This window comes from Cebidichthys violaceus, unplaced genomic scaffold (assembly GCF_023349555.1).
Source record: "Cebidichthys violaceus isolate CVI_PGR_0920_01 unplaced genomic scaffold, fCebVio1.0.p SCAF_8, whole genome shotgun sequence".
Taxonomy (NCBI): domain Eukaryota; kingdom Metazoa; phylum Chordata; class Actinopteri; order Perciformes; family Stichaeidae; genus Cebidichthys; species Cebidichthys violaceus.
Genome location: NW_027176964.1, coordinates 4,987,013 through 5,058,358, shown reverse-complemented (window position 1 = coordinate 5,058,358; position 71,346 = coordinate 4,987,013). Strand labels below are relative to the sequence as shown.

At 40.8% G+C, this 71,346-nt stretch overlaps 6 protein-coding genes across 6 annotated transcripts; 4 read left to right on the top strand and 2 right to left on the bottom strand.

Moving 5' to 3' along the window:
- Window positions 1-2,000: 2,000 nt before the first annotated feature.
- tmem53 (transmembrane protein 53) lies at window positions 2,001-4,208 on the bottom strand. Its single transcript, XM_068701955.1, has 3 exons — window positions 3,993-4,208; window positions 3,689-3,792; window positions 2,001-3,547 (listed from the first exon to the last, which is right to left on the bottom strand). Exons 1-3 carry the CDS (start codon window positions 4,045-4,047, stop codon window positions 2,846-2,848), a joined length of 861 nt encoding a protein of 286 aa, XP_068558056.1. The 5' UTR covers window positions 4,048-4,208; the 3' UTR covers window positions 2,001-2,845.
- A 15,534-nt stretch (window positions 4,209-19,742) lies between these two features.
- Window positions 19,743-25,406, bottom strand: toe1 (target of EGR1, exonuclease). The gene is made up of 8 exons (XM_068738141.1): window positions 24,737-25,406; window positions 24,472-24,512; window positions 24,188-24,284; window positions 23,856-24,014; window positions 23,101-23,214; window positions 22,771-22,919; window positions 21,930-22,092; window positions 19,743-21,745 (listed from the first exon to the last, which is right to left on the bottom strand). Exons 1-8 carry the CDS (start codon window positions 24,848-24,850, stop codon window positions 20,957-20,959), a joined length of 1,626 nt encoding a protein of 541 aa, XP_068594242.1. The 5' UTR covers window positions 24,851-25,406; the 3' UTR covers window positions 19,743-20,956.
- Window positions 25,407-25,411: 5 nt separating this feature from the next.
- On the top strand, window positions 25,412-28,046 carry si:ch73-382f3.1 (uncharacterized protein LOC100151273 homolog). Its single transcript, XM_068738142.1, has 4 exons — window positions 25,412-25,806; window positions 26,142-26,301; window positions 26,441-26,616; window positions 26,704-28,046. The coding sequence occupies exons 1-4, from the start codon at window positions 25,657-25,659 to the stop codon at window positions 27,085-27,087; spliced, it is 870 nt and encodes a 289-aa protein (XP_068594243.1). The 5' UTR covers window positions 25,412-25,656; the 3' UTR covers window positions 27,088-28,046.
- A 2,135-nt stretch (window positions 28,047-30,181) lies between these two features.
- Window positions 30,182-34,893, top strand: selenop2 (selenoprotein P2). Its single transcript, XM_068701716.1, has 5 exons — window positions 30,182-30,244; window positions 31,070-31,326; window positions 32,104-32,316; window positions 33,183-33,291; window positions 33,749-34,893. The coding sequence occupies exons 2-5, from the start codon at window positions 31,100-31,102 to the stop codon at window positions 34,127-34,129; spliced, it is 930 nt and encodes a 309-aa protein (XP_068557817.1). The 5' UTR covers window positions 30,182-30,244; window positions 31,070-31,099; the 3' UTR covers window positions 34,130-34,893.
- Window positions 34,894-35,772: 879 nt separating this feature from the next.
- elovl8a (ELOVL fatty acid elongase 8a) lies at window positions 35,773-43,889 on the top strand. The gene is made up of 8 exons (XM_068737982.1): window positions 35,773-35,848; window positions 38,226-38,292; window positions 38,404-38,591; window positions 39,882-39,962; window positions 40,092-40,148; window positions 40,353-40,467; window positions 40,614-40,741; window positions 43,719-43,889. Exons 1-8 carry the CDS (start codon window positions 35,843-35,845, stop codon window positions 43,887-43,889), a joined length of 813 nt encoding a protein of 270 aa, XP_068594083.1. The 5' UTR covers window positions 35,773-35,842.
- Window positions 43,890-58,937: 15,048 nt separating this feature from the next.
- Window positions 58,938-60,285, top strand: LOC137892862 (gastrotropin-like). The gene is made up of 4 exons (XM_068738264.1): window positions 58,938-59,145; window positions 59,267-59,442; window positions 59,548-59,637; window positions 60,146-60,285. Exons 1-4 carry the CDS (start codon window positions 58,953-58,955, stop codon window positions 60,194-60,196), a joined length of 510 nt encoding a protein of 169 aa, XP_068594365.1. The 5' UTR covers window positions 58,938-58,952; the 3' UTR covers window positions 60,197-60,285.
- The last annotated feature ends 11,061 nt before the right edge of the window (window positions 60,286-71,346 follow it).

Sequence of the window (71,346 nt, the reverse complement as noted above, 5' to 3'; positions counted from 1 at the left end):
TTATTTGTTGGTGCTCAAATGAAGACCCATAACTTTTTTATATTTCTTTAACTAATTCACAGCAATGCACAACCTGCAGAGAAGAAGCTTCATGGAGGTAACGTTTCCACAGCTTTGCAACCCTCAGGAGCCCAGAATAAAACATCCTGGTCGCCTAGATGCTCAGTTGAGACCTGGGTGCAGAAGTTGCATGATGGGAACTGTGAGTCAATGCTACCCTCTTCAGGAATATCAGTGTCACTGCGTGGATGACATGTTCAGATATTTGTATTGGCCTCAGAGAGTGTCTTGCATCAGTGGGACAGCAATCTACCAAACTATGTGTTTGTTGAGTCGATTAAATCTGTGTCCACGTGGTGAGATAGTTAGTATGATACGGTGGTACTTTGCTGAGTTGGATCAGTGTTTTATTGTAAATTATACCTTCTCCTGTCACGTCATTCATAACCCCTTACAGAGGTGCAGGAAGTACTCAGATCTTTTACTTTAGAAAAAGTAGCACAGTGTAGCAATACAATGTTACAAGTAAAAGCCTAGTCAGGATCCTAAATTTTACTTTTTAAAGTACGAGCATCAAAAAACACTGGAAAAAAACACGATTGTGTTTATCACTTGAATGTTACAGCTTGTGTGTCCCCCCCCCCCCCCAAGGCTCTTAAAGTATTATCTCAGCAATAATACATCAGAGTGCATTTGTTTATTATATTTTGCATTATTAATCACAATCTGCAAAGTGGATTCAGTGTTCAACATTCAGGACGTTTGAGACCAGCAGCCGGATCAGAGCAACCCGCTTCACGCGCACTCCAGTGAGCGATGTTCATCCGTCTGCGCCGATACGTAGACCTTCCTCTGTCTCCCTTTCCTCCGAGCAGCTCCGCATGACACACGGAGTGCCGGGGCCAGGGCCGGGGCCCCGGCGCACAGACAAAATGCCAACCGCTCGCTCTTCCAAATGTCAAATGTGACATGTCGTCGACATTCGATATAAGCGTCCCTGCCGGACCGAGTCAGAGCCACGCTCTTCAAACAGTCCCTAATGTATCGTGATGAGAGGTGGAGAGGGGGGGGGGGCTGGGTTTGATCTGCCTCTGGGTGCGGGGGGGGGGCGCAGGTCGCACAGACTGCCCCCGCAGGGACGAGTACACCAAACAAGTCCTTCTGATCACCAGTAAAGGAACAGAGGGGTCGACTGAAGTTCAAATAAAGCAACCCTCATAAACAACACAATAAATGCAATATTAGAAATGCTTTCGGCCTTAGCTTTTACTCCAGCCTGCCCACCATGTAAATGAACAATAAAAGCAGGACTCACTAACTTTCTCTTAAACTAAAATATCAGCTAATATTACTTGTTATATCGCTGCATTTGTGTGCAGAAAAGCATGGAAATAACACAGGTCCACAGTACATGTGTACTCATCCATTTTATCTCAACACAGCAAATTGTAAGAACGGGACAATGAAGGCGAAATAAGATATTTTGAAGTTGCAAAATGGCTTTAAAAATGGATGTGACTGTGATTGAAACAGACCAGTATCAGCATATTAACTGCATCATTTTGCTTTGTTTGGAAGCCATCTTTCATCCATGGATTTCAGAGATTCCCGATCACTCACCTGACTCACTGAGCCGACGTTTAGAGGCCGAGATGCTTTTCAAAATTAATTTCCATCCCATTTTGGGAAACAACTTCTGCCACTTAGCTTCCATGACCCGATTGAAAAGGTACCAAAAACCCTGCACTAAGGCTCACTTAGTTGTCAATTATTTTATAACACTGCGATGTTAGTTCAGTGGTTTACAGTACACCAGGAATAATGATTGACAGTGATCCTGACCTTTATCCCCAACATTATACAGTTTATGAAAGCAGTCTTTTTATTTATTTATATATATATATATATATATATTACACCTAGGGCAGTTTTCAAGACTGCATCTGGAGTCTCAAACTTCTTGATTTTCCAGAAAATTCAATAAAACTGACAGACAAACCTGTTGGAAATAATTTATGAGGAGAAATCCAAATCATTTGGGATCATCGATGATAAGTAAGCCGCCAAAAGTTTTCTACGAGCATTCTAATTTATTAAAGGCACATCAGTTAGAAAGAACACAATAGTTGTGCTGGACACATACATTCATTGTCAATTACCTTTTACTTCAACTAAATCAAGTATATCACATATTAGGACTGGGTATTCTACAGTTCCTGGACCAAAAGAAAAATTCATTTTATTATGATTTGTTTTTAAAGTATGACTTTTTGACAGTTGCCTTCATGTAAGCGCCATTATGATTTAATTTGAATGTCAAATTGCGAGGTTTAAAATCATAAATACATTATAAATTGTATAAATAGAAGATAGAAATTATTATCAAATACCCAGCCTCAGCTTTAGAATCACTACCACTAATGTACAATGCATCACATTTCACAGCAATATTAAATACCATTTAAATTATCCTAGAGGATTTCATCTTTCCAGTGTAATAGCAATTGTTTGTATTGTTATTTTTTACATATGGTGTACGACGCAAACACATCGGAGCAGGCAGGGTTGGGCCTTTGTGCCACACACACACACACATGTAGTGGGTTTTCCAGACATGGAATAGGCGCAGTACACCTAGACCACATCTGTGGAACCTTCACATGATGCGCACTGGGACGGGAATAAGTCGCCAAGATCTTGTAGCAGTTCAGCTCTAACTCTAGCCGTCCCGCTAAAATGTTTGGCTGTTGTTTTCCCCCAGACAACTGAGAAATGGTCCAATTTTCTTAACAAGACTGATTAACAAGCGGTCAGTAAAAGTCTAGTGAGCTTCTCTCTCAGGTTTTCACTGACTCTGGATCCTCTGTCTCTTCTTCGTCTCGCTCCCTTCCAAGTCCTTCATGCAGGCAACCAGGAAATCGCGGCACTTGAGGGCATACTGCTCAGGAAAATCCCGGAAGTGGCCGACGTGGGGACTGGAGACGAAATCGAAGCTCTCCGTCGGGGCGCCCTTCTGCTTCACGGCCTCCACGAAGAGCTCGATGTCCCTGTGCCTGATCACCTGGTCGGCTCTGGAGTACAGGTAGAAGTGAGGCCAGGCAGGCGGCCTCTCCCGCACCGCGTCATAGTGATTCTTGTGGATGTACTTGGTCAGAGGGTACAGCAAGATTCGCAACAGGAAGACAGTCACCGCGAAAAGGGCCAAGAGGACGTACCGCAAAACGGGGGTTATTTTGGGGCCCAGGGTGGCCGTCAGTGCACGCAGGGCCCCACGAACATTCCCGCTACCCGGGGCACTGTCCACCAAGGCCCCGATCACACACAAGGAACTGAACTGTTTGTCGCTGTGCAGACACTCTATAATGTAACGGTACAGCATGAAGCCGCCGTTGCTGAATATGTGAAAGAAAACAGGACTGTTCTCCACCTCGTAGTCATACAGGATCTCCAGCAGCTTCAGGGCCGTACTGCTCAGCTCCTTGTAGCCAAAGGACTCGGAGATGAAGACCGTCTTCAGGGGGGCCGTGTAGCGGATGGTGACACATCCCTGAAAGTGAGGAAAACAAAGAATTAAAGAACTCATAGGAGTCGCTGACATGTTTGCACAGCTTCTGTAGTGCTGTTAAACGGACAAAGCAACAGGCAGAATGTCTTGGGGTATTATCTATTTTTTTAAATGAGTTTTCACCTGTTCATTGTAGATGGAGCTGTATTTGGAGAGGTGTTTGTCTCTGCAGCCAGCCCAGCCCAACAGAATCACAACTGGCTCCTTTGTCCCCTGCCAGTGCCTCTCTGAAAACAAGACACACGGTGAAACTGCGTGCCACCCAAAGCCGCCACAAGCTAAACTGAGTTGAGCTAAACGCAGCTAGCGAGCTAAGCTAACGGTGGGCAGGATTACATTATTTGCACTGGCTCCCTTAGCGTTAGCGTTAGCATGTACGCTACGCTAACGGAGGCGTGAGCGTACAGCACAATGAAATGATGCTCACCCGATGTGCCCGCATCTGGAAACACGATGTTGTAGTCTATTTCATCGTCTGCCATTGCTGCACGCGAGAGTATCAACTGTGTCTGTCTAACGTTGACGTTGGGTTCATTTGGTTGTTGTAAAAGAGGATGATAGGAGAGCTACAGAGCGCTTAAATTAGCAATGCCAGCTAGTGACATGTAACACACTGCAGACAGGTCGGCGGACTGTCACTACACAAGTCCTGGTTTCTTCTTCTTTGTGTTGTTGAACAGCAGTTAGCATCCAGCTAATGTCGCAACACTGCCCCCTTCTGCACCGACATAATACTGTTGTATTACTGGTCAAATGTATTACTGGTCAAATTGTGCATCATATTGCCCAAAACTAGTCTTGTTGAGCGGCAACGTTTGGAAAAAATATGACAATGTACGCTGAGTCTTGTCTTTAATTTGAATTAAAACTGTAATAAGAATTATAAATGGATTATGTTTAACCATATTTATGTTCCATAAAACTCTATATGATATAAAATAATTATTGTATTGATAAGTGTGTTGTTTACCTGCAGTGGAAATGCTGACTTAAAATTCTACTAAGAACAGGTTGTGTTAGTAAATTGTATCTTTATATAAATGAACATGTAAATCCCATAGTCTCATGTTTAGTGAATATTAATAATTAAAATGTAGACTAAAAGTGTCCTCCAGTTCAAGTGAAAGTTAAAGACAACACTTAACAAAGTGAAGAACTTTGAGTATGATAACGTGTCTGTAAACTTTGATGCTGAGTGTGCTTATTTACTTTGTTTTCTTTCTATTGAGTCCAGTCTGCACGAAGCTGCTAATATTTAGTGTAATGAGTTACTTCAGTCAGAATTATTCAAGTCAGTATTTCACTTTTTGTCTAACAAAGACCATGTAGATCAAAACATTGCCTCAATAGAAAAAGCATGGTGTGAAGAGTAATCCTTATTAAAACATGACACTCATCCTGTCAGATGTTCAATGTAACAGCAGGAGAACTGCACAATATTTGACTTTTAAATGTGGGAGTAGCACATTTTTCTACAAGGTTTTTTCAGGGTTTTGAATCACGGCATTGAGCGCCTCCATCATCCACTCCCCCTTGATGACCAGGAGGAGGAGTTAGATGTGGTTGGTGTGGACGACGAGTCCAGTTCTGGCCTCTACGGGAGTGGTAGGTCTCTGGAGGAAGCCCCCCGTGTCTCCCTCGATTTCCAGCTCCACCAGGAGAAGAAGGGACGAGAGCAACGAGGAGGAGGCTGTGGCTAAGAGGCCAAGGTGGTCGGATGAGCGCAACTCAGACTAACTCCACAGTGAGTTTCCTGGCTGACAATCCTCCTTGAATCATCATAGTCACCAGTGCAGTATGTTCACATGTACCCTTCCTCACTACCATACAGGTATCACACAATCTGAAAAGAGTCACATCTGGCAGCATGGTTGCAGTGACTCTTTTTTTTATTTCTGGTGACTGGCTTCTATCACAGCACTAGTGACTGCCTCTGAGTGATCTGGGGTTCTGCACAGTCAAGGGTGGAACTGGGGACGGTTGGCTCAAAGCTCCCAGTGAAGCTGGCTTGTGGCTGTCTGCAGTCCTCCCCCAGGTCAACAGGGACTGGACTTCACTACACTGGGAGAGCGAGAGGAAAATTGGGGGGAAAAGTTGCAAAAACAAGTAGAAAACAAACGTCCTCCTTCAGAGGTTTACATAAGTTAGTTCCACGATAGTGGTTAGTGGCCTTAAGTGGATGTAAACTATACCGTTCACTTCACATTGACGAAGAAGGTAAGTATCTCATACTTACCTTCTTTGTCATGTAAAAAAAGTGACCTAGAATAGGCTCCAATACAAACCATATGTTATTGTATAAATGGGAAATGGACTGTACTTTTCTAGTCTTTCCGACCACTCAAAGCACTTTCACACTACTTGTCATCATTAGCTTGAGCTAATTACTGATGTTTATAAACACAGACTCCCCAACCGCTGCGTCGTCACCATGGCAACCAGTGACACACGCACGCTCTGTCTATCTGTCTGTCTGTCTGTCTGTCTGTCTCTACACACTCAGTCCATCTAACTGTCTGCCTGTCTGTCTCTCTCTCTCAATCACTCAGTCCATCTAACTGTCTGTCTGCCTGTCTGTCTGTCTCCCTTTCTGTGAATGAATCCTGTCTTTTAATAACCTCTGTTTGTGTGTATCATGCATTCTGAAGCCCCTTGGATTAATTGTTAACTGTATTTAAACATTAAGCTCAAAATTAAGCTTTTTTCTTGAAATAATTAATGCTCTTACTAATACTGCGACAACTACTACTACTGCTGCTAATATTTCTAGTATTACTACTACTACTACTGCTATTACTGCTACCATCAATATTATTACTACCACTTCTACTATTACTTATACTACAACTGCTACTACTACTACTGCTATTCATGCTACAAAAAGTACTACTACTACAGCTATTAGTACGACTGCTACTAGTACTACTACTACTGCTATTACTGCTACTTCAAAAACTGCCATTACTATTACTACTACGACTACTTCTTCTTCTACTACTCCTACTGTTATATTAAATACTACGACCACTCCTACAGCTAATACTACGACAACTGATGCTACTACTTCTTCTTCTAATTACTAATACTTCTACTACTAATAATACTTCTACTACAACTACAACTTCTACTACTACTACTACTACAAATATCACTAATGCTGACATTTTTTAAGCCACAGAAACCGTTCGAATATCAAAATGTTCAGCTCTTTCAGGAGAGGGGTGATATGACGTTTCATATTTGTAATCTTTAAACTTTTGAATTATTAAGCTTTTTGCCTTATGCAGCCACGCTCAATACTTCAGCTCTGCCAGACCCCGAGGATTTCCAGACCTCTGCTGATCATCATAGCCGTTGGTGGCACAAGTCAACCAGAAGTCACCACAGTCACCGCATCCCTAAGATTCCCCCAGGGTGTCACGCCACCATTTCCTCTACACATCATCACACCAACACCTCTACAATTCTCTACAGCCACACCCGTGCCGATCGCAATGGGACCCGTCCTGACCGTTGTCCCTGTTTGTTTCACCTTCCAGTTCACGACTCCTGAGCCGGATCCACCGAGAGGAGACAGCATGTGATCCAGCCAGAAAGTTTTAGTTACTCCGTGTTATTGTTGTACATATACATGGGTAGTACTTGGCTTTTACTTTCATTTAACATGTCCTCATAAGGGTGGGAGAGTGTGTGAGAGAGAGAGAGAGAGAGAGAGAGAGAGAGAGAGAGGTGTGGAGATGAAAATGATTCAGGGATAAAAGATTCAATTCAATTATATTTATTTTGTATAGCACAAAATCACAAATCAGCCATACAGGGCTTCACAATCTGTACACATGCGACATCCTCTGTCCTGGACCCTCACATCGGAACAGGAAAAACTCCCCCACAAACCCCTTTAACGGGGAGAACAGAGGGAGAAACCTGTGGGAGAGCAACAGAGGAGCGATCCCTCTCCCAGGATGGACAGAATTGCAATAGATGTCACGTGTACAGACCAAACAATAAAACAGTTACAACACATTCAATGTATATGACAGGACCACGGCAGGAGGTCGGTCCACAGTCCAGGTGTAACCAGGATCCACGGAAACCTGTGAGGCGAGAAAGCACAAACACTCTGGTGAAGAAGCAAAGTCAGTACTGTGCGGTAATAATCGGTTATAGAAATAGTAATGCGAGTAATAATAAAAATTAAAGCTGCAAGCAGCATTGATCGGGCCCTCGCAACGTCACACACGTCGAGGGTACTGGCAGGACTCTGGTTGATGCGGCAATGCATTTCTGTGACCATCATACACTGCATGCACAAGTTAGATGATATTTCCTGCGTCGACCAGCAGCATAGCAAGACCATGTTGCCAGGTCTTAAGCCTCAAATGTTTTGAGTGTACCTCCGATACAATCATAAATGTAAGCCTGTTAAGATCATTAAGAAAATGAACGTGTGAATGTGCTTCAGTATTTGTAACATAACAGACTGTCAGGTTACTGGGATGGAGTTCAACTCCCTGCAGTGTCCTACTGATTGTATTTGGACTTACATGAAAGTTAACAGAACAGCAGTGTCATTTGTTTTTACTTGAACACTTTAATTTGACACTGTTTTCATTTTAAGCTCTTCTGTAACTTTAGATTGTAGTGTGAAGCATTCATTGTAACATTTAACCTGATTCTCATGTAGAAGCTCTAGACAGATCATTTATACTAATGCCCACTGACATGGTTTGAAAAACACTGTTGATTAACTTTTGTTCTCCAAGCATCTTAGTTTGCACATATTTAGATCAGAGAAGTCTTTTTCTCATGGTGTGCCCACAAACCCTGTTTGGGCCGCTGTTATTATAGAATTCTGTTTACGTCCATGGTTGCCAGTAGGTGGCGCTATGACTATGAGTTAATATTGGCATGCAGAAGTCCTAAAATCACAACAGCAATCAAGCATGTCAAGTTTGGGGCAGTTTTGACAAAGTAAGGTTGAGTTACAAAAGCTTGACGGATGATGGCGAATCATGTAAAATTGCCACGACACCAAGTCCATGTTATCCGATGAAACATCAAGCTTTTAGTAACTTTTAATCGTTAAGGTCTTTAGGTTGTTCTGACCAAATTCTAAGCTGATCGGATTATTTCCCTAAGAGGAGTTTGTAGTGCAGCACCTGGAAAAGGAAATAAAACCACAAGAAATTTATACAAAATTCAAATTGGCTGACTTCCGGTTGGGTTTAGAGCATGGACCCCTAAGACTTTTTTTTAAGTCTCCATGTGATACACCTGCTTACTTAATTTTATACATCTAGGTGAAACGTACTGTGAGGGCTGCATCGTCGAAATATTGTAGGGGGCGCTATCGAGCCGAGTTGCCACTCTGAAGCATTAAAATCACATCAGATAACTACATTCAGGATTTTAAATGTGTGTGACAAGTTTGATTTTGTTTTGAGTATTTTTAGCCCCTCAAAAACACCTTTGTTTTTCATGGCGAGGAATGCATCGCCACGGCAACGGCATTTCACGAAACAACAAGCTTTGAGTAACTTTTAATCACAAAGGTCTTTAGATTGTTCTGACCAAATTCTAAGTGGATCTGATTAGTTCCCTAGGAGGAGTTCGTTAAAGTAGAGCCCCTGGAAATGTCTAAAACGACACTAGAAATTCATACAAATTTCAAAATGGCTGACTTCCGGTTGGGTTTAGGGCATGGCCCCAAGAGACTTTTATTTAAGTCCACATGTGATACATGTGCCTACCAAATTTTGTTAATCTATGTGAAACGTACTGCGAGGGCTGCTTCGTCGAAATTTTGTAGGGGGCACTATTGAGCCGATTTAACACTCTGATTGAATAAAATCATATTATAGAACTACATTTTGGCCTTCTGATCTGTGTGTCAAGTTTGGTTGTGTTTCGAGCTTTTTTAACCTCTCCAAATGACCATCGTTTTTCACGGCAAAGACTGCGTTACCACGGCAACGGCGTTCGACGAAACATCAAAAGCTTAGAGAACTGGCATTATGAACTTCTTACATTTGTGTGGAACAAATTTGATGTTGATCTGATTTTCCAACTAAGAGAAACAAGCCAAAGTATAAAGACTTTAACTTACTGTTGCCAGTAGGTGGCGCTATGACTATGATTCAAAATTGGCTTGCAGATGTCTTCAGGCCTGGAGTTTAATCAAACATGTGAAATCTGGTAAAGATCTGATGATGCGGAGTCGAGTTACATCAGTTTATTCGTTCATGGCGAAGGATCGAAATTCGCAGAGCTGCCACGTCGCCACGCTTCGACAACTTCCTACAATTTTCACATTGAAGCATTATCAATGTCTTAAGGCTTTTGTGACAAAATTTGAGAGGGATCCGATTAATCTGTGAGCAGTAGGGTGTCAAAGTACACAACCTATGACTTCCTGTTGCCACTAGGTGGCGCTATTACTATGATTCAAAATTGTCATATACATGTGTTCAGGGTCAGGATGTTATGACATATGAGAAATTTGGAGCAGATTAGGCAATGTACAGCCGAGTTACAACAACTTCCTGTTTCACGGCGAATGGTGTTTTTTTGCCGCCACGCCACGGACACATAGTTCGATAACTTTTTGATCTTTGAGTATCGTTTCACTGCCAAGGTCTCAAGAGCATACTGACCAAATTTGAAGGCAATCGGGTTTAATCTCTAGGAGGAGTTCGTTAAAGTACGGCGCCTTGAAACGGTCCAAAAACGTCATAAAATTCAAAATGGCCAACTTCCTGTTTGGTTTAGGATATACCTCCTTTTGACTTTTTTGTACGTCCCATCACGTTCCACATACCTACCAAATTTCATACAGCTAGGTGAAACCCAAAGTTGGGGCTACTCTGTAGGGGGCGCTATCGAGCCAAAATGTCATGCAAATATTGGACACCCCAATAATACTGGAATTTTCACCACGATTGAATTTTGTGCCAAATTTCAAAAGATTCGCAGTATCCCAAGCACCTCCTTTTTGCGATGAAACTGGTACGATAATAATAATAATAATAATAATAATAATAATAAAAAACATTAGAATAACAATAGGTCCTCCGCTCCGACTACGTCGGTGCTCGGGCCCTAATAATAATAATAATAATATTAAAGCTGCAAGCAGCATTGATCGGGCCCTCGCAACGTCACACACGTCGAGGGTACTGGCAGGACTCTGGTTGATGCGGCAGTGCATTTCTGTGACCATCATACACTGCATGCACAAGTTAGATGATATTTCCTGCGTCGACCAGCAGCATAGCAAGACCATGTTGCCAGGTCTTAAGCCTCAAATGTTTTGAGTGTACCTCCGATACAGTCATAAATGTAAGCCTGTTAAGATCATTAAGAAAATGAACGTGTGAATGTGCTTCAGTATTTGTAACATAACAGACTGTCAGGTTACTGGGATGGAGTTCAACTCCCTGCAGTGTCCTACTGATTGTATTTGGACTTACATGAAAGTTAACAGAACAGCAGTGTCATTTGTTTTTACTTGAACACTTTAATTTGACACTGTTTTCATTTTAAGCTCTTCTGTAACTTTAGATTGTAGTGTGAAGCATTCATTGTAACATTTAACCTGATTCTCATGTAGAAGCTCTAGACAGATCATTTATACTAATGCCCACTGACATGGTTTGAAAAACACTGTTGATTAACTTTTGTTCTCCAAGCATCTTAGTTTGCACATATTTAGATCAGAGAAGTCTTTTTCTCATGGTGTGCCCACAAACCCTGTTTGGGCCGCTGTTATTATAGAATTCTGTTTACGTCCGTGGTTGCCAGTAGGTGGCGCTATGACTATGAGTTAATATTGGCATGCAGAAGTCCTAAAATCACAACAGCAATCAAGCATGTCAAGTTTGGGGCAGTTTTGACAAAGTAAGGTTGAGTTACAAAAGCTTGATGGATGATGGCGAATCATGTAAAATTGCCGCGACACCAAGTCCATGTTATCCGATGAAACATCAAGCTTTTAGTAACTTTTAATCGTTAAGGTCTTTAGGTTGTTCTGACCAAATTCTAAGCTGATCGGATTATTTCCCTAGGAGGAGTTCGTAGTGCAGCACCTGGAAAATGAAATAAAACCACAAGAAATTCATACAAAATTGAAATTGGCTGACTTCCGGTTGGGTTTAGAGCATGGACCCCTAAGACACTTTTTTTTAAGTCTCCATGTGATACACCTGCTTACTTAATTTCATACATCTAGGTGAAACGTACTGCGAGGGCTGCATCGTCGAAATATTGTAGGGGGCGCTATCGAGCCGAGTTGCCACTCTGAAGCATTAAAATCACATCAGATAACTACATTCAGGATTTTAAATGTGTGTGACAAGTTTGATTTTGTTTTGAGTATTTTTAGCCTCTCAAAAACACCTTTGTTTTTTATGGCGCAACGGCATTTCACGAAACAACAAGCTTTGAGTAACTTTTAATCACAAAGGTCTTTAGATTGTTCTGACCAAATTCTAAGTTGATCTGATTAGTTCCCTGGGAGGAGTTCGTTAAAGTAGAGCGCCTGGAAACTGAAAAAACAACACTAGAAATTCAGACTAAATTCAAAATGGCTGACTTCCGGTTGGGTTTAGGGCATGGCCCCAAGAGACTTTTATTTAAGTCCACATGTGATACATGTGCCTACCAAATTTTATAAATCTATGTGAAACGTACTGCGAGGGCTGCTTCGTCGAAATTTTGTAGGGGGCGCTATTGAGCCGATTTAACACTCTGATTGAATAAAATCATATTATATAACTACATTTTGGCCTTGTGATCTGTGTGTCAAGTTTGCTTGTGTTTCGAGCTTTTTTAACCTCTCCAAATGACCATCGTTTTTCACGGCGAAGACTGCGTTACCACGGCAACGGCGTTCAACGAAACATCAAAAGCTTGGAGAACTGGCATTATGAACTTCTTACATTTGTGTGGAACAAATTTGATGTTGATCTGATTTTCCAACTAAGAGAAACAAGCCAAAGTATAAAGACTTTAACTTACTGTTGCCAGTAGGTGGCGCTATGACTATGATTCAAAATTGGCTTGCAGATGTCTTCAGGCCTGGAGTTTAATCAAACATGTGAAATCTGGTAAAGATCTGATGATGCGGAGTCGAGTTACATCAGTTTATTCGTTCATGGCGAAGGATCGAAGTTCGCCGAGCCGCCACGTCGCCGCCCTTCGACAACTTCTTACAATCTTCACAATAAAGCATTATCAACATCTTAAGGCTTTTCTGACATAACTTTAGAGGGATCCGATTAATCTGTGAGCAGTAGGGTGTCAAAGTACACAACCTATGACTTCCTGTTGCCACTAGGTGGCGCTATTACTATGATTCTAAATTGTCATATACATGTGTTCAGGGTCAAGATGTTATGACATATGAGAAATTTGGAGCAGATTAGGTAATGTACAGCCGAGTTACAACAACTTCCTGTTTCATGGCGAATGGTGTTTTTTTGCCGCCACGCCACGGACACATAGTTCGATAACTTTTTGATCTTTGAGTATCGTTTCACTGCCAAGGTCTCAAGAGCATACTGACCAAGTCTGAAGGCAATCGGGTTTAATCTCTAGGAGGAGTTCGTTAAAGTACGGCGCCTTGAAACGTTCCAAAAACGTCATAAAATTAAAAATGGCCGACTTCCTATTTGATTTAGGATATACCTCCTTTTGACTTTTTTGTACGTCCCATCACGTTCCACATACCTACCAAATTTCATACAGCTAGGTGAAACCCAAAGTTGGGGCTACTCTGTAGGGGGCGCTATCGAGCCAAAATGTCATGCCGCAGCTGGACACCCCAATAATACTGGAATTTTCACCACGATTGAATTTTGTGCCAAATTTCAAAAGATTCCCAGTATCCAAAGCACCTCCTTTTTGCGATGAAACTGGTACGATAATAATAATAATAATAATAATAATAATAATAATAATAATAAAAAACATTAGAATAACAATAGGTCCTCCGCTCCGACTACGTCGGTGCTCGGGCCCTAATTATATTACCAGTGGGTGTCAGTAGGGACATGGAGGAGGAAGGACCAGGGTCCAGATTTAACCAGGATCCATAGAAACCTGTGAGGAGAGAAAGCACAAAGACTCCGGGGAAGAAGCAAAGTTAGAAATGTGAATGGGACAAGAATTCATGGGATAAAAGTAATAATTATGAGATAGAAAGTCAAAATTCTGACATAAAAAGTCATAATTATGAGATAAAAAGCCATCATTTTGACATAAAAAGTAATAATTATGAGACAGAAAGTCTTAATGGGATAAAAGTAATAATTATGAGATAGAAAGTCATAATTCTGACATAAAGTCAGAATTATGAGATAAAAAGACATAATTTTGACATAAAAAGTAATAATTATGAGACAGAAAGTCGTAATTATGAGATAAAAAGTCATAATTTTGACATAAAAAGTCATAATTATGAGATACAAAGTCATAATGGAATAAAAGTCATAAATATGAGATAGAAAGTCATAATTTTGACATAAAAAGTCATGATTATGTGATAAAATGTCAATTATGAGATAAAAAGTCTAAATTATTAGATAAAAAGTCATAATTTTTACATAAAAAGTCATAATTATGAGACAGAAAGTCTTAATGGGATAAAAGTAATAATTATCAGATAGAAAGTCATAATTATGACATAAAAAGTCATAATTTTTACATAAAAAGTCATAAATATAAGATAAAATGTCAATCATGAGATAAAAAGTCAAAATTATTAGATAAAAAGTCATAATTTTTTACATAAAAAGTCATAATTATGAGATACAAAGTCATAATGGAATAAAAGTCATAAATATGAGATAAAAAGTCATAATTTTGACATAAAAAGTCATAATTATGAGATACAAAGTCATAATGGGATAAAAGTCATAATTGTGAGATAAAAAGCCATATTTTGACATTAAAAGTCATAATTATGAGACAGAAAGTTTTAATGGGATAAAAGTAATAATTATGAGATAGAAAGTCATAGTTCTGACATAAAAAGTCATAATTATGAGATAAAAAGTCATAATGGGATAAAATGTCAATCATGAGATAAAAAGTCAAAATTATGAGATAAAAAGTCATAATTTTTACATAAAAAGTCATAATTATGAGATACAAAGTCATAATGGGATAGAAGTAATAATTATGAGATAAAAAGCCATCATTTTGACATAAAAAGTCATAATTATGATACAGAAAGTCTTAAAGGGATAAAAGTAATAATTATGAGAAAGAAAGTCATAATTCTGACATAAAAAGTAATAATTATGAGATAAAAAGTCAAAATCATTAGATACAAAGTCATAATTTTGACATAAAAAGTATTAACTATGAGACAGAAAGTCCCTCTCCCAGGATGGACAGAAGTGCAATAGATGTCACGTGTACAGACCAAACAATAAAACAGTTACAACACATTCAATGTATATGACAGGACCACGGCAGGAGGTCGGTCCACAGTCCAGGTGTAACCAGGATCCACGGAAACCTGTGAGGCGAGAAAGCACAAACACTCTGGTGAAGAAGCAAAGTCAGTACTGTGCGGTAATAATCGGTTATAGAAATAGTAATGCGAGTAATAATAAAAATGATATTACCAGTGAGTGTCAGTAGGGACATGGAGGAGGAAGGACCAGGGTCCAGATTTAACCAGGATCCATAGAAACCTGTGAGGAGAGAAAGCACAAAGACTCCGGGGAAGAAGCAAAGTTAGAAATGTGAATGGGACAAGAATTCATGGGATAAAAGTAATAATTATGAGATAGAAAGTCATAATTCTGACATAAAAAGTCATAATTTTGACATAAAAAGTCAATAGTTATGAGATAAAATGTCTTAATTATGTGTGTGTGTGTGTGTGTGTGTGTGTGTGTAGGAGGAAGGTGAAGTTAAAGAGGAGGGAGGTAACAAAAAATCTTATCTCATGCTTCCTGTTGTAGCCAATGGAGCGGTTGCTTTGTCCTCCTTCCCCTCACTGTCTTCTGTCTGAGGCTCCAGGATCTCCTCTTCTGCTCTGTCAGGTGTCGGACCTCCTAAACTCTATGAGCTGCAACTCTTCCCACCCTAAGAGTGGAGACACAGGAGAATCAAGGAGATGACAATCAAAAATAACCATTACTTGTATTTAAAGGTCCTGTATGAATTTAAAATATGATTTACCAGCAGGCAGAATCTTGTAGAGTGTGAACATCCAGATGGCAGCAGTCTGTTGGTTGCGAACTTCCATTGAGGTGTTTCTCCGTCCAGGCTCTGTGTCAAAGTGACTGATCAAAGTCACTGATCTGTGAAGCTGAGTCCTATACTGGTGAGGGTTCCAAAATGGATGATGTCACTATTCTGGAACACTCCTCATGATATCATTGATGACTAGCTGTCACATTGCAGAACCCCCCCCCCCCCCCCCCCCCCACACACACACACACCTTTTTTCAAGTGACTGTTTAGCTACTAAGCTAGCTAGCTATTACGCTAGGCTAGCTACTAAGTAGCTAGCTCTGAGAGCTTTCTCAGACACATTTTGTGGTTTTTCGCATTAAAAGTTATCTGTTTCTCAGATTGTGTACGCAGGCGAACAAAATAGTTCTTGTCTTTTAATGGGCCTATGGTACTGTTTCATAGCTTTCCCCCCACACACCAAGCATAACAGAGTCAACATGACTCCAAGCAAAAGATAACTTTCGCTGTATTGCCTCGAGGGTTAGAAGGTTTAAAAGTCTGCATTTTTCTTTTTGTTTTTTATTAGGTCAGTGTTTTTCAACCTTTCCTGAGCACATGTTTTACAATATCAGTGATTTGTTTTAATAATAGTGCTAGTGTACCTGACTGCTACACAAGCACAATTGAAACTGAATTCATATGAGCAGCTGGAAATTAAAATGTGATTAAATGTTCTTATCTGTAATTCAATGACGGGTTCAGAACACAACACAATAATGAATAGTAGCTTAGTAAAATCATGTTGTTTATTGACTTTGTATTACTGTCATTGTAAAATGTAACCAAGCAATAACAAAAACACAAAAAGCAATCAAAGGCCTTAAGTCACAGCAGCCATACTAGAAATTACAGTACTGTATGTAATGTATGTATTGCCTGGTCGCCTAAAAAACATTCATTTGCATAGTTGAAATATTTTAGCCTGTTTTGAATGTCAACTTGTTTGAAAAATGTAAAAATCTGTATCATGAAACGGAGAACGAAACAGGTTTCGATGATGGAATTCTGAAAGTTGATTTTAGGAAATACTTTAAAATACATAAAAATGTGTTGAAATATTCTTCCCACACTGGCAGATTTAGTTTTCACCTTTTTATAGTAAAATACAATCTTGAACTCAATTCCAGACTCAAGACGTAGATTTCTCTGAGCAATGCATCATGTTTTATGTTTAGTATAAAGAATAATCTGCAGAATAACGAGTGTCTGTAGTCGTCAGGTAAATGTAGTGGAGCACAATATTCCTCTCTGAAATGCAGCAGATGTACAATTCCACCGATTTAAAAAGCTTATGGCTTATTTGTTTCAGCAAATACAGGAAAGAGAGCAATGGCATTTGTGAGGACTACACTCTGCGCTGCCTTCATGGTGACTGTGGTGATGTCTAAACCGGTGAGTAGCTCTCATATTGTGCTACAACCACGGTCAAGCAATCTTAGAGAACTTGTGACGAATGTAAAGAATGTTTATTGTTGAAATGCTGATTCAGCATGACTGTCTGTCTGCCTGTCTCTCTCTCCCAATCACTCAGTCCATCTGTCTGTCTGCCTGTCTGTCTCTCTCTCCCACACACTCTGTCCATCTGACTGTCTGTCTGCCTCTCTCTCCCACACACTCAGTGCTCTTCTCACTCAATCCAGATGACTGTCTGTCTGCCTGTCTCACTCACTCACTCACTCACTCAGTACATATAACTGTCTGTCTGCCTCACTCACTCACTCAGTTCATATAACTGTCTGTCTGCCTGTCTCACTCACTCCATCTAACTGTCTGTCTGTCTCTCTCACTCATCACTCAGTCCATTTAACTGTCTGTCTGTCTGTCTCTCTCACTCACTCACTCAGTCCATCTGTCTGTCTGTCTCTCTCACTCACTCACTCAGTCCATCTAACTGTCTGTCTCTCACTCACTCAGTCCATCTGTCTGTCTGCCTGTCTCTCTCACTCACTCAGTCCATCTAACTGTCTGTCTCTCTCACTCACTCAGTCCATCTAACCGTCTGTCTGCCTTTCTCACTCTCTCACACTCAGTCTCTCTGTCTTCCTGTCATTCTGTTTCTCTCTCTTTCTCTATCTTTGTCTTCCTGTCTATCTGTGTCTCTCTCTCTGTCTTTCTTTCTGTCTCTCCCTCTCTCCCTCTGGCTACTACTATTACTACTGCTATTCATGCTACTACCAGTACTAATACAGCTATTAGTACGATTGCTACTAGTACTACTACTACTGCTATTACTTCCAATACTGCCATTACTATTACTACTACTACTACTACTACTACTTCTTATTCTACTACTACTGTTATATTAAATATTACCACTACTACTACAGCTATTACTACGACCACTGATACTACTACTTATACTACTTCATCTAATTACTAACTTCTAATTACTAACTAATAATACTTCTACTACAACTTCTACTACTACTACTACAACAAATATCACTACTGCTACTACTAGTACTTATTCTAATGCTACTAATACTTCTACTACTAAAAATACTTCTACTACAAATACAACTTCTACTACTACTACTACTACAAATATCACTACTGCTGACATTTTTTAAGCCACAGAAACCATTCGAACATCAAAATGTTCAGCTCTTTCAGGAGAGGGTGATATGACTTTTCATATTTGTAATCTTTAAACTTTTGAATTATTATGCTGTTTGCAATTTTTTCTCTCAAAGCCTTCTTCTTTCTCATACTTTCAGCTACTGACACCATAGTTAGACATTTCAACTAGAAGGGTTTTCAGCAGTGCAGTTTAAATGCTTTCGGGCTTCAACATTTTTCAGACAGGTAGTCTCTCATTTCTGTATTTTCAGCAATGTTTTTGCAATTCATTTCAGCTTTCAGCATTCCAACGCATTTTCAGCAGGAAATGCATTTTCTAGTTAATCATTACTTTTCATTTTCTACTACCTCTACCACCTGAGCTGCCTCCTTTCGCTGGACGAAAAAGACGAGTATGAGCTTTTTAATATAAACTGGTGAAAACAATATATTATACAATACATTATCGTCTAAACTAATCTGAAATGATTAATCTTACTGTTACTGGTGCTCATCATGGACAAAAATGTGAGTGTGTGTCTGACGTGAAGAAAGTGACCAAATATAAACTACTTTATCATGTAAAGAGAAAGTAATGTTTGCTATTGTGTGAATGAGCGACATTCAGTATTCTACACCTGTTTAAACATATGAAATCACTAATTTATTAATTCTGAGATTGTTTGTCTTCCTAACTTTATTTTAATAATTACTTATTTACTCTTCACAGAGACTCAAAGTGCCTGCGTACATCCAGAGCTTCCTTTGGGGCAAAGAAGACAGAAATGGATGCCTGTGTTTTGAGTAAGTAAGCTGCACATTAAAGGAATAGTTTTTCATTTTGAGAAGTACGCTTATTCACTTTCTGGCTGACGGTTAGATGAGAAGATTGATACCACTCCGTCTGTCAATATGTAGCTGGTGTCAACAGTTGGTTAGCTTAGCTTAGCATGAAGATCGGAGACAGGAAAAGGTCCTGAGGGTTAGGGTCCAGAGGAAAGGCGGAGTCGTTATTAAGATGAAATGGTTCATCTGTATGGAGAATGAAATGACCCCAACTACCACTACTCTGGAGTTCAGGAATTATGGTGGTCAAATTATAGCTGGTATCAGTATCCATTATCACAAAATAGAAAGAATATGACACCAAAACAAACCTTGAAGAGAGGACCAGACAATAATCAGAGAGGCAATGAAGAGTCCAGAGATCGTTAAAGAGCCAGAGACCTCCACAGAGATCTGTCCATAAGACCACTATGAGCCGGACACTCCACGGAGCTGAACTTTATGAAGATTCGACAGAAGAAAGCCAATGCTTCAAGAAGAAAAAGTTAAAAATAAGAACACGCCTGGAGTCTCTCACATGCCTTTTGGCAAAATCCAAACATGTTTTTATTTTTCCTTGAAACAATGCTATATTCTTTAATTTTTTAAAGGAATTACTGGTGCTCCGTTACATCATGTGACACAGATTCGACACAGGTGGACTTTATTTTACTCATTATGTGACTTCTGAAGGTAAGGTAGCACCAGTTCTAACTTATATTACCTATTTTGTGCAGGCCCATTACATAAAATCCAACTAAAAATCTATTTTAATTCCATTAAATAGGAAAAACACAGAGGGGGGCTGAATGCTTCTACAAGGCACTGTATACAGCACCACTGTTACTGGTATTCAATCTGTGACTGTAGTACTGTTGGTGCGCTACTTCAGATTTATTAACTAGAATTAACAGAAACAGCGAATCCACAGCAATATCTGCTGTCAGTATCGTACGTCGTGGCGTCCATTTGCTCTTACTGTACTGTGTTACTGGTTTATCGTACTGGTTATATAACGTGAATCTAGGTGTGGACATTTTGTTCTGATCATCCCTCCAGATAAACCCAGAAGATGAAATAAAGACAAAAGAATCATTGTTAAAGAGCATTAGTGTATTGTACAAAATCTGAAATATGGGATCACTCATCATCTCACTTTGGCTGAGTTGTCTTAGAAATTCTTGCTGAGAAAATAAAAAAAATTATGCCTCTGCATTGCGAGTATGTGAAGTATAAGTAGTAGATAAAAAAAATCTACAGAAGACTGCTAAAGAAATACTAACAATTAGGCAGCACAAAAAAGGGATAAAAAAAAATAAAATAAAAAAAAGTAATTTCATCTCCCTGGATTGTGTACATTGTCATAGCAAAAGTTATCACCATTAACATAAACTGACTATTGCCCTGATTTTTACCCTATTCTTAAAAAGTCAACAGAAATCCTAAAAAGCCATGCTGGTGGCTCTTTAAGCATGTAATGCACACATTGACCTGATGATGAGATGGGTTTCTAATCTATCCAATAATTGTCAATTTATTTAGCTAAAAAACAAAGAACGTCAACCTCATGGTGATAGAGGAAAATAGTCAATATGATTCATCCTCTGGGGATCATGAATGTAGAAAATTTCACAGCAATCCATTCAATAGTTGGGATATTTCCATCTAAACCAAAGTGATGGACAGACATTGCTATCCATTGAGCCATAGAAATTGCTGCACATGTGTACACTATAATGCTGTGTGCAAGTGTGCACACTACACTACCTCCCATACCGTCTTCATCTTCTGCATGTGGGCCTTGGACGACCTGGCGAAGGTGCTTTTAACCACGTTGAGAGGCGCTTCCTTGCCGCTGAGGTAGACCTTATTGAGACACGAAGGAAGCCAGGACTGCTCCTCCTTCTTCTTCTCCTTATTCTCCTCCTCCATCTTCTCCTCCTCCTCCTGCTGCTGCTCCTTCTCTACAGCTCCCACTCCTTCCTTCTTGATCCGGGTGCATGAGTGGGCAAAAATGTATCCCGTCATGAAGGCATCGAAACCGGCTCGGTGAGTCCCCGGGTCGGCCTTAGTCTTCGGAGCGTCTGTCTGAGATGGGTGGTCGCTCAGCATTTCTGTCCCTCTGTCTTCCTCTCTGCTCTCGTTTGTGCTGCTTTTTGTGTTTGAGTCGTGATCAGTCGCGGCCTTTGCTGCAGGGTTTCTGCAGTCGGGGTTGTCTTCGGACACTCCGTTCCCCTCGCCGTCCGTTTTCATGACCACTCCTTCATTCTGCAGGTTGTTTCCGTCACCGCCTGCTAGAGGCTCCGTTTCTGGGCACGGCTCAGCTGGCGTTTCTCCGGGGTCCAACTCCATGTGGGGCATTTTGTTCTCAGGGGCACCGTCAAAGATGGAGGGGCCGTCCTCTGCCTCGCCTCTACCTCTCTTCTTGTCTCTAAGTCTCTTTCTCCTCTTCCTCCTGTCCCCCGTGCCTTTCTCGTCCTGTAGGATAATCAGGTCAGTGTCATGGGACGACGGACACTGGGCGCCCTTTGGACACCAGCCAAATGCCTGTCAGACAAACAGGGTATTTAATAAAAAAACATCTACACACAAAGACAGATCGTCTATTTGGCCTTGTCTCTTCTAATTGACACAGGCAAAGACCCAGGAAGCCACTGTACTGTACTGTTTGATTTCACTTCGCCTTTAGAATGCCAGTAAAACTAAAGTAAAGCAAAAGGTTGGAACTCACTGAGAAGCGCTGGCAGATGTCAGTCTGTCCCTCAGCAGAGGCCACAGCTGGACACACTCTGTAGTCCACGTAGCTGGACATGTGACCGGCATACTGACAGAACTCTACTTGGACGTGAGGCTTGGTCCCTCCGGAGGTCACAATGCGACTGTTGTCCAGCTTACTGGAAGGAAGAGGAGACAATATGAGGGAGAGAGAAGGACACACACCTTTTTACAGTCACAATATTGACACAATGAGTTGTCCTGATGTAGAAAATAAGAAAGCCATTCTGATCTGCTCTTCCCTTCAGCCGCATCCTTCATTTTCTTACATTGTGACGTCTTTTGCATTGTGGTTGACGTAGACACAGCTCAATGTAATTCAATTCAAAACACTTCATTTGTCAGTCCAGGGATGTTCTGATGCAAATACATGATACTGAATTTGGGGTTTTCATTAGCTGCAAGTTATAATCATCAAAATTAAAAGAAATAAAGGCTTGAAATATATCACCCTGTGTGTAATGAATCTATATAATAAATGAGTTTCACTTTTTGAATTGAATTACATTTTCTTTTTGATATTCTAATTCATTGAGATGCACCTGTACTGTGTATATATGCACGCACGCACGCGCGCGCGCGCGCACACACACACACACACACACACACACACACACACACACACACACACACACACACACACACACACACACACACACACACACACACACACACACACACACACACACACACACACACACACACACACACACACACACACACACACACACACACACACACACACACACACACACACACACACAGTTCTCAACACTGTACTTCAAACCAGCACTCACCATTTCTTATAGGCATACTCCAGATAGGAGGCAGTGAGCCGGAGCTCGAACTCAGTGACGTATTTGGTGTCGTAGATGCCAGCAGGAAACATCTCAGACAGGTCGGCTGTGAAGATGGCCAAGCGATCGGGCAGAGATAAATAAAAACTCTGGCAGAAAAAGACAAAAAACACACAGCCATTTAATGAGAGCGGCGTGATGTGAAAGAAGTTCAACAGCCAATATAAATCTTGAAGGTGGTTACACTTGACATAAACCATTTCTTTTTATAACGTCATTAGAAGAGAAAAGGAATAAAAGTGAACAGCAAACACAATAACTTGGTGGTACCTGGTAAAGGAAGGCCATGTCGATGAGGCCGTTGTGGAACACCAGGGGCTTCCTGGCACGCAGCAGTTCGGTGAATAAGGCCCGGATGTGGATGCCCCGCTCGTCTGATGCTCCCTGACAAAGAAGATGGAGAGAGAAAAATATCATCGTCTGAGGAAGATCAGTTACCTCCTGCAGTGTCCAGTTCTGTCTACTCGCATCTTCTCCTAAATAGACTCGGCTTGCCTTCATTTGTTTGGTATTGGTGTGTTGCTCAGCGTGGAAAGGAAGATGTTGCTCCACTTTCTCCGGTCCCCGAGTTTCGGTTGCCAATAGCTCTGGAAAGAGGTTTCACACGTGTGGCCACTTACTTACTGGTGTCTATCAGCAGCGTTCCTGCTTGCTTGCATATTCTGGGCGACATTGTGGAACCTTTATGTAGCGCTTCATATTGTTTTAGTGGGTGGAAATGTATTTTCTTCTGGAGATGAGCACTGCTCAATCCACTCCATATAAGTCAACCTTAAATGTTTCCATATTGTAGCGGGTTTAAGCAGCCTACTTTGTTATTTTGCATCTGCAACCTGCTCCGCGATGCATGGTTCTGCCATTTTCTGGCACGTGGCTTCACTACGGCAAGTATAAACTGAGCTTTTGCAGTGGTATGTGGGTATTACATCACGGCTAATGAACCAATCAGGCGGCTTGATTTGAGCTACACGTTTTATACGATGTAACACGCAGGACAACAAAGAACAGCATGTCAGTATCCTCACCTTACTGTTGCCCTTGATGTAAGGGATCCCACTGGCGTACTGCTTGTTAAAGTCAAACCCATGCTGGACCAGGAACTGGACCGACTGGGGCTCGATGACATACTCCTCTGAACACAGCAGGGTGAGGTTATACACCTGGACCAGGTATGTGTCTGCAGCCTGGGGGAAAGGAAGAGGCAGAAGATGAAACTTCACAGATGTGACACAGATGTGTGCAGGGGGCATTTTCTCTGATCTGAAGCTATATGACATGATGACGGATCATAGGTCGCAACAAGCTCATCAGATAAATATATAAATAGTTTTTTAGAGAAGGCTTCATCTTATCGTACCTTGTCGTCCTGTTTCTTGTAACAAGCGATTCCCAGGGAGAGGATGGAGCGAGTGCGAGCTGCAAGGCATATGGCTTTGTATCGGTCCTCTATAGATCTGAAACAGGACAGCGAGGGTCAGGTGCCACCAAACACTATGAAGTCGCTCGAGATGGCACAGCACCGACTCCAAAGCGCATTATTTCCCTTTCCATGGCTGCTTGCGAAACAACCTGCTGATGCTCTTTCAGGTGAGTGTGATGTCAGGAAGAAACGCAGAGAGGTTGACTGATAAGTTTACTCACTCGGCCAGCAAAGACTTCCTATTTCCAAGACCACTCAGCTCCTACATAAGCACACAGGGAACAATTGCTATTTTGATTTTTTTACACTGAAATCACTTGACAACACAAAGAACCACATAAAAAGAAAACAAAACATGCAGACTGTAAGACAATGATGCATATGATGATATGTTACGTGTAAACGTAGTGAAATAAGTGACTTTCCACCAGGCTGACAGTTGTGTTGTTTAATGGCTGTTTAATAGAGACAGACACTTGAACTTACCGTGTCCAGTGCAATGAAGGAAGCCGTTTTAATGGCCAGTACCATAGCAGGCCAAAGCTCTTTGAAGTTATCATTCTGGACATCAATAACGGGAACGACTAGTGAAGACACCATGTTTGTCTCAACTTAGCTTGATGAGTGCAAACGGCGTATTCGCGCCTGAAACGTTTTCTGCAATCAACGTTACCGACGCTTCCTGGAACACTAGCTAGCTTAATTTAAAACCTTGCAAACGTTTCCATTATCGGCTACTCTATACGGCGTCGCTTCTTATTGATTACTTGTTGTGTTATATTAATACATTCAGCAATTACTTTAGCAGTTGTTAATTAATTAACACTTCGGGTCGACAGCTAACGGCGCTCCACCGTAAACATTTCAACGTGCTTCTCGGGGTCCTGTGGAAAAAACCCCATTGTAGTTGGACTTTTGCCTGAGAACAAATAAAACCTATTTGCCGCTAATTGTATGCACACCATTTTTAAAATTAATGAATATATATTTTCCTCGTGACTTGTTTATTTTTCATTCGAATTTTACTCCTCCATTTTACTTTTAGCTTTTCAATAAAAAAATGTCAAGCAGGCGTTGAGGATAGACGCGCATAAACACATACGTCACTATACTTTACTGTCGCGGTGAAGTGCGCCATTTTGGCTCAAACAAAGTCAGAAACATTATATCTTCGATAAAGTATTTTAAATTGTATCCATGAAATACGATGTACAAGTATTCAGGACACCGCTCTGGTTTCCACGAGATAACACTTAATGCTAATGTGACTTTTTTTACACTGCGTAAGTGACGTTGGTTAGCTAAAAGTAACGTTAATGATCACAAACCCCAGCTGAGCTGCATTGTCAGCCAAGCTATCTTGACTTTTGCTAAATTTACCTTTGCGGCTTGTTTTAACCTCCGCGATGGGTGGATGCTCCGCCCCAAACTGCTCCAATTCAACCAGCATAGGGAAACAGCTGTTTAGATTCCCCAAAGACCCTGTCCGTAAGAAGAAATGGGTGGTGAACTGTCGACGTGACTTTGAGCCAACTCCTCACTCCAGACTCTGTCAGGTAGCGTTAGCTAAGTTTACACAGAGATCGACGTGTTTGTGACCTAGTACTACTTCATTAAAGCTCTGTTATGGAGACAATGCACCAGTTCAAACTAAGACCCAAAGTTAAAGTTAAATTGCATATGAATTTATTTCTAACGATGAATTATCTTCTGAGCTCAGTTGATTGCTTTCCTTCTGCTGCATCTGAACTTTGCGCTCACTGTATGCATGATCGATTGTCTTGTTTTGTGTGTGTGTGTGTGTGTGTGTGTGTGTGTGTGTGTGTGTGTGTGTGTGTGTGTGTGTGTATCATTGGTTGGATGAAATGTATTCCTGTCTTGTTCCCTCAAGGACCACTTTGAGCAGAGCCAGTTTGAGGAGATTGCGAGGTCTCCAGCTGGGGGAAAGAAGCTAAAGCCCAATGCCATTCCCACTCTGTTCACTATTGGAGACCCTCCTTACCCAGCAGTCACTATTCCATACATCCTGCTGCCCATGAAACCAGAACCAGGTAAATGTCCAATGAAAAGGGATGGCAATGTTAAAACAACTAGTAGGCAGTCAATAAATCACTTACCGGGATGGCATATTTGTGCTAAATGCAGTAACAGGAAATGCAACACTAGTCGGACGTTGCTTTGTGTTTATAGTGGAGAAGGACCTGAACTTCGGGGACCACGGCTATGCCAGACGCACTCCTCTGCCCGGCCTGGAGGAGGAGGATGCAGACAGGACTGCAGAGGACCAGCAGCCCTGCACACAGTGTCACCTCCTCAAGAAACAGCTGGAGCAGGAGATGCAGCACACTGCAAGGTTACAGAAGGAGGTAGGATGGCTGCTGGTCTCTCTTTCAACATGTTAATGTCTTGTATTTTTTGAAAGATCCGTAGTAAACACTTTTCTTCTCTGTCAGGCAGAGGAGATGAAGAAGCGCCTGTACCGGCTCGACCGGATCGAGAAGGGTCTCCAGAACTTTCTGTTCGAGGACCAGATTCGCGCCCTATCCCTCACCAAGCGCTCCCGGCGCGCCGTCTGGTCTCCGGAGACCATCCTGAAGGCCCGAAAGATCCGCTGCGCAGTTGGCACAAAAGGCTATGAGTACCTGAGGGAGCTGGGGTACCCGTTGCCCTCCTATAGGACTCTATGTAACCGCCTGGAGACTAAGATCATGGTGACGACTGACATGAGCTGTGAAGAGCTGGCTGAGCTGAGCCTGGGCCTCATGGCCACCTGCAACAGTCCCACCGACGTGGTTGGGGACAACGATGAGGAGGAACTCATAGGTGTGTTGTCCTGATCGGGGCAGTTTGCACGACTTGCTGACTCTAACCAAGAGGAGAATGAGCAGAATTTGGGCGCATTATGCTTCTAATCTCACAATGTGCACCACTAAGACATGGCTTTGCTCGACTCATGCAAGATGCCGGGGCGCGCGGTCAGCCGAGCGTCGTGATTGTGGTGTTTGTTGCCATGATAAAGATGCTGAGCTACAGTGTGTGTGAGGAGACGTAGTCTGTGACTAAGAAGGCTACCATGGAGTGTGTGGAACGACATATTTCGCACAAAGCTCGTTGACTTTGTTGCATGTGTTTATAGCTCATTTAACGTGTTTAAACTGAATGTGTTTACATGCTCAATAAAACCCTGGTAGTATTCAGGATACTCCAGTGTACTGAGAGCAAATACACTCATGTCTTGGGTTAGATAGCTCGAGTATTCCCATATTATGAGGACTATGGCATGTACAAACTGTTTCCTGTACATTATGCAAGCTTTATTTTATTTTTTTTGTTCAAGTTTTCCCAAAGTATTTATCTTTTAATGGTGTGTGTAAAGCAGTATCACACAACCGGGTTAGTGTCGAGAAAGATGTTTGCATTTAAACTGCGTTGTTTTATTAAACCTCTTCTACAAATCATTCAAATGCTGTCAGGAAAATTAGAGTTGACATCCTAAATTCATGTATCCTATTTTAATCACATTTGCAAAATTGAAACCGTACCTGTTTTTGGGTAAGGAATCAAATAATTTATTGTGGAGCACACACACTTAGAGGTGAGGAAATAAAAGTAAACCCTCCATTGGTAAATAACTACTGCTAGTGTGACTCTACACTAGATAGGTTGTAACTCTCTGGCTTGCAGTGCATTTGTAGTGACCAAAAAGGGTGTCAGAAAGAGCTCGGGCTGGTCACATGACATTCAATATCCAAAACAACCCTGGCACTGTGAGAAAAAATAAAGTGATTGTAAAGAACGACCTGTGTTTTTCATTGCGTGTGAGTGTGAGAGAGATGTACTAAATAGTGCATGTAGGTCTGCACTGTATATCAGGTAGCTCACAGTAACAAATAAACAGCATGGTTGCTCTCACTACGCTGGTTACATCACAACTGTCATGAGCTCTACTAGTGGAAAAAACAGCCCTAACCACAAGTCTCCTTAAATTCCACTGAAGTAACTAAATACTACCCACACTGGCCTATCAGAGGAGCACCTTCTGTCCGAGTTATCTTTACCTTGCATAAAACCGAATGAGAAGAGTAACATTTACTTTAGTCCAGGTCGGACTTTGAGCAAACCACTGGCATTAGAGATTAGATATTGGCTTGGCGGTTTTGCTTATTACCTGAGCTGAACTAGGTAGAAAATCAATATGACAAGTTTCAAAAGATTATTTCGGACGGGTTTGTGAGGACCGACCCGTGCAGCTTTACGGTTAACAAATACGGTGCAGTTTTCTTTGGCTGACACTACAACTCTTTAGCAATGAGTCTCTCACTGTGACTTTGTCGATCTGATTGTTATTGATTTTGGTCTCCTGCCTGTTCCAAAAGTGCAACCAAGGTTTCTGTTTGTCACATGGTGGCATTCACCTCTCCACAGTCGAACGCCTGAGTCATGCATAGTAAAGTAAATATACTCAAGTAACTGGATCAATATGACAGTTCTATGGATTGTAAACAAGACTTAAGGGTCTACAGTCACACAAGGGGCTCTGTAGGGGCGGCGGTGCTTTGAGCGAAACGCTAACGTCAGAGTGATATGCTAATGAAAACTATAACATGCTGATGTTTAGTAGTTATGTTTACAATGTTCACAACCATCTTAGTTTAGTGTGTTAGCACATGCTAACATGCTAATACTAAGCACAGTAAGTCCAGCTGAGGGATGGCATTAGTTTTAAGGATATTTTCCATGAACCAATACAAAATTGGACCTAATGTCAGCGCTAGAGGAAAAGTTAAGCGATCACAAAGTCATTAAGGATAATTTTCTGTGTCTGCCAATCCATCAATGAGATGTTAAGATGTTTCCCAGGAGAAGTGATAACTTTGACCTGCTGGCGGCACAATAAAAAGTCAGGGGATCACCAAAGTCATAAGGCTTCATCCTCTGGGCACCATGAACAATCTGTACATCATTTCATGGCAATCAATCCAATCGCTAGCTGTGATATTGTCAGTCTGGACCAACTGACTGACGGATCGACTGACCAATCGTTGAGCTAGCTGTTAGCATGGCTTGAAATAGAAAAACCGTATATAGCGGAAAGCCCAAATGGATAATTGCAGTACATGTACACCATGGAGGAAACAGTGCTTCTCTACAAAAAAGTGATTCATCAGACTGAAAGTTACACCAATTCCAATATAAATGTCTGTATGTCGTTAACTGTAAATGGTTGCTTCGACAGCAACCAGCCAGCTGCATACAGACCGACATCTGGCTTTGCTGCGGCCTTCGACCTGAAGTCGGAGCTCCGGGCGGGAGGTGGAGCGCTCCGCCCGGCAGCAGAGGCTCCTCCTTCAGCTAGGAGGATAGCTTTGCCTCGCTGCTCCGCCAGTCCCCGCTGGGAGCCGACGCCACTCTACTCGAGGTCGGGCGGTATTGCTTGACTGCACTTTTGCCAATGTTTGCACTTTCCGCGCTGTTGGCACTGTTAGCTGCGAGCCCCCGGCTCAGCCATCTCCATGTTGAGAGCCGTTCAGAGGCAATCGAAATGCTCCCAATCTCGTACGTAGCACCTGTACTATTATTTGTGTCACCTGTGCTTTTCCTGCTTGTATGAAAAGAAGGGGGAAAAAAGGCCTATCCATATTGAACATAGTATGACTCACCTTTGTAGCTCAATTTGCACTGGTGATTTAGACACTTTCAAAACAATGTGCTGTCACACCAAGGGTTTTTACCATATTTTGTCTGCAACTACATGTGTTTGATTTGATGTGTTTCAGATTACACACAAAGGATGTGATAGAGTACAGATACTGGGTCTCTCTCTCCCTCTCCCTCTCCCTCTCTCTCTCTCTCTCTCTCTCTCTCTCTCTCTCTCTCTCTCTCTCCCCGTCTATTTGATTTGGGGGAAGTGCTTAGTCAACCCCACCAGCTTTATAAACAACAGGGCTTTACCGTCTGTGTTTATGTGGGTCACAGGACAGAGAGTGGACAGAGGTAAGTTGTGACAGCATTTCTCTTTGGGGCTCAAATGAGTTAATAACTGTCAGTCTTTTATTTCAAGAGGTATATTGTGAAATATGCCAACCAATCGTATTTGATTTGAAGTTTCTGCATTTGAGAGGTAATTTGTTCTTTTCTAAAACGACTCAAAATAGATCATTCATTACAGGGTTTGTTGATGCACTGTTCGCCCCTAAAAATAATCTCAATTAAGCGGCAAACACTGCTTACGGGGACACAGAAGGACCGTTCATTCATGTTGGTAAAACTGGAGCTGTTATGTTGTTTTCCAGACACAGAACTGCTGATTGAGATCAAACTTGCAATTTTATAACTTCACTTAAATGTGATTTTGAATCAACAACTAAAAGGGCACATTTATTGACAGTTTGGATGTCACTGTGGCTGTAGATATCTCTGTCCCATCCTCTCTTTGTCTTTTCTGTCTGGCCCATTTGCCCCCGGCATTCTTCTGTCCGTTCTGGCTGTTTACCCCATAATAAACTCTTTTTGACGATTATCTCCACATGCGATGAGAGAGACAATGAGGGTTTACTCATGTGAATTATTTTTGGATCAGACTGCCTGGACGTTTGGCTCAGGGCAAAGGGGAAAGCTGCCAGAGATTGAGTCCGCTTTTTTCCCAGACTGTTAACTTGCTGCCCTGCACTGTAGTCCACTGACTGCTTTCGTGATTTTATTTAGATTATAGTTTAATTGGCGTTTAAAGGGCTACACGTCTCGCCTGTGTGACACTATACAAAGTGTCTGTTGGTCAAAGTAACGTGGGATATTGCACGTCTCTCACTCGTCTGGTAGATTCGGTCCAGCCAGCCAGGGTGAGGGACAATGAGCCGTCTCTCGTTGCTGTGGCTGTACGCGGCCCTGCCGGGTCTGCTGTGGGCCTCGCATGTCAGCTTGATAGTGGAGGGGGATAATGACGCCTCCATGATCTGCAAGCCCGCCCCCCACTGGACGATAAAGGGACGCGCACCCATGCAAGACCTGCTTGGAAATGTGGTCGTGGTGGCGCTGCTGAAGGCCAGCTGACAGTTTTGTCTCACTCAGGCCTCCAAGTAAGAAAACAGACTCACAGACAACGTCAACAAAAAATATTAAAATTGTCATTTTAAATGAGTAAGATCATTATTTCAAAAATGTTAAAGTATTACAAGGATTTGGCCTGTAGTCCTTTTTCCCAGAAGACATTTTGACTTCTCACAATAGGAAAAGCACAGGTGAAAAAATTAACTAGAAGGCTAATCCGCTCCAAAATTCAATGTGTTCTTCCTCAGCCCATACTACACCCTTCCACCAAGTTTACAAATTCACTGATAAAAGCACTATTTGCCTAGGTATTATACAAAGAAAGCCAATTCGTCTTTAGATGCTTCAGAAACAGGAGGTCCTAAATTAATACTTAATAATACTTCATTTGAATAAATATTTTGCAGCCAAATCAAATAGTTTATAGGATATTCAACCTTTGTTTCTTCATAATGCATTTAATACTTGACTTGTTTCTCTACAGGGCTTGTGCGAAGGCAATAAAGTAGGCCATGAATATGATATATGAATTTACAGATCATTACAATCCCTCCTTGGCATTGTGGAGGTTAGTTTATTAAACAAAGTTAACAAGTCATAAGTTAAAGGCACCTTTTTGCTGCTTTTCCAGAAGCATTATCGAGTGAGTCTGCTGCAATATGATGAGTAAACAGTCAGTTCACTTCATCAGCCTTTTTTCTTGCTTTAACACTTTCACTTTCTCTCTCTCTCTCTCTCTCTCTCTCTCTCTCTCTCTCTCTCTCTCTCTCTCTCTCTCTCTCTCCTCTCCTTCTGCCCCTCTGTAGAATTGGAGGCCTGCGTGACAAGCTGAACCGCAGCAACCTGACAGATGTGTCTTTCATGATAGTGAACGAGCTAGAGGCCCACTCCAGAGCCATGTACTGGGAGCTGAAGAGGAGAGCGCCCCCTGGTGTCCCTGTCTACCAGCAGGCCCCCCTTCAGAATGACGTGTGGGAGGCCCTGGATGGTGACAAAGACGACTTCCTGGTCTATGATAGGTGAGGCCTCTTCAAGACATTGAGAAAAAATGTTTTAATATTGTGTGCTCGCTTTATGTTTTATGTCCCAACCCCAGTAGTTTTTAAGCTCTCTGATGAGATAAAATATACTATATAAATTACAAACTGTATATAAGAAGGGGATGTAATCACCGTGACGGCACCCGTTGGTTTGTGGACTGCACTTTTGAAGCTTCGAGTGCAGCAGTTTTTGGCCATCTTGTTTTTTTAAGTAGAATTTTAGGCGACCAAAATGTTACAATTAACTTTCATGAAGTAAAAACAAACTGTGAAGACAAAAACACAGTCAACTCCCAGACCGGACAGCGCTGTGGTAGCCACCTGTCAATCACAAGGTAGCCACGCCCTAAAGCATACCCTGTTTTATGGTCTATTTGACTCTAAATGGACCATAATTTACTAAATGAACATCATGCTGTATTGAAGAAGACTTGAAACTAGAGATTGAGACCATAAACTCATGTTTATGTTTACTGAGGTAATAAATCAAGTGAGAAGTAGAATCATTTTTCTCATGGCTATTAGAAAGAATACAGGTTTGAGGCACTGGCTTTGTTTTTTTGTGACTGGCAGGGTTGCCGCTGAGCTCTGCCCTACCGTGCTTTAATAATACATATTTCCAATCACTTCTTTCAAGATTATAGTGCAGAGTTTACTCTTGTTTTTAAAATATACATATATAGTATAAAAGTGTGTATTCAAATGTGCTTTGAACATTCCTGTCTTGGTATTTAAAATTAATTTCACTCAAATTTGTTTATGCATCACATTGTGAAAATAAGGACGCAACCAATTAAATTGCAGTGATTCCCATCAACGTTTGGATTCTCTCTCTTTTTGTCCAGGTGTGGTCTGCTCACCTTCCACATCGTGCTGCCTTACAGTTTCCTGCATAACGTCTACGTAGAGGCCGCAATCAGAGCCACTTATCTTAAAAACATCTGCAATTGCACTGTGAGTAACCACAGCACACACACACACACACACACACACACACACACACACACACACACACACACACACATGCAAATGCTTCCATACACACAAAAGGCTGTAAATAGTAACTCATTCACTCACAAGTGATTTTCAGTGTTTAGAACTTGCTCATATCCCATTTTAGTGAAAGCTGCACATATATATACATATTTTTGTATTCATGATGGAAGAAATTACTATGTGTAGTGTGAAAGAGTCAGAAGCATAACTCCAAATTAAGGATAACGTTGCATCATGTCTGCTGGATGTAAATAGGTAATTGTAATAGCAACTCGACGGCACAATAAAATAGTTTAAGCTTGTTCTGCTGGCCCCTAGTGGCCAAACACATGCTTTAAAATACAAAAATATAATCTAATTTATATTATATAAATTAGATTAATTTATATTTAATGATGAGTTTGATCATTCGCAGGCTTCTGCTTTATCAAGTGTCAAGAACAGCTTCATGAGGAACGAGACAATGCACTTTAATGTCAGCCAGACAACTACAACTCAACTGGACACAGACAATCCAGAAGGTGGAGGGACAGCTCCTATAGCGACTCCTCACCACAGCCATCATCATCATCCTCATCATCATTCTCACCACCAACAACAACAACACCACCATCACCAGAATCAGTCCCAACATCAGCATGATGCAAGTCAGAATACAACTCTTCATCCTCTCATTCACGACCACCACCATCCTCAGCATCATCTCCCCCATCAGCATCAGCATCAGCATCATCATCATCAGCAGCAGCAGCCTGGCAACCACAGTCATCCTAGTGGGATGGAAGTGGATAATTAATAAATGCCAGGAGTGTTTTTACTTGCTCTTTCCCTCTTACATAGTGCTTTTGCTTTTAGCAGGATGTTCTTACTTTGACGGCAGAACACACAGGCAAACAGCAGTTCACGGAATCTCTTTGAGCAGTAATCAGATTGGGGGTTTCTTTGCGAGCACCTCCACCCCTCAGTCCTCTGTGTGGATAACATAGCCGGTGCTTCCCGGTCCTCTCCCATTAATGAAGTCTACGGTGTGAAACCTGCCTGCAGGAGGCTGTGGATGGATGTGTGTGTGTGGAGGGATTGGGATGTGCTGATGGTTATTGTCACCCTGACAGAGTCAGAGGATGTTGTACGCTGCTAGCGAGCAAAACCTCAGTCAGATTACTGTCCAAACATTTTTCTTTTCTTGCTTTTGTCATTCCTGTCTCCTGCATTATCTAGAAGTGATATGCTGTGCTACTATATCACTATATACAAATATGTTTTTCGTGCTGTTCCTTTATTCATTTGAACGTGTGCAAGCATTTTGGAAAGTGTCACAATTAGATTAGTATACAATTTAATCATTAGAGGTTATAAATCACACCAGCAAGCAAAGTATTTTTCAGTTGTACTTGTGTTATATGCAGTATTACTGGATTGACATACCGTACGTTACTCCATTAAATCAATTTTGCATATTTGTTGTGGATTTGAAACTTTGCCACTTCTGATTATATACCTGAATGTAGAATTAACCTCTAGATTGTTGTTCTCCATTAAAAGGAAAATACATGAAATGTTTCTAGGTGTCCTTTCTCATTCTGTGAATTGTGCAGTGCCCCTACATTCCATGTAACAGAAGATGTGAGGTTATGTTGTCCTCAAACAGTCATGGAGGCTGTGTGCAGGGTAACAGGGGTAGGGCCAAAACGCAGAACGCAGACAATGCGTGGTTACCCAATATGATGTACTGCAGCAGAGACAGTATATGTAGCAGATCAGATGCAAATACAAATGGCTGGAACTCAAAGGAATGAGACATATGGCAACTTTTGATAAACGAATGTGTGGAAAAGGGCTGATAGGACTAGGCTAGCTGTTTCCCGTGCGTTTCCAGTCTTTATGCTGACCTAAGCTGGCTCCAAGCTTCTTCTTATTCAACTGTTGTTATAAAAGTATATGAGCATATTTTCCAAAATATCAAACTATTCCTTTAACAATTCATAATCTGTGCTCACTTCTACTATTACAAAAAAAAAACACACATGGATCTCACCTGGATGCATTGAAAATTATTAACAAAACAATTACATAATTCGAAACCAAACAAATTATGTACTGAATATACATATATATATATATATATATATATATATATATATATATATATATATATATATATATATATATACTGGAACAGGGTTTTAGCTGTATGGCAGGCACCTGACCTGCTATGCTAGAATAAAGGACCACACTGCCATATGTCATGCTGGACACACACGTACACACACACACACACACACACACACACACACACACACACACGTACACACACACACACACACACACACACGTACACACACACACACACACACACACACACACACACACACACACACACACACACACATACGTACACACACACGCAGAGCAGGTGGATTACCTCAGTGCTGCTTAACACATGGCTGAGATGCAGCATGCTTGACAGAGGAGAGCTGAGGAGAAACATTTGAAAACAGCCACTATCACAATGAAGGTAAGGCCTAATATGTGTCGATTCTTGCAGTTCTTAACAATCTAGTAATACAACTGAACATTCAATTGTTGTTATAAGTCCTTTATTAATATTTGACAGTCTTTTTCATATGTCTTTATGCTTTTTATAAGAGCAACTGTAGCCTACAAATTTCCCCTGGGGATCAATAAAGTATTCTGATACTTTCCTGTGATAACTGTACCTACATGTAGATCTCTGTCTTAACTCCAGATTAAAGGAACAGTATAGTACCAGTTTTGTACACTTTGGTTCTTGAAAAGTATTGCAGATTACAAGTCCCAATCATGTGTATATGTGTCGTCTTGAAAATATTTCCTTTAGATTAATCAACGTTGTAGATCTTAAACCTACTGGATAAACCTGAGCAGGTTGTGGCAGCCTGGCCATGTGGGGGATGTTCCTCTGTAAATCCCAGTAAGAAGGCTCCTGGAGACGCTAAACTACTTATCCCTGTCCACACGGCCTACTGCTTCCCCCAACACATTAATTAGTGCTTTCACTCACAGTCAGTGGTTGACTGTTAAACAAAACGCTTGCATGGAAAATAACTTTTGAAGCTTCGCCTTTTAAAAGACTGGGCACATTTGATATGGTTCACAAATTGGTGGATGAACTGTGGGGAGCGAGTGGACTTGTTCACCTGATTATGTTTCCTTTTGAAAGAGAACAGATGAAACAACGAAGCACGTTCCAGCCTTGAGGTTGGATAAAGGTTCCCACTTGCTAAATTAGGAGAAGCAAAAATGACAAAAGAAGACAGTTATACATAAAGGACCAGTGTGTAGGATTTAAGGGGGATCTATAAACAGAAATGGAATATGATATTATAAGTATAATGACCTGAAAATAAGAATGGTTGTGTTTTCGTTACATTAGAATGAGCCTTTCATATATGGAGTGAATCTTGCACCGCTACGCTTCTACTGTATCCTGGAATGGATGATCTACCTAATGCACTCCTTCCCCCCAGTGCAACCCTGACCATCATCCTCACCAGAAAAGCCTGTTGAATTATTATTATTATTGTTACTATGACGTTTTCAAATGTATCAGCTGTTTTTCTTTTTCGAATCATCTTCAGCACTGCCAGGATTTCATTTTGGTGGACAAAAACTAGATCTGTTTATTATTCAGTATTTTCATTTCCCCAACCCAAAGGTATTTAGTAAAAATAATTCCAAAATATAATTCAAAACACAGCAATTTTACAATTTAAAACTGGTCATTAATACCCGTGTAAATTCCCAGAGACAATACCAAAGTCTGTGTTGGAGACTCTTGGTGTATAAACCTGTATATACAGTAAAGAAAATGAAGGTGCTGTGTACAGAGCTTTTCATCTGCAAACACTAGATGGCAGCACTGTCGTAGGTTAATCGTACATGGCAGTTCATCACCCTGTTGTCCACATTAGGCAGCCATTCATCAAGGGGATTATTAGTTATTATCCATTATCAAGAGATACGTTTGGATTAGTGAACATAATCCTTGCCTTGTAATCCAGATCATCTCTGGGTGGTTTAATGAAATTTGCAGAGGGGTGCTATTCTTTTAGTAAGACCTTTCAAAGAAGGATGATCATACAAAGTTTGTTGTTTTGAAATAATACTTTTTGTATTGCTCATACTCAATGCAGTGTAGACTTTTAACTTCACATTACACATTTTTGTAATGTATTCCCCCAGATTATTTTTGTTTTGCACTTACCTTCTTATTAGCTCTGATGAAGTTTGCAGAACCGAAGCCTTGTGAGAGTACAGCACAACTTTATTTTTCAAATCCGTCTTTGAGGGCACCTTTGCAGAATACAACATTAAAGGGGACATAATACGAAATACTAACTTTTTCAGTACATTTGGATATCCGGATATATTGGACTTTTTCTATATTTTTACAGAGACAGGTGCTAAAAAGGAGCGTTTCAGACAGAGGGTGAATACAGGTATATTCAGTCAGAAAGTATGAGAAAAATTATGTCTTTTTTGATAATTAAAGCATGTAAACATGTTACAGTAGACCCAGAATACATGTATGAACCTGAAAATGAACATATGTCCCCTTTAAGACTAGAATATTAGAAATAACATGTAAAATAACATTAAAATGCTATCAATATGTATAATAATAGCATCAGTTATCATAAGAAGTAGCATTCAAAGTAGAATAAATTCAATACATTTAAAAAAAATTACAATTGCATTGTGCTTGAACATGTGTGAACATGTGTGGACATTTGTGAATAAACGTCCAACATCTGGCCTGGAGAGAGATTACCAAATGTAATTTTCAACAGTGTTGTATTTCAGTTAAGTACTTTTAGCTAATGATTTCTCCTACTCATGTGTATCCATGTCAGGGGGTTCCGGCTCTCACCATGTGGCAGAAATTACAATTATTCTACCAAGGGATTTTAAGAAATGGAGGCAAGTTTTTATTTTTCTACTTCATCAATGTTTCAGTAATATATTGCTATGTCAGACATTGACACAGTCTGTGCTTGATCGATGCTTTTCTTTTGCTGTCTCTCTGTCTAGACAAGAGGACAGACAGTTGGCTGCTGGTCTACTCTCCTGTGCCAATCAGCTTTATCTTCCTGTGCTACCTGGTCATCATATGGGTGGGGCCAAAGCTGATGGAGAAGAGACAGCCTGTCAATCTTAAACCCGTCCTGATAATTTACAACTTTGCCATGGTCTGCCTGTCAGCGTATATGTTCTATGAGGTACCACTGTACTGTATGTGGTAGCATTTGTAAGGGTTGTGCGTAGATGGGGTGGGTGGGTAGGATTTTTTAATGTTTGCATGTCAGCAACCTCCTAACAGCTGTTGGCATTCAGAATGTAAAGAACAACCGGATTCTCCAATACCAAAATCATCCAAGCTTGTAGAGAAGCTGTAAGATAGGGAACAAAAACAGGTGTAAGATATATATTCTCCCGTCTCCTCATTTTTCATTAAAGCTACTCTTATCAATATTTTTTGAATAGCAATAGATCAAATGATCAAATGTGTGATGTGAAGAGGGTTGCTCAGAGGGAACCCACTGAGAATAATCACATGACTCTGCAGTTCACCTCAGCTTTTCAGAGTGTTGTAGCATCTTTCAGCTCGCATTGGTTTGCGACCCATAACTTTTTTGGTTCACTCTCACCGCTCTCATAGCACTGTCTTTGCTCGCAGCAGATGGCTGTTTTCAGGGAAAAACTCTTTAAAAATCTACTGTACACTACGTGCCGGCAGCAAATGGCAGACAGACAAAGTTAGCATTAGCTGGTGAACATAGTGGAGCATAGCTGCAAAAGACCTAGCGATAGAGAGAGAATACTGGACTTGCATTTTCCAGGTGGACAAAACCAGTTGGCAACCTCCGGGTCTGAAAAGTAAACCCTTTGAAGAAGTACCTTAAACTTGTATTCTTTCTAATGGCCATCAGGGGGCAACTCCTCTGGCTGCAAAAATAAGTCAGATTGTATGGAAGTCTATGAGAAATTAACTCTACTTCTCTCTTGATTTATCACCTCAGTAAACATTGTAAACACGAGTTTATGGTCTCAATCGCTAGTTTGAAGTCTTCTTCAATATCATGATGTTCATTTAATAAATTATGGTCCATTTATTTGGTAATACTAAGATGGTGATCGCCAAAAACCAAGATGGCAAGGGCCAATATCCCAAATGGCGACGGCCAAAAATCAAGATAGCGATAACTACGTCCAGTCATTATATAGTCTATGGACAACTGCAAATTAATGTTAATATTGCACCATACCTGCTGGATGTGTAGATAAGCAACTTTTTAACAATATACATAAAACATGATTGTTGTTTTCACAGCCAAAAAAAACAACAGCAATTATTTAATGTTTAAAAGAACAAAAATTCTTCTTAGCTTCCTTTGAGTCGTCAGTGAAACAAGAAGTGATTTCACTTACTCACAACAGGCAATTTGTGTGTGACAAAATGGGATGATTTGGAGAAAGCAGAGGTGAAAAAGCAGCTTTTGTCTTCCCAGTTTACAGCCTCTTCCTGGTTGGCCAGATACAGTCTGCTGTGCCAGCCGGTCGACTACAGTGACAGCCCACTCGCGACAAGGGTAAGTTTTTCCTAAACCCTACTTTATGCAACAATTTCTAGATAAAGCTCCACTCTGGAGAAATTATCTGTAAAAGCACCTAACAATGTGTATCCTAAAAGACAACATATTTCCCTCCCGGTTGGGCAGATGGCCAGCGTGTGCTGGTGGTTCTACTTCTCCAAAGTGATAGAGCTCAGTGACACTGTGAGTATGAAATTAGTGAAAATAAGTTATTTGAATTTTTAAGAGTTCAATTTATTATTTTATACCCAAAAATATAAACCTTCTGAATAAAGTGACAGATCTTCTTCTTGAACATGCCAACCTGTAACTTGCAGTGCTAAACATATTTAAAACACTGCAAGATCTGACAGAATGCCTGACTTTGTGTGTGTTTGTGAGGTTCAGATATTTTTCATCCTGAGGAAGAAGAACAGTCAGCTGACCTTCCTCCACGTTTACCATCACGCCACCATGATCTTCAACTGGTGGGCTGGGGTGAAATATGTGGCTGGTGGCCAGTGTGAGTTAACCCACCGGCCCAGTCTCACAGAAATGTCATGAATACGGCACAAGATGTGCAAATGATGTCTATTTACAGCATACACGTTTAGACACACATGCTCTCAGGCTTAAAATGCAATAGTCATCCTCTGTATCTGTCCATAGCGTTCCTGATTGGTCTGATCAACTCCCTGGTCCATGTAGTGATGTATCTGTACTACGGCCTGGCAGCTTTGGGACCGAGTGTGTCCAAATACCTCTGGTGGAAGCGTTACCTCACCTCCCTGCAGCTGGTCAGTATCTGCCACTGAGTGTGTGTGTGTGTGTGTGCGCGCGCATGTGTGAGTGTACATCACTGACATTAATTCCTACATTCACTTTGCCTCTGCTATTTTAAAATTGTTCACTTATCACATTGCGATCGTTGTCTCCATAAGTGAGACACTTTAATATGTTAATGTAGCAAAACGTATCTCAGATCACCTCTTTGGGTAATTTTCTCTGTTCATGTTTTTGCATTATTTAGTCTGATAATTTTGGGGTGCTTGCTAAACAAAGATAAGCTGTAGTAAAACCTGTAGCATGAAGGCAATCTTAGGCATCTTCAAATTAAATGTATCCCTTTTAGCATCCTGTATGTGAAACGAAGCTGTTGCCAGTGTTGTAGAACATCGGAAAGTCTCTTCCTCTCTCTCTCTATATATTGTGATGTCTTGAAAGGTCGGGATCAGCTTGTGAGACGTGGGTGCACAAATCAAGACGACAAGCGGTGGTTTCTAACACAAAATACTGTATTCAGCTTATTTTAGCAAAAGGTAAACTTAATTCCAACAGAAAGCCGCTACAAAAAACAAACATAACTATCTTCAGTTTACTTCTGGTTCATCGTCTTTAACGTAACATAAAACTATATTATTTTCGTCTACTCCTGTCCTCCCTCTCCTTCCAAACGTTTTCTCTTTTTGTTCCTCACACCAGCCTCTTCAGGGTAATCAGCCACATCTCTTTCAGCTGGGCAGCAGCCTTGGCCCCGGCTGCCCTGCTGACAATGGGAATTGTAGTCAGTTAACCAGACGCCATGATGGGTTGTAGTCTCTGCTGCAACCACTGGGAGGGGACATCACAATATATATATATATATATATATATATATATATATATATATTTCCATGTTAGGAATGTAGAGTGGTAAAAGAGAGCTATAAGGATTGTCTCGTCACATGGTCAAATAGAAACTTTACATTGGACAGCGATAACAAATAACCCGATATAAAAATAGCCCAGCAACCATCATTGCATATCAGTATGACAAAAATACCAAATAAAATAAAAAATATTCAGTTCATTGAATAGTTTTCTTATAGTTTATTGATAGTAGTAGTTTATTTATTTTATAAACGATGTTGAATAATTTTGTTATAGATTGCTAATAAAAAAAAAACATGAAGGAGATGGGTTTGCCTTTTTGAGGCAATATATGGCACAATTTTAAATGTATGTGAGGTCTTATTTGAACACAGGCATATCTACAACGGGCCAATTTGAGTCACTCGCAAGGGCCCTATCCGTGTTAAACACATTGTTGGAGGGTTTGCTATCTTTATGAGTCCCCCCCCCCCCATCCCACCGGTCCCAGCGCAACCACCCTGCCACTCTCTGTATTTACAACCCTACGGGTACATTTCCAAAAAACATGTCTACAGTAACAAAAAACGTGTCTACTGTAAGCTGTTTCCAAAGCTCAAAGTACTCAACTTTGACGAGCCTAACATGAGGCCTCCTGCTTGGTTTGTCTTTCTTCTGATTGGCTGTTGGCATTACTGGACAGATTAACTAACTACTGCACCATCTGTTTTATAGCGTTGATGAAGAGACAATGCATCCTGTAGGTTTTTCTTTCTTTCTATATTTCTGCAGCATATATAGGTCAGTATTGTGGCTGACCGCCATTATGTAACAATAATTGTACTGACCTTAGATGTGACCCCCAAGCCTTCATTAACAGTTGGCTTCACAATTTGGTGAACTGAAGCTAAGATAGTTGAGTTGATTGGGGAGATTGTATTTCTATGTGTGTATTAGGGGGTTCCCTTATGTGTGTTTGAGAGGTAATTATTCATTGGAAAGGGAGGTGTGTGTTGAGTGGGGTGGATGAATACATAATGTCCATAATGTTCTTTCCTACACATAATTCCTGCCATGGGCCTTGAATACTATGCTGGCTCTATGAAACATATAGTACATACATATTAGTCAATGAATAGTAAACAGTAGTGACACTAAATCAGATTTGTGCTCCTTTCTGTGTCTTTTCAGCTGTGGTGATCGCTACAATGCTAGCTTAACATGTTTTTTAGTTAGCATAAACTTTCAATGGAATCACTCTTTTATCGGTTAATGCTCAAGCGTATCAAAACATACTTATCCTATAAAAGGTTATGTCTGACTTTAACAGAAATGCTGACATGCTAAAGGCACCCTGGGACTCTCGAGGAACCTGTACAACTTGCAGGGCGAGGGACAAATATTAGCTAGCACTGGAGCATTAGTAAGCTAATAGTCTTGCATTTGCTGCAAGCTGTTAGCATTGGCTCTGGGAACTATTATTACGTTGTTATAATTATATTGGGTGTGTATTTGACCATTTAATGACATGAGTACATAAATAAATACATTAGAATTCATAGCCACTGACTTTTCATATTAGCTGTGAGTGAGATAATAAAGTTCCTCCAGATTTTACATGGCCATAGTCAGGGTCACCCTATGCAGGATTACATTGAACAAAAGATTTTATGACTTATTTTATGATTAGCTAACTTTCCTGGTGCAGTGATGTACATTGATACTACTTATGGTCATAGTCATAGACATTTTGATCAAAAATTAATTGTATCCAAGTATAAATATTTAGAATTTTAAAAAAGGGCCACAAATGGTTTGCACATAGGCTAAACTACACAAGAATCACATGCAACTGCATATCTATTCTAGGCTACATACTGTAATAGTATTTTTTACAAATTTTCAATTTTAAAATTAAGAATAAGAAATTAAATATGTACACTGTAGTTTAATCATTGAATGTAACGGTGAAAGAATAGACAAAAATCATAAAGTCAGATTTTTGAGGAGTTCAGCACAGTTATGTTGTTTAACTGTTTTTTAGGTTGTTGTCAATCGCTTTGTATTTCCTTAAGGTCTTTCTCAGTTTCTGGTCACTCAAAGTGGTACTGGTATTGTCTCATTCTCTGTCTGTCTCCCACCCAGATCCAGTTTTTCATAATAACCATCCACACCACCTACAACCTGTTTGCTGACTGTGACTTCCCTGACTCCATGAACATGGTTGTGCTTGCCTACTCTCTCAGCCTCATCGCTCTCTTCAGTAACTTTTACTACCACAGCTACCTCGCCAAGAAGAAGACCAAGAAGACATAGGAAGGGAAACAGAGGGGACTATATGAGAGAGAAGAGATTAAACAAATTGGAAACAGGAAGTACAGAAAGGGGAAAAGGAGTGATGACAGAGGGGGTATAAACAGCTATTTCTGCTTGTTTGTTATGGATAATGGACTGTACTTGTATAGCGCTTTTCTAGTCTTTCCGACCACTCAAAGCGCTTTCACACTACTTATGTGAATGACTTCATGTCAATTAAGCTATGGCAGCTCGATTCATTATATGTACAAAATACATCAACATGAAAACAATTTTTATGCGTTATGAATGATATATGTGCCTTAAACACTCACACACAAACATGTTTATTACTTATGAGGGTCTTCCATTTATCACAGTCATGCATTGCTTCTGTTCATTCATCCAGTACCAAAACCACAAAACACACTCAACACACATTAACCCCCGTTTCATCACTCCTCCAGCTGCTAATGGATGAGACGTTGAGTCGCTTTATTCTTCTCTTACACCCATTGGATGGCAGTCACAGCCAATCAACTGTTGGCTGCCATTAACTCTGTATCCATCTATCCCCCCCCCCCCCCCCCTTTTTTTTTTTAGATCAGGGTCCCTCTCCCCAGCTTCTATTTAATCCCTCTTACCAACCCACAACCCCCCTGGTTCCATCTGTCATGATGTAGAAGGATAATTGCAAGGCAGTGATCTCATCCACTCCCCCTTGTGGGCTGGAATGAATTCTGCTTCCCTTGCATTGTATGTCCCCTTCCATCATCACTTATTCCCAATCTGTTCACTATCTACATATACTTTTCTATCTCCAGCAGTATCGACTGTGCTCTCCTCCAAACTCAACAGAACACCATCAAAAAGCACTCTGGAATGACAAAATCAAGCCACTCAGAAGAGTCATTTTTAAACCAGTCAGCACAATGGGGCAACTTGACACAATGCAGGGAATCACCCATTTACTGGTGAGTTTTCAAAATCAACTTACAAACACAACAAAAGCCAGACTAGTGTCCTCAAAAAAATGATATTTTATCACTTAGCAAAATTAAAAACACTATGACAGAGTGGAAGGTATACAGTCACATGTCAGTCAGGACAATAGTGCATTCAAAACTGACCACAGAATTAAATCACAGACTCTTTGACTCCTGAAAAGGCTACACAGATCTTTTTCACAGTGGACATTTTGAAAGTACAGGTCTAGCTAATAACACGAACATTGACAGCGTGTCATTAATGTGCTTCAATTCAGAAGTTCTGCATGCTTGCTCATATATGACTCCATAGAAACTCAATGGGGCCACAATTCAAATTGTGACACTTGTGCTTTTTCTGTTATGACAATTCAAAACATCTGACATGACATGAAAAAATAAAATCCCTTGTGAGCATTAAATAGGTATTCTGTAACAGGGCTGCAATTTGCATCAAATTAACACACAATTATCCACCGTCCGGCATGAGGAGCACAGGACTAAGACCAGTGAACCAAATATTATGGTTTGTTGAAGCATTTTCTCTCCTTCCTACAATCAGACAAAGCTTAAGTCTGGAGAAAGCCAACTTGTCGAACATGCAGGTTCAGAAGCCATCTTGTGTGAGTCATTGTAACTTAGTTGTCCAATGTTGAGGAACTGTGAGACTGTTTCAAAGCTGCACAATGAGCTTTTAGGTGGAAAAAAGGTCAACATTAGGGACTGTGAAGGTTTGTCAGAAGCTAAAACACTGCACAGTTGTTTATAATACCATGGAGTGGTCATCTGTGTTCATTGCTATGGTTGATCTGAATATGGCCCAACTCTTGACCTCCAACATAAAAGGTTTTGATTGCCAGTAGTGCTATGGAGCAATGCCTGTATGACTGGGGCCTCAGTTTTGTTTGCTTCCCACAACATTATTTCAGACCGCAAGCTAGCGAACAAGGATTTAAACAATGCAGGTTTAAAAGGTGTAAGATCAGGAGCCTTGCGATTGCCTCTCAACGGCTCTCAATATGGCGACTGAGAGCCGGCGGCTCATAGCTAACGATGCTAACAGCGCTAAACAGCGTCAACTACAGCAAAAGTGGTGACCAAGCTTACAGTGTTTACCTAAGGGGGAACTGGACGGTGGCTGCCATGCTTCCGCGACGACGCTGTCGACGGCGTTATCGGCTGTAACTGCCGCATGAGAGCAGCGCTAAGCAGTGCATCAATGCTCTGATTGCTGAGTACAGCTCCTTTAAAAGAAGGAAGGCGATTCAACACATTCCTTAGGCCTCAAGGATACACACACAATGCAACTGTGGTACAAGAAAACTCCACAGGGTAACTTTAGCATGTTTGAATTTATTGTTACAGATTATTTTCTACGTTCTTTTTTGGCAGGTGAGAAGCTACTCTGGAGGCGTTTTGCAGAGTTACTGTGTGTGTGTGTGTGTGTGTGTGTGTGTGTGTGTCACTGAGTGCAATACATCAGTGTATGGCCAGTACTAAAATAACACACTTGTGTAGCATTATAAGCCATATTTTGCCGCTGGCAAGTACTTAATCCGCTCTCCATTTCAACACAAGTGTGTAGAAGCACACACACACATACACACACACACACAGGCAGCTGATTGCCAGAAGCCCATTTAAAGAGTGATGTCCCTCGGCCTCACTTAGGGCACAGCTCCAGGTTGATTACTGCTGAGTGCCGTACAGCTCAGGCATGACTGACTCTCTGGCACGCAGTCACTTTGATCAACTTATGATTCTGCAACCAAATGATGGGTTTCATTTTGAGTATTTAGTGAGCTACAGCTCTTTTGAAATGATGCCAAGCTAGTTACAGGTTTCACCGAAATATTAGCGCTTTTCACTTAGATCTGACGTGAATAACGTCTGATTGACATGCGTGTTAATTAAAATACTTTGAGTGCAACAATTGATGTAATAGATTTAAAAAAAAAAACGGGCCTAAATCTGTTTCCTGAATTCTTGTTTGTGAATGACTTTTTGTCTGTCTCCTTGGTAACAGTGTGAGACGGTGTTTGGCCTATGGTCAGCGAGAGGCACACTGTAATTAATAATCAGGTTAGAGGGAGAGGATATTGAAGCGCTGCTGCTGCTAAACTTCCTGGCTAGTGAGAGGGACAGGGATACACACTAGCACACACTGAAACATAATTGTTGATAGTGAGAGAGGTTTGGGAATAAGAGGCTGCTGAGTGTGCTTGAAGGTGAGCCACTGGGTTGTTTCATACAATGAGGGTTAACAAGAGACTGCGGCAATCTCACCGTGATGGGAGCGCACTCAACCAGCAGGCAAGCTAGTGTTAATCAGCCAACCAACCAGCAAGTAGCTCCCTGTCAAGTGCGTACATGTCAAGCGTGAAACTCCAAGTAGGGGCCAACACAGTCTCCTTCCACGTCTCTCTCCATTTTATTACCTCAAGTATAAATCGCATTTGTTTGAAATCATCAGCCACTCAGTCATCACATTGTGTCTGTGCATATGTGCGCATCCATGGGTTTCTTTGTTTTCAACAAGAGAAGCCCCATCTGTTGGTGACATTGTCCCTATTTATTGACAATGGGATGAACCCAGTGCCACCTGTATCTGTATTATCAAAGTTATATGGGGGATGTGCCATTTGTCTTGACAGGCATGATTTATGGCTTTTATTGTTTGCTGTGGGTCAGACAGTCTCAGACAGAGATAGACAGAGATGTGCTTCAGTGGGGCTCAGGCCCACAGGGTATTACTTCATTTGATTTATTTTTACATGAACCCGATTCTGTAAATTTGCCCCGTTAGCCAAAACGGGGCAAATTGACAGCGTGGCTCCAGTGGTGGCAATGCCGGTCGGTGTGTTGGTCAAGCACTTTGGTCCAGACTAAAATTAATCAAACGCTTCCTTTTAGCGAAGGATAAAATGATTTATGATTCTCAGTCCTTTCTTCAGCTACCAAGAGCCAAAAAGAGGACATTTAGGCCAGAGTTGTGAGAAGTCTTTTCTGCCATGGAAATTCACACAAATCTCTCACTGGTACTTGGATGGATTACTAAACGGGCCTAACCGGCACAGAACTAGGGGCCCAACATGTCAGGGCCCCCCGTGGCCTTCACCTACAAAATTTCACTCAAAGAGACAACCACAAGGGGACTCAAAATGATCACATAGAAACATAAATCGACTACAAAGAGATGCAAAAACACTAAAAACAAACCAAAACGCCTACAAAACGATGCAAAACAACTGGAAGGAGACACGAAGAGACTCACAACGACAATGAAAAGGGGCAAAACGACCACAAAGCGACACAAAATGACTACAAAAAGATACAAAGAGACTCAAAACAACTACAAAGACATGCAAAAAAGAGAGACCCCAAAGACACTCTCAACAACTATGAATAGGGGATACATGGACGGTACTTGTATATCACTTTTCTAGTCTTCCGACCACTCAAAGCGCTGTAAAGCAACATGTCATCATTCACCCATTCACACACATTCATACACTGTAGCAATTTGGGGTTAAGTGTCTTGCCCAAGGACACATTGACATGGACTAGTGGAGCCGGGATCGGACCGCCAATCCTCTGATTGAAGGACGACCATGCTCTACCACTGAGCCACAGTTGCCCCTGCTAGCTTGGCTAGCAAAATGCTTCCATAAATCATGTTGTAATATTCATTGGGATGCTAATTTTGGCAAGCCCGAAAATTAGCACTATGTGGTGACAAGTCGCCGTGGCAGCGGCCCTTTAAATCACAAGGTAGCCATGCTCTAAAGCATACCCGGCTTTATTGTTACTGGTTTACTGTAAATGGGACCATCATTTTGTAAATGAACATCATCTTGTCTTGAAAAGGACTTGAAACTAGCGTTTGAGACCATAAAGTCATTAGGATTTTTACTGAGGTAATATATCAAGTAAGAATTTTGTCATTGACTTACATTCAAATAAACCTCTTTTTGCAACCAGGGTAGTCACCCTCTGTTGGCCATTAGAAAGAATGCAGGTTTGCGGTCAAGGCATTGGTTTCACTTTGCAGAGTGTCGCCCAGTGGTACAGTGACAATACAATGATGAGCGTTTAGCTTAGAATAAACATTGGCGGGGGAAACAGCTAGCTTAGTTTACAACTTAAAAGTTATCATATTAATGCGTTGAGTTGCCTGTATATACACGTTTAGAAATAGAAATGGAGACATTGGAATTAACGCATTGTTACCTTAGGCATTGGAGCTATATAAATCCAGGCCACCTGCTCTCCTGACTAGCTTCTGTCTCGTTAGCTCGCGGGTTTTCTCACAGGATGTTTGTTTCATTGGTCGCTCTGAAGCTCGCGGCTGTCTTTCTTCTCTCTATGGTGGGAACTCAGCTCTATCACTCTGTACATCTAGCCCCTTAAATTGGGATTCTATCCGGCAGTAATACTTCACCGTCTCTTGATGATATATTATAAAGATAAGCTAATAGCTAAAATCTAACAAAAAAAATATTAAATATTCTGTTCACTGGCTTGCTCTCAAATGTATTAGGAAGCTCTTTGTCCTCTGTTCAGCCCGGCGTACGCCTTCACCGCTTCACATTGTTTAAAGCACCAAGGTATTTCTTGAGCCCTGTACTTTTTCCTTTGCTCTACTTGCCTTTCATCTCCTCTGCTGATCTCTTATCACTTCACTTTTCTCAACTTCACTCCTCCTTCTCCTCCCTTGCCTCCTTCCTTCCATCCTTCCCTCTCATCTCCCTTCACCACCTCCTCCCCCCCTCCTGCCAATCGCCCCTCCTCTCGCCCCCTCTTCACCCTCTGATGATTGCCGAGCACATTTCATCTGACACGAAGACAAAGGGCTGGGTACACATGTGGTTTCTCTGTGAGTCCCGTGTAATATGAAATATTAATGTAGGCATAATTTGGCTCTCTGGATGAGGTGGGGGTGGCGGGGGGCTTTATAATCACCAGTGACTGCCGCTTCCTTCCCCCAAAGGATGGTGAGGCTGTCAGGATGGATTGAGAAACAGTAAAGATAACAACAACAGAATGCTTACTGTTGGCGGCTACCGTGGCCTATTTCTGTCTCGGTGTTTAATGGTTATGTTGGCTCACTGCCCGGGTTACTGAGGCAGCTCTCCCTGTCAGCCTCTTCAAAGTTAAAGGTGCTATGCGCGGCATTTTTCAACCATCAACAGTCATGGTCAAATTAGTTGTGATTGACTGGTATAATAAGCATAAACAATTGGTAACCTCTCTTGCACACCAGTGCTTTTTTTTTTTTTCACGTCTCATATTTACCATAAACCGCTTCGCTGCAAAGACAATGTTTCTACTTGTTACTTAAGTTTTCAGTCTTTTGGATCATTGCACACGTCTGTTAACAGAGAGATCCAAAGGCAAAGTAACTATAGCTACATTTAGTACTGTACTGACTCAAGTATCACTTTGAAATATTTCAATTTAATGCTACATACTTCTACACCACTACTTTTGAGAAGGAAGAAGTACATTTGACATATTGTTACTGAGCAGATACACATTTTACATACAAAACATAATTATTTTGTGAAATGTGACCCATTGTTACAAATCAAACCAACCAACAGTATGTATTAATAGCACAACCTTGCTCAGTATAACATGAAAATAGTCCTTTAATTAATGAATTTTAAGTCCTCACATTAATGCACCTTTAACAATAATCCAATTATATAATGTTATGTTTACTTCAAAAACACATCTTCTTTCAAGGAGAGGAAAAACATACAAAATACACATTTAGGTGTGTATTTGACAAAATTGTGGTTATTTATTTCAATTTGTATTAACGTCTGTAGATTTAAATTTAACCAAAGTTAGCGTTAAAGAATGCCACATTTGCGCATTTTAACATCAAATTTCAGTTTCAACTAGTAAAGTTTCATGTTCATACATTCTGAAGGTTTTTACCTGTTTTTAGCCTGATTTATGTCATATTCCTGGAAAAATGTGTGTATATTTCTTCTTCTTATGGCCGTTGACAGTATTTTTTAGATTTCATATCAAGAAATATACAACATTCCAATGTTAAAAACCTTTGACTCTGGTATGTCAACACAATGAAACAAGAACCTGACTTTATCCAATGTTCGGATTCCTGTTCTGAAAATGCAAATTAGCACATGTTTAATAAGATGATGCATGATTTGCATATCTAGACATACAATTTCAGAAAACTTGTAAAACAAACAATATTGTCTTAGTTTAAGACAGGCCTGCCCTTAAGCAGCGGAACAAGCTTTCAACATATTGACATATCAGCACCTTAAAAAGTCGTGATGAACATGTTAGCACAGCGCAGCTTATTTCCTATTCCTATTAATTTATTCAACTCCACTAGTTGAATAATAGCACACTCTCTCTCTCTCTCTCTCTCTCTCTCTCTATAGCTATCTCTCACTGTCCACCTCTCTCTCTCTCTCTCTTTTAGTGATTCATTTGTGGAATTGCAATACACCTGATCAAACCAGGTGAGGCTGCACTGGAGCAAACAGGAGTCTGTCTAAAGCCACATTTTTCCACACCATTTCCTAAGTGTTCATCTCTCTTGCATGGCAAAAAACTTTAGCATCAAAGCCGAGTGCACACACACACACACACACCTACACACACACTTCTTTCCCATGGGAACCAGCTTTTTGCGCCCTCTCTTCCACTATCTACACACACACTCAGTGACACCACGCTGACACACACAGACAAGGTCACAATTTGTCTCTCACATGTTTAATTCTCTATATATAATTTTGTTCTCTTTCACTCTCTTTCTTTCACACACACATACACACACACATACATCCACATAAACACACCCACATGGGCTACAGTTGCATCACTAGTGAATTACCATGCCATTCCGCGTTATTAAACATGACACTCGGCCCAGATAATGGAGCCTTTCTTCATCTCAATTTGGAAGGCTAATCTTATTGCTTTGATTAGCAGCAGCTTCATTTGCATATCAAGGCCTCCCCGCCTTTAATTCCTCCATCGCAAATCCCCTCTCTATAGCTGTAGATAAAAGGAATCTATCTATATGTATCTTTCTTTAGAATCTTTTCTTCCTTTCCCCCTTTCCCCCCTCTTTTGTTCTTCATTAACTCCTTGTTCATTTGTTCGAATTCTTGTTTTTCTCCTGTCTTGTTTATTTATTTATTTATTTTTCCAGTTATCGTCGGTGCGGCTCGATCGTATTCATTTCTCCCCGTCTTCACATAAACATCAAAAGATGTGTATCGGAGGGAGGCGAGAGTGAAGCATGACTTCATCGAGACGTGATTGGGTTATTAGGCAACGGCCAGCAATCCTGGTTACTTATTGTCATGTGGGATTTCACACAAAAGTTTCAATTACAGCCAGCTATTAAAGTGTAACCACAAGTTTACAGCATCAACAGTAAACTTCAACGACTGCACTTTGCCCACTGTTCATTCCGCTGCGAATGGTTGGATTTAGTTTGACCTTGAGACAAAATAAATAATCTGAGAGACTGGATGATTGTTTTTTTTTATTAACTCGGGACCAATTCCAGTCAAATCCCGTTTTTTTCAGGAGAATGGAGTCCCTCAACCAGTTTGGCATAAAGATATAGCCTCTCACTAGTATCTGATAACTTTCTACTTACTTGACTCCCACCGACACAATTTGGCAGTTTGTTTGTCTGGTAGAGCGTCTTACTCTATGCATGCGGCAGACACAGTATGGTATAAATGTACATGTGATGCTCTGTGGTGTGGTAGTGAAAGAAAAGGGAGTAACTTCCAGGTGGTGATCGTCTTAGTGGAAGACCAGCAATCTCTGCGAATCAAAAGTCAGTTGTGCTCTCTGAAAAGCATTAATGCTTCGAAATATGACAGATATGGTACAGTGTGTGATGATATATATCAAGGAGTTTTTCCTCTGTTAATCTGGACATTTGATTTAAATAAAAACTAACCAATTTGCCACTAACCCACAGCTCTCAGCCACATCTCAGCAATGTATATTTGTGAAGCCATGACAATACTTTTCAAAAGCTACAAACTGCATCTATCTGACATCAAACAATGGCATAAATGAATATGATATAATGATGTGGGTGCAGCCAGCTGTTAGCTAGCTGCTTTAACAGTCAATTAAAAAAAAAAACAACATCAGAGAAAAGGAAAATAAGAAGTTAAACACAGTCCATTAAAAATAGGAACCAATATTACGCATCTATTAAATTGATATGCTTTAAAATATATATATATATATAAATATATATATATATATTTTCATGTGTTTACAGTCGGCTTAATTGCACAAATTGATATGCTTTAAAATATATATATATATAAATATATATATAAATATATATATATATATATATATATATATATATATATATATATATATATTTTCATGTGTTTACAGTCGGCTTAATTGCACAAGCTGCTAGTGTCAGAGGTAGCCATGTGTCATTTCTGAGGTGAATCCATAATTACTACACTACTTCTGGATATATTTTCATGACCAATAAATGATATGCATAACTTGAAGTACTTATTTTCATAATGCTCAGTTAATTAATGAATCACGTACAAACACACAAGCGTTAATAAATGATAACTGACAAATGTTTATCGTGTGATTCCCCAAAACTACTCAAATCTGTACTTAAGTGCTTGAGTTAACAAACTTAGTTACATCCCACCATGCTGATGTTCGTTTTTATGGAAGTTGATTCGTTTACAACAAGATACGAGTGAAAGGAAAAAGACACAAGACGAATGCAGCAGCTTAAAGTCGAAGAAATGTGCATAACAAAATCATAGAAGAGCAGTAAAGGGTGCATCATGGAGAATATTCTGGAAGGTCAAATACAAGAGGTCAACCTGAGCCCGATGTCACGTCACGTTCCACAACACAATTCACCCAGCTGTAAAAAGTGGTGGGGATAGCATGTTAAACGTGTAGAGAAGTGTTTTTTTTTTTTATAACTGCATTGCTGCACTTCAGCACACTGACCTCTCATGTGAGAGTGGGAAAGAGACAGTAAAAAGAGAGAGAGAGAGAGAGAGAGAGAGAGAGAGAGAGAGAGAGAGAGAGATAGTGGGTGTCTTTTATAGGATGTTGGCCAATAAGACGTTTTATGTATCTATGAGGGGCTCCAAGGCCATGTTGGCTTTTCACGGTTTAGAAACACTGTGAACGGAATTAGAGGATAATGTCGCTGCAACGCACGAGCGGCTGTGAATCGTCCATTAAGATGACTACATGACCTGAGCACTTCGGGCTTTCAATTCCGACAAAGTGCGAATGGGCAAAAAGCTTTCGATGCGGCACTTAACTTCGATCCCACACAATGCAGCCACTTTCACACACCACCGTGTGCTGTGTTTTTCTTAAAGGACGATTTAAGAAGCGCCTTTGCTGTCTCACATCTAATGTCTCTTTCAATTATCTGTAGGGAGCAATGTCACTCCACCACATTTTTTGGTATCGATTTCAGTGAATCATGTAAAAAATACTCTAGTTTAAATGGCATTTGGGCGGATACCCTTTTTCTGCAACATCCCAAGCTTTTATCATAGTATTTTTAAGACCACCTTTTTATTACATTGTCAGGTTGGCACAGAAGTATATTCATACACCCAAATTACATGTCCATAGAAAATATGAATACTAGATAAAAGGAATCAAAGTAAAAAAATCAACATTAATTAATGTATTAATTAACATAAAATGTCAGTTTAATCTGATAAAACACCCCCTAAAACTTCCTAATTTTCTACGTCAATGTGTGGAATTGTTTGTCTAACCAGGTTTTAATGTCCATATTTAACTGTATAACAATTCATAATGATTTACTCTGACCTCATCATCTTTGAAACTGGCAAGATGTCACTCTTTGTGAGCAAAATTCGCTGCGTGACCTTACAGAGACTCCTGTAAAGTGAACTGGAACCTTTTTAGGGGACGACTAACTCTACAAGACGCACTGTGCGGCATGATGTTTTTTCCCATACACACGTGTGTGCTGACAAATAGCTACACTGTAACGAATTACTGTAATTTTACAGTGGATTTTCAACGGTATCTTACAGTATTTCATAATAACTGTAACATACAGTTAAATGTTCATCCCTCGCATGTAAATTAATTAATTAGTGTAGTTAATACTGTAGATTAACAGTTAATGCCGTCAATTAACAATAACTGCAGACTACTGTAATTTAACAGCATGATACAGAATTTTTTTGTGAAGAGGTGGATACACGCTTCTCTATACAAGTTCAGTGAATCACAATCTACATCGTACTGTCTATTGTAGGTTAATGTGTCTGTAATGGCGATAGAATATTTTTATTATTCAAACTGTTCATTGCTTAAAAGTCCTTTTTGAGTGACAAGACGTGACTGACTACTCGTGTCTTCATGATTATTGAACTGTTAACATCTCAGATAATATTTCACTTGGTCTGTTTCGTTACATCAGGTTGCTAATATTGGCGAAGATAGCTCTGTAACGTTAGCTAGCTCAAGCTCAATTAGCCTTTGAAAGGTTAGCTAGCTAACAGCATAGCATGTTAAAATAACATAAATAAAGTTAATCACCAATTACAGTGTTAAGATGTAACGTTAGTAACATAACTTGTGTTTACTTGTGCTCTTATTGAAACGACCGTAGGACTGCAAACGGGACCATTATCAAATTGGAGAGGGGACCAGAAATCACCGACAATGAACAGTTGCGGTAAGTTAACGCTAACGGTAACGTTACATGTGTGTTATCTCAGGAGCAACATTAACACCAGATCAAACAAATTTTATTGTTGAACGTTAGTTCATTGTGGTCCATTGTCTTGGCTTAATTTCTTCACCTAACGTAATCAGCTCATCACATACGCAAGTCTGTTCATTTAAACCAGGGGTCACTAATAAGCGGACCGCAGTCCGGATCCGGACCCAGACGCCGTTGTATCCGGACCCAGGACCTAAAACCTATAATTGAGAAATATTACATTTTGACAGTGCGCTTTTATTTTAACCGGTGCAGCTTTTTCAGCCTGTACGGCACTTGTAAAGCAGCATAAATCACATCACGTGATGCAGCTCACTTGACATTCTCCAAAGAGAGAAGAATGGTCAGAGAGACCAGAGTCTTTAACCAAGAATGAACAGACTCTTATCGGTGAATTCTTCACATGGACAGTTTAAAACCAGTGTGTCTCATATGTTCAGAGACCGTGACGATTATTAAAAGCGGTAATGTGAAGCATTACTACAAGACAAAGCATAACTCTTTTGAGCAAATGTACCCACTCACATCTGGAATGAAGACACAGAAAATAATCCTCAGAGCCCAATATGATCAGAATCCTATCACATTAATTCTCTGACCAATGATGTTAACAGGATAATAGAGCTGAAACAAGTGGTCTAATAACCACGCATAAAGTCCATGCTCACTAATTTCTCTTGTTAGAAGATGAGTCATTTTTGATTGACATCACTTCACACCTGAATTAACTGAATTTAAAACTGCAGGGCTATTCAGTGAAATACATTTTTCTAAAATTAAGTACTTTATTTTAAGATGCACATTTTTCAAAAGTTTTATGTTACTTTAATCCAGCCCTTATTTTACTTGAAATGAGAAGAACATTTATTTATGTATTTCTATGTATTATTTATAATACATTTAGTTCAATTTGAAAACTGAGAATAATTGTTAAAATATAATTGATGTGTACTTTCTTTATTTGATTCGACAGTTGTTTACTACACAGAGCTGTTGTTACTACTAGACTTCTTGAATATATATATGGCACTAAATAGCGCAAGTTAGATATTATTGTAATGTTCCGGACCTTTGCTCGAGGAGATTTTCTCAATCTGGACCTTTTGGAATGTTAATTGAATACCCCTGATTTAAACTGTGTGGTATTGTTGTATTAGCTTTTTATAAAGACTTGCACTGATATGTTAACACATGTGAGGCACATGCGAACCCACAGTTGCACACCCAAAGCTTATTTTAAGTGTGTTTATCCTGGATGTCATAGAACTTTCCAGATTTTCAGAACGTTGTGTTTCTAAAGTTTTATTTTGTTTGTTTTACAGTCACTCGTCATCAGAGATTGAGGATACCAGCCAGACGCTGCAGTCAAATCCTCTTATAAGCTGTTCTCTCTCATTATTGTTTTCATTCACGTGTGAGTTCATGCAGTTCAAATTAACTCTAAATGTGTATATTTGTTAACAAGCTAGACTGTGATGCAGTTATATTTCACTGTTCTTAATACTATTTTAATTCAATGTTACACTGTTGATGTTAATGAGTTCAGTTAAGCTGGTCATTAACGAGTTTATTAATTGTCTTCTAAACATGCAGTACATTATGAGTTTTGTGATGTACAAATGTCCCTTTATTATTTGAGAACATGTAATAAAATGCAACAGTTATGTATTGAAGGTCCATTGTTATTATTTTATTTACTGAGAATTAAATGCAAAAGTATTGGGTTGTATTACCCCTTGTAAATAAACGGTACCATTCTGGCATATATTGTAAAATCACGGTAAAACCCAGTTATCCTACTATCATATACCGTAATCCAGTATATGGTAAGATACCGTAAAAGTAAATTACGGTAGTGCACCGTAAAAAAACTGTAAATTACTGGTGTCCCTGCTGCCGCCAGTAAGTTACCGTTAATTTACGTGAAATAATTTAGAGTGTACCACAGGAAAAATACCTAATAAGAAAAAAAAAGAAAGATTGAGTATGTGTCTGATTAGTAGTCTATTATTTGTCTCCATCCATCCACTGAGTACACGGCGCAGTATAAATGGCAGCTTTGTTATCATTTGGCCAGACCAGTACACCTCATTCTATAATATATTCCATGCTTTTCTGTGTTAGTTAGTTTATGTTAAATCCAGAAAGACCAAAACTAACAAGGAATGGATTTAACACATATCTTTTAGCCAAAGCCTGATTTATCTTATTCCTCCATGCCAGAGAGCTAAAAACACATTCATAGGCCACATCCCTTCATTTGGCGACATGTTCCTTTATCGTGATGAACATGGTCTTGGTGTCCAAAATGACCTGCTAGTGAACTGAATCCGCTACAAATGGTCCTCAACAGATGCTCCCGTTTGAGTAACGTTGGCTGGAAGCTACAGTGCCCACCTGTTTTGGGAAATTCCTTTTAATAAAATAAATAAAATAAAATGAAATACAAAATGTATATATTTAAAGATTTATGTCTTTGGCAGGAACAAATGGGCTTGGGATTGAGTGCCACAGACAGAACAGGGAGGCCTGAAAGTATGTAGACTGACCCTAAACTGTTGGTTTCGGTTTTTTCAAGGTTTATGTTGACAATGATAAAAACACAGAATATAATACCAGCAATATCTTTAAAACACTATATTTAGGAACATTGTCAGCGGGCCCCTCTATCACACAGGGCTACAAGATTCCATAATAATGCAGGACCCAGTTTTACTTTGAATGGATGCAAATTTCCTAAAAGATTTACGATTAATTGAATAAAAAAATGACAACAACTCAAAACAACATACGCACAGTAAGCCAGGGGCTTTTGAGGCTCAAGGGGGTATGGGGCAAGTTTGTCATTCCAGCCTTAGATCCACTTTTGAAACCATATCTGTATCTCCTTACACAAATACTGAAATTACTCATATCACGTTTCGTCATGCTCTGGAGTTGTTTCGATGCCAGCCTACGAATAACGACTTTGAACGATGATCTCCTTTTACAGATCGGACCATTCACAATGTAAGATAATAAACTACTTCAAATAAAGGGATTACATCTTCAAACAAAGATTTTTTTATATTTCAGTTTAGACTCCTCAGCAGTAAAAGTGGAGGCTGCGACCATAAAGCCAACGCAGGGGAGTTCATTGACCTGGAGGTGAGCTACGAGTTCACGCTGGTGAGCAGTCAGCGTTTTACTCACTGCTTGGGAACTCCATAAACGCCCGTTCATGCGGGTTATTGCCCTCTCCCTCGTAGCCCATTGTAGTCATCATATTCAGCAGCAATCGCACTCTTGTGTCATCGCATGCAGAGGAGGGAGGTGGCGAGAGGTGTGCGGTATATAAACAGGGAAGAGCCTCGGTACCAGACACCTTGCTTTTCCCTCAGCATCTCTACTCTCGCTCCTTCACACACCTCCAACACCGCAAGAATGGCCTTCGCCGGAAAATGGGAAACCGAGAACCAGGAGGGGTACGAGGCTTTCTGCAAGCTGCTGGGTGAGACAGATGGAATCTGGAACTCTTGCTTTTCACGTCACTATTTCTGTCCTTTCTGTGATTGTCTAGACTGACATTCGCTTTTACAAACTCACACTACTCTTGTTTTCCCCCACTCTAGGTATCCCCGACGAGGTCATTCAGAAGGGCCGTGACTACAAGCTGATCACAGAGGTCACACAGGATGGGAATAACTTCTCCTGGACCCAGATTTACCCCGCCAACGCCACGGTCACCAACAAGTTCACCATCGACAAGGAGTGCGACATGCAGACCATCGGAGGAAAGAAATTCAAGGTACAGGAGGCAGAGGATCCAGAGCTTCTTCTTAAACCCTACTTAATCTAAGGAAAAATGAACGTACCCTTGTTCCCTGACTGATTCTAACCTTTGTGTTTTCAGGCCACCGTGCACATGGAGGGAGGCAAGCTGAACGTGGACTTCCCCAACTACCACCACACCTCTGAGATCAGCGGCGGAAAGCTCATCGAGGTAAACACACCCACTTGGGCTTTGAGCGCTGACAAGCTAACGCGGTGACAACAGCCATTACACTCAACACCCCGCAGGGATCATTAGAGTCATTAATGTTATATTCCTGCAGCCGGGGGATCGGCATTTGCCAACGAGAAAAAAAACACCTCGAACATGGATGTCGTGCAGTTCTGTCACATGTTTAACCTTTAAAACTGGAGATAACTCCCTACAATCTTTCCAAGTGCTACTTATTTGCACCGCTGTGTGTTTCCATCCCAATTTTATGCTTTTGAGAGGTTTTCAAGAATTCATTTTTCAATTCTTGGAAAGGGAGGGAAAGTTAAAAGCTAAAATGCATACAGTTATTACCAGAGAAAGTCTTCTGGGAGCTATTCATATGTCATTTGCATTTGTACAAGCAAAACAATCCCTTTTGATGTTATATAAATTTGAAGTACATCAAGACACATATATAACATACTCCTTGTTTTAATAAAGTACCACTTCTTCTGTCTCTCTCTAGACCTCCAAAGCCGGCTCCGTAGTGCTGAAGAGAACCAGCAAGAAGATCTAACCTTTGACCTCTTGAACAGTTACAATGGAGACCTCAGCTACTACTGCAATGAATAAACAATAAATACAAAAACATGATACAAACATGAACCGGTGTCTCCGTCTACACTTTCTCGTGTTTTTGTGCATCCTATTGAAGTTCCTAAAGAAGTTCCATAATTGTAAAGGTAATAATCCTTATTCACAAATTAGAGACAGCAATGATACAAGCATAATTTATAATCATAAGCCAGCATGTCGCCTGGAGTTTAGTTTGTAAACAGCATTTTCACAACCATATTGTGGAGGTTGTCAAATTTTTTTAGTTATTTCTTTGTCATAACCATTTTCAAATAGTATTTTGAGATTTAATTTCCACATTTATTCGGGTTACTTTCATCTGTTGGATGGGGTGACTGCTCTACATTATTTACCTAGACATACATTTTTTGTTTTGGGTTCCATATTGTCACCGTGGTAGCTGCAACTGTAACTGGTGGTCAGTCAGAGTTGATGGGTGTTGCGACACAGTTAGTCGAAATGCATGGTTTTCGCTTTAATTTGATTAATTTAAGAACGCTTTACACTTACAGACCACAAACATGGACAATACACTGCATGTCAAAGCCGAAGCAACGACACGGTCCAGAAAACACTGATGCCTGCGAGGAGATGATGTGGGAGTGAGACAGCATGTGCACACGAGAGCGAGAGATGTTTGGTTACAGCAGGTACACAGCGATGCTCAGTCACCTGCATTGGACACATTCGTGTGAGACACTGTTTGTCGCTGTAAACAGAGACTTCAGCCTGCGTGCACCTCATTCACTTCACCGATACCTTAATGTGTTCTTGCGATTGAAAAGCTCCAACTTTGCAGGAAGCATTACAGCCAGTCCACACAGGCTACCTGTTCTCCCTCCCCACTTGTCAAATACCCTCGGTGTCTTGATAGCGACCATAGACTGTATACAACAAGGACGTAGTTTTCGTGATGTCACCCATTAGTTTTTTGGAGTGCGGTTTTGAAGCTTCAAGTTCGGACATCTTGGATTTTGGTAATCGAGATCTTGTCTTTTTGCAACCAGTGAACAGAAGTGACCACAATTGGACTGCGGAGGAGGGACTTTCCCGGACAGGTGGTTGGCGCCTGATACCGACGCACAAAGTTTCAACACTTAAGTGTCTGTATGAGACGCACCGAGCTTTCAACTAACTCCAATGCAAACCCATGTAAACTTTGTGTCAAAGTAAATAAAAAAAAGCCAAAGCCCTTTGTTTTGTTACATAACTTCTGTACTGTAACTTCTGTATAACAAATGTACTTATTTTAAATAACAAAACCACAATTCTTTCCTAAAGCTAACCAACCTAACCAATTGCGCTGTTTTTGTTATTTAGATAAGACCGTATGCATTTGACAAACGCAAGCTATACGTTCCCTGTGAATACAGAAGTTTATTTTGAAAAGGCACTTGAAAACCGACAATTTAAGTCAATACAAACTATCTAAAATCAAATATGACACAGGATGTCTTCCTCAATCTGAGCGCTGCTCTCTGCAGTGCACTCAGTGCTGCCACGACTGGATGGAAGTTATATTGCAGCAATACTGGTGATTACTGAGACAGATTTCTGCCTTACTGAGAGGTTAGTGTCTGTTAACTAACCTTCTAGTCTATCCTACTCTTGACAGTCACATCTTTGTCTTTTCTTCTCTTCTCATTTTCTTTAACATTATCCTTTTCTTTTTCTCTCCTCTGTCCTTTCCTTTCTGCCCACCGTCTCTTCCTCTGCTGCTTCTGTACTTCCATTGTCTTGCGTCCTCTCCTCTCAGGTCCCCTCCTTTTTGTCTCTCTCCACATCTACCCTATTTCTCTGTGGCTTCCAGCCAAGCAAATAATCAGTTAATTAACCAGCTCAGTCCCAGGATCATTGTAGCAGCTCTCAGAGGAGCACTGTAAAGGCTCTCGCGTCTCTAAATTTACAGCTTCATTAAGTGGACTGGAGTAAGGTACAAATCTTTTGAATAAAATTGCCAGACTAGAGCCTCAGTGCATGTGTGTGTGTGTGTGTGTGTGTGCGCACTGGCCTTGACTTGAGAGCCGGTGACTCAATAGCTCCCTAATGAAAACAAAATCTCTTGTTTTTTTGCCTCTGAGGTGGCAATTGTTTTGGCGTAATAAGGAGACGTCCTCTCTCACCGGCACCGATGCAATCAAGATGTTACACTCCTGGAAAATTAGGGTTGGAAGGCAACAAGCAAGGTGTCATTTGAGCATGTTTGTGTAGCTCGGCGCTGGTGCAATCACTCTGCAATATCACTTCCTTTGTCCTCGCAGACAAACAGGCCTAATTGGCTATTTCCAAGGCTACTGTTTCTGATTGGCCATTCTGCCTCCTTCTGATTGGTCTCCAATCTCGGCAACCACAAGTGGAGGGAGAATGGCTTGTTAGCATCCCCATGTTGTGTTTCCCTCTCTCTCCTTGGAGTCAAGCCACAAGATGAACTTTGCGTTCCCCCATAAAATACTTCTTAACTTAGAGAGGGTTTCTATAGTTCAACCTACTTTAGCAACTTGCTAATCATAGTAAACAAAAGCAATACGATATGTTTGTCTGTTAGTAATTCCTCATCAGTAAACCTGCAGATTGTCAAACCATAACCACCAGTGTCTCCGCATGCTGGGTTTCTTCAGGATGCCCATTTTCCTCCCGACAGTCCAAATACATGCAGCTTAGATTAATTGGAGACTCTAAACTGCCCACAGGTGTCTGTATAACAGTAAGTGGTCGTCTGTATGTAGCCCTGTGATAGACACGCAATCTGTCTAGGGTGAACACAGCCGCTACTCTCCAGCCTCTGCACACCAGCGCCAGGGTAGGAGGGTACAGATAATGGATAGGTTAATGCAGGGGTCACTAATATAGGCGGAACGCGGTCAGAGTCCGGAAACAGACGCCGTTGTATCCGGACCTGGACCTAAAAACAATAGATAATTGAGAATTATTCAATTTTGACGGAGCGGCTCTGTTTTATCCGGCGCAGCTTTTCTAGCCTTTACGGCACTCGTTCAGCGGTCCAGGAAACACACCGACCAACTACATGCGTTGTAAATTGCATCACATGATGCTACTCAGCCAATCAAATACATGTATTCTGATAAACTTCCTGACTTGAGTGAGATTTACACACACGGAGGAGACGGGGCGAGAGACTGAGTAGTCGGAGAATAATACGTGAATCAGAGAAGTTATTTCATATGAACGTTCTCCAAAAAGAGAAAAGTGGACAACGAGACCAGAACCAAGAATGGACAGACTCTTATATGTTAATTCCTCCCATCGACAGTTCCAAACCAGTATGTCTCATATGCTCAGAGACCGTGGTGATTGTTAAAAGTGGCGAGATGAAGCACCACTACGAGACGAAGCACAACTCTTTTGAGCAAACGTACCCACATCCGAAATGAAGGTACAGAAAAATAAACCTAAGAGCCCAATACGATCAATCCATTAAAATCGTAACAGGTGAATTCACTGCCCAACAATGCTGTAAACAAAGAGGGGGAATGAGGCTAAAACAAGTGGTTTCAACAACCACAGATATAACGACCCTGCACACATATTAAGTTATTAAAAGAAATTTTTTTGGGGGGTGACATCACTTCACACCTGAATTAACTGAATTTAAAGCTGCAGGGCAAAGACAATTCAATTCAATACATTTTTCTAAAATTAAGTACTTTATTTTAAGATACACACTTCTCAAAAGCTTTCTGTTATATAATGTATTCTTTAATGCAGTCCTTATTTTAAATGAGAGATAATTTACTTATTATTAGATTATGTATTATTTATAATTCATCCAGTTCAATTTGGAAACTGACAATAAATATTGTTGAGGTATTATTCAATTGAACTTAATTGGTCAGAGAGAATCGTTGCTAGAATTGATCGTGGTCAATTGGGGAAGTACAGACATTCCATTGTTTTGTTGCCGATTGAAGGATCCAGCGAGAGAACACACTGTTTGTGTGTTCACATTGCGTCACTATGACGCTGGTAATACCTCCAGTGGAAAAAGGTAATCGAGAAAAGTACCCATTACCAAAAGCGAGGGGAATTGAGCCGTGTCATGCAGTGGAAATTTGACATAACTAGCTAGTCATGCTAAACCCGGTTCTTTGCCAAATATTGTCACTACATTGACTTTTACTCCGGCAAGGTGTGCATCTGCTGCTACCATCATTCTGCTCTGAAGCACCTTAAAACTTGCTTTGAGTCCCCTGTGCCTGGATCCAGTGCAACTTCTACTCCTTCACAACACGTAACCTCTGCTCGGAGTTTCTGTTCCTCTCTGGGATCTAGCGGGGATGAGTGAGGGATCAAGACGATAATAAAAACTAGAAAGAGAGAGAGAGACAGAAAATACGCTGGGTAGGATAATGAAGGGGTGACAACAGCACATTAGGCATTAATAACCTGGAATTACCGGTGATAACCATGGTAACACTGGCAATTTGCTCAAAGTTCTCCTGTCTCGGTGACAGGTGGTTGGTGTGTCTGGATGGAGAAGGTAAACTTGTGTGTGTGCGCCGCTCGATTTAGTGTTAATTGCGTGCATTTTCAGCCTATAGCTATAGCCTGTAACAAAGAACCCCTGCTTTTCTCTCACCATGCTTCTATTACTTCATTGTTGCTGTTCTATCACAATGAACTCCACCACAAATGGGAATATCTATGTTCAAAGGGGGCTGTACCCGAGCAAAGCACACATTTAAGTGCAGCGCCTCAGCGTTTATTTCTTCACGAGTCCATGTCCACACAAATTGGATGCATATTAAAGCACAGTTTGGAGTATGTGCTTGTCAGATTGTCTGAAAGTCCCTAAGCATACACGTTTCTGACAACACAACTCTTTACAACACAGTGTTGGTTTCCTAACATTGCAGGAAGTCAGCCAAGTCTGTGTGAAGTTTACCTGAAGAGAATAATACAGTACGTCTGTTTCTGGAAAGCTGTTTCAGCACCGAAACACAGGGCCCACATTTTTTGTTTTTGAGTATTTTTTGAAAAGCTGGTGTAGAAGTAAGGCCAAAGTGGAAAAAAATATGCTTTTTTAGTTTACCCGTATTATTGTGAATACAGGTCAGTACAAGCCCCCCAACCTAACAACCCAACATCTACACCACAGCTTTTAACCCCAAAGCCTCCTCCACATCTGACCCTAAGCTGTTGGCAGCACGGAACCTTTGCTATCTTGACTCCTGGACTGTGCAAAAACCTTTTCTCTAAATAATAGAGGAGCCCCCCCAATTGCTCATTCAAAGGCAACATTTTTATTATTTCTTTTAGCTTTTGGAGGTCTACAATTCCTTTCTATGACTCACCATGTCTTCTATATCCATGCTCTTGCTCAGCTGATATTCTAACCTTTCCTTGGAAAATGTTAAAGCACTTTGGTCAGCTTGTGTTGCTTTTAAATTGGCTTTTTAAATAAAATGGCTTGATTTGACTTGAGCCCAATGATGGATTGATGACCTGTGCAGACTGTGGCATGACTTTAAGCCAGTGTATTGGATGAGATCCAGCCAGCCCACTGCAAACCTGAAGGATAAGCATTTTAGTGAATGAATGGACAGATGGATTAAAACCTGGTGTTTTTTTTTTTTTTAGTTTCTCGCCCTATTTTTCACCAATGAGATTTTATAATGTAATGATAATGATAACATTCTAATGCCTTTTTCAGTCATTAAATGCAGCGGTCAGTGGGCTGGCAGTAGACCTTTAGAATAAAGGGGTGTACTGTCAAGATGACTGTTCCTTGCTGGCACAATTCAGCCCTTCATTCACCACATTATGCAACCATACATTGAGTTATTCAGGCTTTCAGTCCTGCAAAGAGTTCTGCATTCACTCCTACAATCAGTCCTACAGCATAGCCCTGCATGAATCTTTTTGCTAACAGTCCAGCATTCAGTCCGCCACAAAGAGTGTGTGTGTGTGTGTGTGTGTGTGTGTGTGTGGGGGGGGGGGGGGGGAATAAAAAAAAAAAAATATCACAAAAAACATCACAAAAAAATATCACAAAAAACACCATCTTTTTTGATATCAGAATGATACAGATTAAATCTAAAACACCCTTGATTTTATGGGGATATTTGGGTGGAGGGAGTTCGTAGAGATAATTCATAGAGGGTCACTGTTGCAATGACGACTCGGGGATCAAACCCTGTATCTGATTTATCCTTCTGTGCACTTCTGTATAGGCCCTATATCGTATTCACTCAAACCATTGGTCTCCTTTCTTGTCAGCCAGCTAGCAGTCCTCTATTCATCCATCGGTCCATCCAGAGAGGCTGACTCCTCGTGCCCTGTGGCCCAGGACAGGGTCTCTCTCCAGGGGACAGTAGCCGGCTTTGTTCCCCTATCATGCCTTGCATTCCCCAGACCCGCCCCAGTTCCCTTACATGCCTACTCTGTGGGCATTAGGAGCAGCCAGCCAGCCAGCCAGCCAGCCGGGGATCCAACATCTAGCCGGTCAGCCAGCCATACATCCATTCATACGTTGGAGTGGCTGACTTCTTGTACCCCCCTGGCCCAGAACAACGCCTCTCTCTGGGGGACAGTAGTCGGCATTGTCACCCCCCCCCCCATGCCTCACATTCCCCAGACGTGCCCTGGGTCCCCCCTCAAGGCACAGGGCACTGGGAGGAGCACGGGCCTCTCTACGCCCCCGTTTCCCTTTCTCTCTCTGATATTATCGCTCTTTTAGACCCCCACCACCACCACCATTACATCTCTTTTTTTCCTGAAGATTTTCTCTCCCTCTAAGCTTATGCTCTTTTTTCCCCACTAAGCCATAAAACTGTCAGTTAACAACCTTGTCTCTCGTCTCTCCTCTCTAAATCTCTAGCATTCATTCTCCTCCACTCCCACACATTCTGTATCGCTCTTCTTTTCCCAAAATCCTGTCCTCTCTAATTCAGTTTTGTTTAGTTGAGTGTAATTAGAGTGCCTATATAATACCTATGGTTACATATTCCTACACTTATTCTCCCTGACCTCTTTTTCAACTTTTTCTCTTGCTCTGAAACATTCCAAGTTTTCAACCTGAAGTCAGCTCTCCAAACCGTTCTATAACGCAGCCTCAGCACCAGCCACCGGCTCTCCGCCTTTGAGTTGCTCGCTCAACGCAAAACACACAAAAAACCCTGATCCAGCGCCAGCGGCTGTCTGTACCTACAGCCCACTTCTATTCAGCCAGGAGAAGGGTGGGGGCGTAGGCCATAATTAAAGATGGCGTCCTTGCTGCCGCACAATGGCTCCGCACAGAGAAGGCTTTTATTGCGTGTATTTTTCTCAACGGGAGAGTGGGCAGTCTACCCTCTGTGAGCATTTAATTGGTTTAACAGCTGGAGAAGAGGTGGGGGGGGGGGGGGACCTGTCCAATGGAGGAGAGGAAACAAAGGCATGGAAGAAAAAAAGTGTGAGTCATGAGGATTTCAAATTTGTTGTGTCTGATGTTGATAAATTTATCAGCGGCAGACTGATTTTAGATATTGTGCATCAGAGTGGAAGTGAATGATTTGCAGGCCTGTCACCTCCCATCTGCGTTCGTTACGATCCAAGGTAATATTTTCCCTGCAGCATCAGGGATATTATTATTTTTTAGAAAATATGCAGAGATTAAGAAGAGAGAGGCAGTACCTTTTTTTCTTAAAGGATTTTTAAAAACATACAGTACCTTCCACCCACTTGTGAGGCTGTGTGTGTGTGTGTGTGTGTGTGTGTGTGTGTGTGTGTGTGTGTGTATTTGGAATTGCTCTGTGTTTAGTGTGTGTGTGTGAATGCTGACAAGTGTCTTTGTCTGGCCTCTGCCAATAAATGAAAATTGGAGCAGAGCCTCAGGGCAAGGTGAGGCCACATGTTCCTCTGGAGGATTTGACTAATGGAGATCCACTGTTGGGTTGGGGGGAAGACCACCACCACCCCCCACCCCCCTGCCCGCCAAGGGCCACGGTTGGGGATTAAAAATGTAATCCACTGCACACATTACCAATTGCAATCTGGGGTGCAAATGGCCACGGTTCTTTACTTTTTTACTACCCCTTCATTTTGCAATATATTCTTCCAGATATGCTGTTCCTCTCCCTGGAAAAATGATGGGATTATACTTTAAAACCATTGCTGATTTATGGACCTAAATTTAAAAGAAAACATTTTTTACACTGCAGTCATCCATAAACATTTGAGTATTGTCAGATATTTTCCTCCCACCAAAGCCATGGCAGCCTGGAAAGAAACGGTTGCATCATCATGAGGCAGTCATAACGTGTAAAGTCTACACGTACACGCACCTTTGCAGGACAGGGTGGGGTCTCATGCACTATTTATTTCATGTATTTTCATGTTAGTGCCAGGTAGATTTCTACATCCCTGATGTGGCTAAACAAAACAAACAAGCACTAAACATCTCAGTATCATAGACGTTTCAGCTACTCGAAAAATTAATCAGTTCCAGTGCATCTTACTCAGCATAAGAGTGAAATGCAGAGCATTCAATAGTAAATCAACTCAAGCAGAACTGATTGCAGGCAGAGTTTAGGGATTTTTCAAGGCAAATCAATACAAATTTTGGGGGTGAAATTTAAAGTGCCCTCAGTGTTCAGTGCTCTTTAACCCAACTCACAATAAAGGAAATAAGGCAATAAAGGAGCGTCACATTACTTAATTTATTTACCACTGACGGGCAGAACCGTATAAAGCTACGGCTGTCACAAAGCCTGCCGGCAGGTGACGTTTCAGGCACAACTGCTCCTCATCAGACTGAAGTGGACAATGCACGGCTTCATCTTAGATCCACTCATGATTCATTCACTTGATGCGGTCGCGTGAACCGAGAGTCTGAAGTTACATAAAAATAGCATATATTGCAAGGACTATATATAAGCGTTTCCATGAATGGCTCCAAGGCCATCAAGTATGGGAATATACTTAAGAGTCGCCTCTTATTTACCTATACAAGGTGCACTATTAGCAACCAGGGACCAACAGTAAAGACACTATACAGGTGAATACACAGAGGATATAACTGAGGAGTAGTGGGTTTAGGGAGTGACAAAAAGGGGCGAATGTCCATTTCTTCGGTGAGGCCGCTTGGATGACATAGTCTCTAAAGTGTACATCCAGAATAGTTTACGTTTGAAGAGCGTTAATTTGCTCAAATGATAAACACACACCATCAGATGAACACACATTTTTATTCCTTTTGTATGTTCAGTGTTAAACCTTACTACTTATGTACAGTATCTGTTGTAAATGTTTTTGTATAATGTTTTATATTCAAATAGAGAACAAAGATACTGTAATATAAACAAAAAACTTTTTTCCCGAAAATACTCATCCCAACAAATATTATATATATAGACAGATATACATACTATGCCTCTCTCCTATGTTGCCATCCATTGCTCTCAAAGCTAACCTGTGGCCCTTTTGTTGCTAAAGCTCTGATTGCTAATAGAACTGTTTACTGTGAGGAGTCAGCTTGGATAGTAGGAACTTTAAGTTTTGCATTTTGAATGGCATTGATAAAAATGTGTGAATTAAAAGTGCAATCTGAATGTTAAGTAGGTAATGTTCTTGTATTTCAGCAGAATTAGTTGAGCAGTTTGGTGCATGAGTTACAGGTTGCTGTCACTGTATCTTAAGCACTAGTGTGTAAACAAACTGAGAAAAATACTGTAATGGCAAATACTTTCCCCGTGTGTGGGGTGTCTTTCAAGCACTCTGGTTGTGTCAGGTTAGAGAAACGACTGAAGGCTTGGGTCACCTACTCTCTCTTGTATACCATGTCCTGCCAGTCTTCACAGCGGTTCCCACTTCCCTCATCAGCCCTGCAGTCACCTGGCCTATCCCAGCTCAGCCCCTCACCTGCATCTCATTCTATCATCAGCACTGCAGCGCTAATACCAGTATACCAAATTCACACTGTTTCTTGCTGACAGTGTATTCGACCCAAGTATATTTCTTTGGGTATACACACACAAAAAGCGCCCTACGTATTTCTCGTCATTTAGTACATAAAGTTCTTACCATCTCTTGTTTTTTTGTCTTATAAGCACATTACCACTAAACATAAGAAGGTTCATATGCTCCACAATACCCCCACGTTCTCTTCCGAGTGCCTATTCATCAGCGCTGTATCCATGATATGCCCACCTTGTTTCTATCAAATGTGAGCTTTAGTGGAGGCCTAATGGGCAAGGTGGGAGGGTATATGGATGGAGGGATAGGTGGTAAACACGTGTGATGCGTTGAGAGGGGGACTTCCCACAGCTACACCCCAGAGACAGAAAAGCTTATTTCACACTTCATTTCATTCTAATACCCAGAACAACAGCACGGGAAAACACACTTATATACACAGACACACATGCAAACAAACATCTCTTTAATATATTCCAAATATGGGTAAGCACACACACACACACAAGCACATCAACTTGTAAACACCATGCATTTCCGCGAATGAACATGGGTCCATGCACACATTAGTCCGCCACCCACACACTTAATAATGTAGAGGGGTTGGGAAGAAGGGAATAATAGATTATAGAGAGAGAATGAAATAAGGTTAAAACACAGAAGCATGATCATGTTCTAGCAAAGAGTGTGTGTGTATACTAGATCCTGTGTTGAGTTAATCTTTAAATAAAAGTGTTTGTGTGGGCTGACAAAAAAAAAAATCAATAGAGCACTGCTCATGAACTGTAAATGCATTCTTTTGAAATTCTTTTCAAGGATTCTTCTGAGGTATTGCCATTGGGCTAATCGACACAGTCAAATAAAATGTGAACAAAAAAATGCCTATTCAAAGGGTGAGAGGGTGCTCCTTCAAAATCTGGTGCAGACCAAACAACAGAATTCGGGTCCACCAGAAAACGTGGGTTTTGATTTGCTTCAAACTGCACCAGAGTTAGGATCGCTTTGGGTGAGAACGCAATACGACACAAATATAAGAAATGAACCAAATAACGGTGCATTGTGGGTTGAATCAGAAAACATTGTGTCCAATATACCTGCAACAGTAACATTTGTTTACAAAATGTTTACAATGTGTGGTGCGCTTGACAAAGAGCAGTGTGAACGCTCACCAAATCAAAT

What these genes read in the sequence shown, in the direction of transcription:
- tmem53 (XM_068701955.1), bottom strand. Translation starts at nt 4,047, where the DNA reads ATGGCAGACGATGAAATAGACTACAACATCGTGTTTCCAGATGCGGGC. An exon ending in TCCAGATGCGGGCACATCGG is followed by an intron (nt 3,793 to 3,992) that starts GTGAGCATCATT and finishes TCTTGTTTTCAG; the next exon opens with AGAGGCACTGGCAGGGGACA. An exon ending in GCTCCATCTACAATGAACAG is followed by an intron (nt 3,548 to 3,688) that starts GTGAAAACTCAT and finishes CCTCACTTTCAG; the next exon opens with GGATGTGTCACCATCCGCTA.
- toe1 (XM_068738141.1), bottom strand. Translation starts at nt 24,850, where the DNA reads ATGGTGTCTTCACTAGTCGTTCCCGTTATTGATGTCCAGAATGATAAC. An exon ending in ACAAGAAACAGGACGACAAG is followed by an intron (nt 24,015 to 24,187) that starts GTACGATAAGAT and finishes CCTTTCCCCCAG; the next exon opens with GCTGCAGACACATACCTGGT. An exon ending in GAGTATGCCTATAAGAAATG is followed by an intron (nt 22,093 to 22,770) that starts GTGAGTGCTGGT and finishes TCTTCCTTCCAG; the next exon opens with TAAGCTGGACAACAGTCGCA.
- si:ch73-382f3.1 (XM_068738142.1), top strand. Translation starts at nt 25,657, where the DNA reads ATGGGTGGATGCTCCGCCCCAAACTGCTCCAATTCAACCAGCATAGGG. An exon ending in GCCCATGAAACCAGAACCAG is followed by an intron (nt 26,302 to 26,440) that starts GTAAATGTCCAA and finishes TTGTGTTTATAG; the next exon opens with TGGAGAAGGACCTGAACTTC. An exon ending in CTGCAAGGTTACAGAAGGAG is followed by an intron (nt 26,617 to 26,703) that starts GTAGGATGGCTG and finishes CTTCTCTGTCAG; the next exon opens with GCAGAGGAGATGAAGAAGCG.
- elovl8a (XM_068737982.1), top strand. An exon ending in TGATAGAGCTCAGTGACACT is followed by an intron (nt 40,149 to 40,352) that starts GTGAGTATGAAA and finishes TGTGAGGTTCAG; the next exon opens with ATATTTTTCATCCTGAGGAA. An exon ending in ACCTCACCTCCCTGCAGCTG is followed by an intron (nt 40,742 to 43,718) that starts GTCAGTATCTGC and finishes TCTCCCACCCAG; the next exon opens with ATCCAGTTTTTCATAATAAC.
- LOC137892862 (XM_068738264.1), top strand. Translation starts at nt 58,953, where the DNA reads ATGCAGAGGAGGGAGGTGGCGAGAGGTGTGCGGTATATAAACAGGGAA. An exon ending in TCGGAGGAAAGAAATTCAAG is followed by an intron (nt 59,443 to 59,547) that starts GTACAGGAGGCA and finishes TTGTGTTTTCAG; the next exon opens with GCCACCGTGCACATGGAGGG. An exon ending in GCGGCGGAAAGCTCATCGAG is followed by an intron (nt 59,638 to 60,145) that starts GTAAACACACCC and finishes GTCTCTCTCTAG; the next exon opens with ACCTCCAAAGCCGGCTCCGT.